The sequence below is a fragment of the Chelonia mydas genome, chromosome 8, assembly GCF_015237465.2.
Source record: "Chelonia mydas isolate rCheMyd1 chromosome 8, rCheMyd1.pri.v2, whole genome shotgun sequence".
In the NCBI taxonomy this organism is placed as follows: Eukaryota; Metazoa; Chordata; order Testudines; family Cheloniidae; genus Chelonia; species Chelonia mydas.
In genome coordinates, this window is record NC_057854.1 from 11,420,378 (window position 1) to 11,492,466 (window position 72,089).

The window sequence follows — 72,089 nt, forward strand, 5'->3', positions numbered from 1 at the left end:
TCAGTGACTGGTGTGAAACTGGAGTTACTCCATTACAGGCAATGAAGTTCTTCTGGATTTTTATCAATGAAGCCGAGATTAGAATTCGGCCCACAGTCCATTGTTCACAGAAAGCAGGAGGCTTTCTAGCCATTTAGCTCTTATTTATAGGTTTGTCAGGAGAAGACAGCTCTCTAGGAGCCAAGCCCTTCAGTTGTATTCTTCCCTTGCTTATTAAATACTTGATTATTAATTCCAAATTCCACAACTGTGAGGACATCTTTTAAAAAAGTACAGCTCAGAAACAGAAAATATGTGTCATTGTACAATGTAGCCGTCAACAGTGTGGGTTGCTTGATGTCCCTGAATGATTCCTTCCTTTCCTCCACTCTGCTGCACGGGACGTATGGAATCTCTGGTATGCACAAAATAATAATAGGTCTCGTCTGCCATTGCATTATTCTAGTTTAACACTGGTGCAACTTTGTTGATGTCAACAGAGCTCAGGTGTTGCAGTGATGACTCAAACTCTACATCCATAACTATAGAATCATAGAACCACAGAAGATTAGGGTTGGAGGAGACCTCACGAGGTCATCTAGTCCAACCCCCTGCTCAAACTAGGACCAACACCTATACCTGTGTAGTTTCCCATAAACCAAGAGCAAGCCATATGTTATAAATATAAAGGGAAAGGTAAACACCTTTAAATCCCTCCTGGTCAGAGGGAAAACCTTTTCACCTGTAAAGGGTTAAGAAGCTAGGATAACCTCGCTGGCACCTGACCAAAATGACCAATGAGGAGACAAGATACTTTCAAAACTGGAGGGGGGGGAGAAACAAAGGTTCTCTCCGTCTGTGTGTTGCTTTTGCCGGGATCAGAGCAGGAATGCAGGTCAGAACTCCTGTAAAGGGTTAATAAGCAATCGAGTTAGATATGCGTTAGATTCTGTTTTGTTTAAATGGCTGATAAAATAAGTTGTGCTGAATGGAATGGATATTCCTGTTTTTGTGTCTTTTTGTAACTTAAGGTTTTGCCTAGAGGGATTCTCTATGTTTTGAATCTGATTACCCTGTAAGGTATTTACCATCCTGATTTTACAGAGGTGATGCTTTTACTTTTTCTTCAATTAAAATTCTTCTTTTAAGAACCTGATTGCTTTTTCATTGTTCTTAAAATCCAAGGGTTTGGGTCTGTGTTCACCTATGCAAATTGGTGAGGATTTTTATCAAGCCTTCCCCAGGAAAGGGGGTGTAGGGCTTGGGGGGAAAGACGTTTCCAAGCGGGCTCTTTCCCTGTTATATATTTGTTAGACGCTTGGTGGTGGCAGCAATAAAGTCCAGGGACAAAAGGTAAAATAGTTTGTTCCTTGGGGAAGTTTTAACCTACGCTGGTAAAAATAAGCTTAGGGGGTTTTTCATGCAGGTCCCCCCCAACCCTAGAGTTCAGAGTGGGGAAGGAACCTTGACACCATATTTTTCAGACTGGATGGTTTCAAAAGGATGAACGTCACATCTTAATGAGAAACAAGGTAGAGTGTGTTTCTGACTCTGTAAGATCTTCCATCTTGAATCCCCTAATGTCCCTGCTCCCAGCGGCCTGAGTCTCCATTCACTTCTGCCAATGTAAATTTGGAGTCACTCCATGGACATCCATGGCCTTGATTTTCCACTATGTCCTAGCTGCATTCAGATGTCGTGGACTGTGGTAGTCACTAGGAGCTGGTTGTGGCACCCGGGTCAGCACAGTCTAGCCCCAGTATAAGCTGCAGCAAGAGGGCTCCTGTTCTAACTAGCACTGCTGGCCTAAGTCCCTGTCACAGGCTGGCTGGGGCCAGTAAATGAAGTAGGTCCAGCTCCCCTGTGCCGGAGCAGGTGCTCCCATTTGGGAAATTAAGAGGATGGGGCAGCATGCGTGGGTTATAAAGGATCAGAGGGAGACCCAGTCAGAGAGATAGACCCAGTGAATCAGAACCAGTTAGAAAAGGCCAGGTGAGAGCTTCCAGAGGCTGTACATTTGTGACCTGGGAGAAGGCTGAAGGCCCAGGAACAGCAATAGGGGTTTGCTGGCTGGGATCTCCAAGCCAGAGAGTCAGGGACAGAGGGCTGAAGGCAGGAGGAGCAGCAGTAGAGGGAGTTGCCTGCTTGTTCTAAGCCAGGCAACCAGAACCAACTGCTGGAGAGGGCCAAAGGTAGGGGGCACCAGAGGAGCCTAACCACCGACATCTCCAGCGCTGGAGAGTTGGACTTGGAGGAACCATGAGAGGACCAGGGAAGTAAGGGATGCTCATCTGGCAGGGAGGCTCCCCAGCAGAGAGGCAGTGACGATTCCCCCAGGAAGACCGGGGTTGCTTTCCAGTTGGAGAACACTCAGAAGAGAACTCAGAAGAGAACTGACAGAAACTGGGAGTGGTTGAAGGTGCCAGTGTGTGATACGTGAGGCACCCTCGGGGACAAGATGTTGGGTGATTTTAATGACTGTTTGCACTGGGGGTGAGAAACGGATTATGTGTCTGACGGATTGTTTTGAAATATGGTTTGTCACTGGGGACTCTGAAAGGGATGTCATGGTGCAGCCTGCCCCCAGAGGGTGCTCCAGGTGGGACTGCCCTATGCCAGTTCCTCACACCGGTAGAGGAACAGGCATAGGTTACCTCCTAACACTGCAGCCGGGGATGTAATTTGCATCTGCGTTGACATACCTGTGCTAACTGTAATCTCGCCAGCTTGCTAAAAATAGCAATGTGGGTGCAGTGACACAGACTTGGGCTGCCCGGGCTCCCCGAGTACCTACTCGTTCATGCAGCCCACGCTGAAACCCATGCCGCTGCACCCTCACTGCTAGTTTTGATGAGCTCAGCTCTGGCATGCCCTGTCCCACCCTTCCTCCCCCTTACGTCCAGGTGGGGGCAGCTGGGTGGCTACACTGCCTCTGCCAGCTCTGTGAAAACGGAGATTCCCACCCGTACAGGGTGAATTCTTCGCTGGAAATCTCTGGCTGGTTTCAAGCCACTTTGCACCATATGGCCTCAGCAAACCAGAGACTCCTGCCCTACATCTGTAATTCAGAAACAAACCCTTCTGCCTCTCATGTCTGTGGTGGATCACATATGCATGTACTTCAAGTACTTGCGCACTATCCTTTGTTATTCATATCCCTAAAGTGGAAAGGTTTAAACTGACGTTGTGATCATGCCTGAACTATTCCAAGTGCACCCTTCTTATGCGAAATCCAGATCTCAGAGTATACATGGAACAAATGGGAAACCATGGGAAACTCATCAGGTTGTGAACCAGTAACTGCTGGAGATGTTATGCTTAAACAAACTAATAATCTGCTTTAAACTGGTCCCCTTCAACCTCTTGAAAACTAATCCAAAGAAGCCCCGAAATAGCAAACATCTGCATGGTTTGGAGCCTGAAAAAAGATTAGGGACTATTTATTTAGCTCCCAGTATTTTCTGAGTGTACTCAAATCTCTCTTCATCTGAGTGCAGAAGGATAAGCATAGTGAATAAACAGTACAGCGGGCGGATGACAAATTCATTTACAACTGTGAGAGATCTCCCTTTGTCTCTGTAATTTAGTCCTTGACATCTCTGGACAGCCTCCCCATTAGACCTGCCTAGTCACATTATTTTGTGATACAGCCTGACATTCTATTGGAAAGCCATAGCTTTATAATGAATAGGGCAGTATGCAGCAGATTGTAGAAGGAAGGCAGGGAGAAGGGAGGTGAGACGCAGCATTGGTGCCCAAAGGGTGCCCCAATAAAGGAAATAGGACCGAATCCTGGCTCTTTAGAAGCTAATGAGAGTTTTGTCATTGATTCCAATAGCACTGGGATACCAGCCAATACCTCCAGGAGTGTTTGGGAAGTGTGCTAAGCAGCATGATCTTGGGATACCTGTAAAGAGCTGTAGTGTTGCTCTCCTGGTTAGAAAAGACTCTGGGTAACCTCAGTTCAGGGCACTGTACAGGAAGGCTGCCAAAATTTGGCCTTTGAAATCTAGCTTTTCCTTCATTAATCTCTCACTGCAGTATATATTTTCCAATGGCAAATCCAAAATATTAAAAACAAGAAATCAAGACTCTCAAAATTCAGGAAATGCAACAAAGTTAAGACTGAATGTTCTCAGCCCTAATTGTCTTCCTGGATATACATACCTTTTAGGTAAAACCTTTAGGTATTTGTTCTCTCTGTGGGCTGAATCTTCAAATTCTTTCTCAAGCAAAACTCCTGCTGAAGTCAATTGGACTTTTACCTATGTTAGGCCTTCAAGATTTGTCATGATATCATTATATGTTACCTATCAAATAGTACAATATTTAATACTGCACAAGCTGGAATGTCTTATGCAAAGAAAATTGGTCCATTGTTGTACAGGGAACTACTGAAAGAGAAAAGATGAAGTAGGAAGTTATAATAATGGAGACTGCAAGGGTTGGTATTTAGACAGTTTGCTTTCAGAAAAGTGTAGCAGTGAACAGCACCTAATTTGAATATGTTAAGATTTATTGGCTGATAAGACAGTAATCATTATATTTTAGCCTATAAAGAAGCACAATGCAGACCAGGAAAAGACTTCCATGATTAATGGGGGTTATACACTAAAACTATTTGCATAGTGTTTGGCAGGAAGACGAAATGCAAATACAGGTTGAGCTTGTGCTATAAACATGAGAACAGAGACACAGGGCCAGAGTAACTCACCCTGGTGTAAATTATTCCCATCTGTGCCAGGCAGGCCCCTGGATCAGAGTATCTCATGATTACCTTGGTCATACCCCCTTACTGGCTAGCACCACCCACTTTTCTAGCCACTTCTGTGGGATCTTGGTAGATGAGAAGTTGCAGCATCTTTGTCTGGCTGGATACTCCACCATAGCAGACTTTGCACCACTGGTACCCTCTACCACCATGGACTCTGGAACGAATTTAATTTTAGCACTATCTAAAGAATCTATACTGCCTTGCTTAGGAACATAGACTCATCTTTGCAGGAATAGTGGAGATGTGCATTACTGGTATGTCTACACTTGGAGTGGGGCGTGATTCCCAGTTGGAGGAGACATACCCAGGCTAGGTCTGATTGAGCTAGTATACTAAAAATAGAATGTAGCCAGGGCAGCAGGAGCAGCTAGGAGGGCCAGGCACATACTTGGGGCAGCTAGCCCTCATGCCATTTGTGCTGTCCTGGATACATTCTATTTCTAGTGCGCTAGCTCAATCAGAGCTCGCGCGAGTATGTCTCCTCGAGCTGGGGATCATGCCCCCAGCTCAAAGTGTTGACATACCCTATATCTTACTAGGGTCAGGGTGTTATCTATGCAGATTTCCCCATACTCAAATGAAATTTTACCCTTAATCATGTAAAGTGGGATTTTCAAAAGCAAAGTCCCATTGAGAGTCACTGCAACTTGTGCTACTAAATCACTAAATTAGATACTCTGAAAATCATGCCCGTAGTGACCAACTCTATGGAAGTTCTCTTATTCATGGAAGGAGACTGATGAGCTTGAAAAGGTCAGTTACAATCTCATTATCCATCCACAGCTGACTGAAAGGGTTCCCTCCCTCTCCTTACTCCTTAGAGACAAAACCTCAAGAAACATACTGAAACGTATTTTACTTTCAATGATACGTGCTGAAAATATGTGCTTCTACCAGTCAACTCTAGTCATTGAGCAAAACATTAGAACACAGTGTCAGACGTGCAAGAAAAATAGCTCCACAATGCAATATTAAACAAATGGGTAGGGGGACGCTACATTACTGGAGTTTCACAGGACCACTTGTGGTGATGTATAGTGAATGAGGTGCACAATAGTGAAAGCAACATTTTAACTCTGCATGCAAGAGACTAAAAGAATAGCTAATTTAAATAGGATGAAGTGCTTATTCCTTTAGAGCCTGATCCAAAGTCAATTTAAGTCCATGGAAAGGCTCCTATTAACTTTGGCTTTGGATCAGGTCTATGATTGCCACAAAAGTGTATTGCATACAAGCCAGATCCTCAGCGGGTGCAAACTAGCATAGTTCCACTGAAATCAGTGGAGCTACACTTTTGATGCTGCAGTGTTGAATTACATCAGCTGGTGGCCCTATATATTTAAAATTAGAGGCTGTTGTAATCATTTTCCTTCACAGAACAAGTGAGAAATTAGTATAAGAAATTTAACTTCAGACATATAATAGTAATACATAGCACTTATATAGCTTTACAACTTGGTATACTCATTAATTGATTAACCTTCACCCACTGCTTTTGGGACAGGTAAATATTCCTACTCGTTTTACAGATGGGGAACATGAGTCAAAAGGAGATTAAATGACTTCCCCTCTGAGTTACAGTAGGAGTCAGGATTAAGACTCAGGCCTGGTCTACACTGGTGGGGGGGATCGATCTGAGTTACGCAACTTCAGCTACATGAATAACGTAGCTGAAGTCGACGTACTCAGATCTACTCACCGCGGTGTCTTCACTGCAGTGAGTCAATAGCTGACACTCCCCCAATAGCCTGTGCCTCTCCCTCCGGTGGAGTACCGGAGTCGATGGGAGAGCACTCAGAGGTCGATTTATCGCGTCTAGACGTAAATACAACTAACGATGCTTGTTCCCTTTCCCACATTCTACTGAAGCTCCAGCCACAGTGTCTTCTTCCTGTTCCTCTAACTGATGGAACATTGTTTAGCAACTTCGAAGATGAACCTTCTATGCACAAAAATGTCAGAATCTTTTATAATCTATGATTGAATAGGAAGAAAAGTAAGGAGAAAATGATTATGGACTCCACATAGGTTATGACAGAGCACAAGAGCAATACAATACTGATTTCTGTGGAGAAACAGGAAATTGTTCATGAAAAGAGGAGAAAAGGGTCTGAAAACATACCCACAGTCCTTTCCACAGACAGTTGCTGCAGAGGGAATGTGAGAGAGCTGTCCAGAACGTTCTCCTAACAACTCAGCGAGGGAGAGTACTTGGTGTGGACATGAAAACACGGAATAAAAACTGCTCTGTGGTCAGAAACTGAACCACATAACTTGTAACCAGTTAAGCTGTACATACTCCCAACTAACTACAAGTCATACAATTCCAGCTGTAGCTACTGGTCACATTCTTGAATTCCAAACTACAGGTCAAGTAAATACCAATTTGTACAAGGTGCGCAAAGAATAGAGAACAAGCTGAGTGAGTTACCAAGGATGGATATTAAGGTATGCTTCCCGTTTTTCTATATTTACACCACCATGGTCTACTGTTTGGCTCTTCAACTCTCTTCAGAAGTCTGGTAGGTGTAACGTTTGCTGGAGTTCCAGCAGAAAAGAAAGGCTACAGCTACAAAATTACCCAGAAACTGGCCAATCAGTTGATTGCATCATGGTCAAGGATTCTCCTCCTCAACATCAAGGCAACTGATCTATTCTCCTAATGAACAGAACAACACAAGTGAGAAAGCTAAAGAGACAGCATAGGACTGGCAGATTTCCTATAGAGTAATCCAACGACTCTGAAAAGCACAGCATACAAACATAACTAAAACCATTCGTATTCTGAGATTACTGTAACATTTCCTTGACGCATGATGCCTTCAAAATACCACAAATAATTGAATGTTTGATCTGCTCGAGAGATACATAATTTATGGAAGATCTGTCTTACTATTTTATAACACATTTTTAATAAATCAAATAACTCCACCCTAAGACACAAGCCTTAACGTGAGTAACTAAACAGTTCAGAACAGGCATCCCTGAGAACTCAAACTGAACACATACGGTATTAAGCCCTAGAGGTCTGGGCAAGATGATAGCCGGAACTATTAGCAATTCATCCGTTGTCATAAGTAATGTTTTTATAAGGGTCAATAGCAAAAGAAACATAATTACTTTATCAAGTTAGTTTCCATTCTGCACTGCCTTACACTCTGTGCAGCCCTATTGAACTTAATGGAGTTGCATATGGTGGAAGTCAGCATGAAATTTGGCCTGCAGAACTCAATAAAGTCACACACTTAAAAGACCCAGACAAATATGGGTCAGATCCTCAGTTGATGAAGCTAAGCTGATTTATACCAGCTCTGGATCTGACACTCTATCTAAAGGGTATCTCAGGAATCTAGAATATATGCACGATTATCTCAATAATAAAGCACATGTTGCATGATCTCAAGTAAATCCCATAGTATAAAAGATCAAATGGTTGAATTAAAAATGGATTTTGCTACGGCTCTGTTCCCACCTCATTTCCACCAATATTATAGCAAACAGTTTCACTAACAGGAATGTTCATGGTATAGCAACAATAAATAAAGTTTGAATTAACAAACACTTGCATATACACTGTTAAACTGATTCTTATCCAGTCCAGGAAAAGAAACAATACCATGTGATCTAGATAGCCAATTACAACTATCCAGCCCAGCGGGAATTTTGGGTATTGAGTTCTGGATAGTGAAGCGGTCATGAACAAGCCACAGATCAAGAATTGATGATTCAAAATATTTGGCAAATAATTCTGAATAACAAATACAATTGAGAATATCTTAAACTTCTCGCAAAAGAGAAGTGGAGGTTAGAGTCCTCACATAAATGATACAGTATGAATTGTCCACCTACACCTACATGCAATTTAAAGAGAACTGTTACCCTTCTGTGAGTAGATATTTATTGTTACCATCTGGGTCCCAATTGTCATTCTGGTTCTCCTTCCATTGACGTGGGACCTCTCTCAACATATGTCTGTATTGAAGAATGGCTACAAATTATTTACCGCTGAGTAATGTTACAAATAATGTAGAATATTTAATGGATACAGATTTGCATTGTTGTAGTAAACACAAACATATTCCTAAAACATCTGCTGTTCCCCCTCTTATGAGACTGAAGGGACACTGCAGTAAGTACCACTAAGGACAGGTTAGCAGAAGACTGGTGCAAACCCTTACAAATCTTTTCTTCTGTTTTCTCATTAAAACAGCCAGCAGTGGTGAATCTCATAAACGCAGCCCTTAGAATTTGACCCCTGACACCTACACTGATTGCATTAGGGAAGGGAGCACTACGTGCAAATTATTGCTGCCTCACCCTGGAAATTGTCTCCTAGCAGTAGAAAATGGAACATAAAGAATGTGAAAGATCTACTTGTCTTATCTTGCACCAGTTCCTGATGGGTTTGTGCAGACAGGGGCATAAATTATACCTGAAAGTAATGACATTTGAGAAAACAGATTAAGGCATCTCTTTTCCCATCTGCTCAGTAGGGGCCAGATTCCTATCTCTGGGACACCTGTGTTAATGCTTAAGTGGCACATAAGCACCAACATAGGAGACTGCATTCACCTGTATCTAAGTTTTCACAGAGTCCTTTTTCATGAGCTGTGGAGGGAAGGCAGAAGGAAGATTCCTCAATTATGCCCCGTATTACTGCCTTGACTGATGGCAGCCTTCATTGTGGAATACTGGAGGCAGTTCCCATTGAAATCTGGGTCAGGAGAGGTGGTCCACTACTTACTGGGGCTGAAGGCACATTCTCTGTGGTAGTCCCAGCTCCCACCTGACTGTGGAATTCCGGTTGAAATCAGGACCTGAAGCTGGATCTTTCATGCGGTAACAGGTTTTGCCTCTAGAGGTCTCCGCCAGTCCATAGTATTTTTCCAGTCTGTATCGCGGTTATTCAAACTTCATCTAGTAAAGTGTAGAGCACACCAAGTATGCTCATACCATGAGCCCAATTCTCAGCAATTCGTCAGTCCCTATAGCCGTTGGAGTCAATGGCTCCTGACCCCAGTCAGATGATGGGCTATGAAACCCTGGCCCATGTCATGCTGTTAGGGGCAGGAATCAAAGACAATGACTTACCCACATTCCTGTGTGCCACTCCCAGAGTAATATCATTTGGTCTGCTGAAAAAATTCAAGACAGAATTCTGGAATGAAACTGATCCTTTTGAAGTCAATGACAAAACTTCCATTGTCTTCCGTGGGGCCAGTATTTCACCCTAGGTATCTAAATGTGTAGTAAAAACAGAAGTCAGTAGACATAATGAACAATCCTAAGTCTGTCATAAATAGCTGTTTATGGTTTGTTTGATCAGTGTTAGACGATATTAAGCATGCTAATCTGTATTCTTGAGAAGCTGTCAGGAGGCTTGTTGATACCAAGATGCCTGTGACTTAGTGAAATTGTTTACCCTTTATTTCTTCTTCTTTTGGGCATGATCCAAAGCCCATTTAAGTCAATGGAAAGGCTCCCCTTGACTTTAGTGGGCTTGGAATTAGGGCCTTCAGCCCAAATACACACAGGGACTCTTAGGCATTGCAATGCTGAGTGTTGCTGCACCTAATTTTTAAATGCCTTCAAAATCACTAGAATCCACAAACCCTTGTTAGGCACCCAGGCTGCCTGTACAATGCATAGGGAGAAATAGGAGCCTAAAAATGCAACAGACAGAAGCCAGCATGCTAGGCAGGGAGCCATCTGGGCTAACCAATAGCAAATGCTGAAGACAGTAGGCCTGGACATAAGGAACTTGCCTTATTTTTTAGTAGGCATGATTGGGAAGATAAATGGATCAGCTAGAGACAGGATGCCTGCACTAGCTAAGATAAGGGAGAAGACCTCAGTACCATTTACAATGGACAGGATAAGCCTGGAATGGAAGGGGAGGTAAAGAGTAAGTCATGCATGTACAGTGTGTGGACAGAATATGCTGTACAGGGACTGGTTCCTACAAATTAACCATGCCAGTCTGGAGGTGTATAATGCAATGTGTAGTTCAGAATGCATGAGTTATTAGTGTTGGTCAAAATGTATATAAGGAAAAGTTTTGCTGTGTAACTCTGGATGTGAGGTATATCCTAGGCTGACCCGACACTTGAGTCTGACCAACTCAGCGTAGCTTTGCTATATGCCAGATAAAGGAACCTGAGTGACGAAACTGGAATCAAACTGAGTTCTAAGAGAACTGAGTGGAAGAGGTCTTGTGCTGGGACCTGGTGGAGTACGGAGGACCTCAGTTCCCCTACCCTGCTGCTGCCAACCCCACCCCGGGGGTAACCCACCTTAGGCCCAACAGCCTGTGTTTGCTGTCTGCCCCAGCAAGACAGCTGGGCCATAGTCTGCTATTGCTCTGCCCTGCCCAGAGGGCTGAGCCTGACCTTGCTTGCTGCCTGCCCCAGCCAGAGGGCTGGCTACACACTGTTATTGCTCTGCTCAGCCCAGAGTACTTGAGCCTGACTGTGTAGGTTGTAGGCCCCAGTCACGGGGCTGAGCTAAAGGCTGCCTAGGCCCTAGACTCTTTATTGATTTACCAGGTTAATCCCATGTTGATCAGCTGTCAGCCACTAGGTGGCACAGCGAAGCGGAGTGACCTCCCTCTGACGCTGACATGGAAGACCCACTCCAAGCCACTAAGCATCAGTAATGTATGTAATTCTTTAACATACTCGGCCCTCGTACACAAACAATGGAAAAAAGTTGGATGGTTCTTCATGATCTGCCAAAAATGATTTTTGGAAAATGCTAATTAAGCAAATAAAGAAGCAAATGGGTCAGAATGAGGTTGCTCCTTTGTGCCAGCTGGACCGTAGTCTCGGTGGTATATGAAGTAATTAATAAAAGAGGTCTTAGGAGCAATGCTAATGCATCAGATCAATAGCAATCTGCTTCCATAGTGTCAAGAGTTCCGAAGAGAAACAAGGAGAAAAGAAACAACGTGGCTGAGAAATTAAACACAATTGACAGTATAATTAAGAATAGTCATAGAAAAACTGTTGCTTGGATTAAGTCTGCCTATTTTAGGAGCTTCCTCAGAAAATTGTCTGATTGGGCATCTGTATTGGTGCACAAGGATCATTTTCTCTTACCCATAAGATGAGCCAAATCAGTAACTGTGACCTTGTCTCATAAGGCTCTTTAGACTAGACAGTAGAGAATGTGAAGGTCCTGACAAAGGGAGATGTAGTATCTTATTTTTCCTACAGCACCCAGTGTTCCAGACAGTTTACATTTCCCACCACTTACGTAAAAGGGAAATTGTTTTGTGGGCAAGTGTATGTCTCAGGGCTCTGTGGACTGTGTTATTTTTCTCCGTTTGGAATTGTATCTTGAAATTAAATATTTCAGAAGTCAATTTCGACATCTGTTCTATACTTCTTTAGTGATTTTCTTTTTGTTGACCTGCTACAGTGACTGCACATCAGGAATTGCTACAGACCTTTGAAGAACTAGCCAATGATTGCAGTGTCTCTTTGGCAAAATCAGATGACCCTAGTGGATTATAACATGAAGCTGTTTAGGACTGGCTTTGCCAATTTACCTGCAAGGTTGTCCTTGCCTGGGTACAGGCTAAGGCAGATCAGCATTCTAAATTGTTCAAAGCTTGCCAAATCTCTCACAGGAAAATACAATTATGTGAGAACAGTCATTTTTTAAGCAGAAAGAAAGAACAAATATAGAAACAAAGAGTTACTTGGAGTTGGAGCATCCTGTCTGTAATAGTGTCCAACTACTAATGCTTGAAAACGAGTAAGCAAAACTAATAATGTAATGCACTTACCTACAGTGTATTTGTGGGGAACTGGAGAAGGGCGCATTCCTTTTGAATACTTTCAGGTGTCAGTGTTGGCCCTTCCAGCATGAGTTTTATCTTAGCTTGTTTTGATACAAATATTCCTAGTTATCATGAAATTATCCAGTCCTTTTAACAATGCAGGAACCGATTTCAGACTAACTATATCTGTACACTGCAGAAAGAAGTATTTCCCTTTTATTCGTCACTAACTTTTTAATGTTAATTCCAAGTGTTCATCTGATCTCATGCTGTGGGACAAAGTAAAAAAAGGAACTAATCTGTTTTCCCTCTGCCCTTTTAAATTCTGAACACCTCCCTCTTAGAAATCCTCACTTGCTCCCCAGGAACACCAATCTTAGTGAGTGTACATGAAACTTTTGTAAAACTAAACTTTATTGAAATTGGCATTCTCCCAACCCCAATAAACCTAGAGGCTACTGAGAACAGAAGTGTTCCTGGATATGGTGACAGATGCTCAGCAAAGGATACTATAGCCTATTTGCAATATATTTATTTGTGCAGCCTTTTTCTGTAGCTATTTTCTGTTTCCCTACCCCCTGGTTAGTGGGATCTGCCCATCTCCTACACATTTACAGTCCGATTTTGTGCATTTATTAGATGATTTTTAAAAAACCACTCCGTTTCTCCTCCGCAACCTAATTGCATTCAGATTATGCCGTCAGTAACACTTGTGCAAACCCACTGAAAGCAAATGTACTGCTCAGGTTTAACCAAGGGCATATAAAGGTCTGCAGAATTATTATTACTGGTGATGATATTGTGAGCCAAGAATGTCTTAAGGCTAAGAGGCAACGGGGGTGCAGGGGAGTTACAGGAATCTCCGGATTCTGGTTTGTACATTATGGTTCCCCAAACAAAATCATGGGAGGTCTCAAATGAAAGCTGGTGTCACTCTGGTCCACTGTTCCCTCTAAGCTGTGCGCGTGTGCGCGCGTGCGCACAGATCCTAAACCCCGCGCACACGGCGAAACACCGCACGCACAACAATTTGAAGAGAAGCACAAAAATTTGCACAGAAGAAATTTTTTGAGCACATGGCCTGTCAAAAATTAGAGGGAACATTGCTCTGGTCCTCAATATTACCGTGAAACGTATGTACAGATATTATGTAAGGAGTTAGGTATATACTGAAAACATGTTCTTAAAGTCTGAGTATGGTAGCTGGTCACCAGCAAAGACAAACAGGTTTTCTGTCGGACGAGTTATGTGTCTTCATCGATCTATGTGGAGATATACATCAAAGGTTTGTTCCACTATATTTGGGATACAAGGGGGATTCTCCAGCACCCTTCGCTGAGGGAATAAAAGGCCCGCACTTTTGCTTCATGAAAAAGGGATCTCAACCAGGCTGGGCTGAAAGTGCTGAAGAGAACTTTGGGTAAGATAAACTTCTTTAGACAAGAGAGAAACTTCTTAATGAAGTTAGTCTCTAGAAAGTGTGTTCTGATTTTGTTTTATATGTAACCATTTATTTCCAATCATCTTACTCACTATCACCTGAGTCTCTAATCTTCAGTAATAAACTTACTCTAGTTTTTACTATAGATCTGTCTAAGTGCTGTGGTGTTAAGCAAAGTGCTGGATCTGAGTTGAATCTTACAGGCTGGTGGGCACTGTTCCTTTGGGAAAAGCAGACCTGGTAATTCGGTGAGAGTTCCGTGGAGAAGGGGCTGGACACTGCGGGGAATGGTCTGAAAACTTGGGGATTGGTGCGTGCCTATTGTTACCTGTATGGAGACAGCAAGGTCTGTGGAGGCTTAGAAGAGACTGCTTGTGCTGCCAGATGCTGTTGGTTTCAGGGAGCTGATCCATAGCAGGCAGAAACAAGACTGCTTCACGCTTAAGATGGTGGTGATGTGTACCCCTGTGGAGGTGTCAGAGATATGAAAGATGGAAATAGCCCGTTCAGACTGTCAAAGTCCAGAGTGCATTTGCAGGGCTGGCTGTTGTGTTTTACTTGCATACTGAGCCAATTTGATATGGAAATGAGGGAGGCACAATGAATATGGAACCTCCATAATGCCATTTTTTTACCAAAGTCATTATTCAGGGTATGACCACATTTTAAGTTGCTGGCTTCAAATTACAGCCTACTTCTCTTTCATCCATATTCACTGTCTGTGTCATTGGTTAGAATGCTTTATTTTTTTAAAAAGGCTTAAATATGCTTTTTTTTCTAAGGGAAAAAAATGAGTGCATGAAACTCAGCATTCATTAATAACTAATCTGCAACAACAGAACAGCAGGTATGTGGAGCACCAATGAAGGCAAGGGGAAAGAGAATTTAGTTAACAAACTTCCAAAGGTTTGTTACAAATAACCAAAGGGGGGCAGGGAAATAATGTTTTATAAACAATGGAAAATCCCATCTGTATCCTTTTAAAGCTCTACCAATGTTGTTCACAAACTGTGGAATTCACGCCTGTACAGAGGGCTAGCACACAAGCTTGGCTTAAATGGCCCTTGCACTGGCTGTCTGCATAGCAATGAATTGCATCCGGTGTGTGTACACACTCATATGTTGAGCACACTTGATCTAAAAATTTATCATGAATGCTTTTGCTCCTTTCAGCTGCCTAACATCACATGAGATGAAGTGAAGTGATTTATCTCTGTACTTAACCACTCTAAATTATAGTAATTGTACCTAATTGCTTTAATACTTTCTTCTGTGGGTGTTTCATTGCCATGGTTACTAGTCATGTGTAAACAGTTATCAATTATCTCTCAAACAGAGTATGCTTAAAAAAAACTCTCAAAGGCTATAAAGGAGGGACTGCATTTGCACACAAAAAAATCGTATTTTTGTAATGTGAGACCGTAGATCTAAAAGAGCCAGCAGAACCAACTGGTGAGAGTGTGTATATAAAACATATGCACTGGGACCAATTCTGCCACTCTTCCTCATATTGAATAGTGCCTTTCTCTTCTTGGAATCAATGGGATTACTTCCAAAGTAAGGTACTACACCATGCGGGTCAGGGTGGTAGAACTGGACCTAGGAATAATATAGAAGGTTCAAGTAAGGAGTCAGATTTTCAGGTAGATTCACTTGAAAGTACTGTGAGTGCATGCATAGTTGTGAAAACTGCGTGTGCAAACAACCAGCTAACTCTCCAGCTGAGAACATTCATCAACAAATGTTTTCTAGGCCCTAATTCAGCCAGCAAATATGTGCTCCTGGCTTGAATAATTTTAACTGCTTCCTGGAGCTGATCAATAGCAGGAAATGGCAAATATGGATTATAAGGAAGCCTACAAGATCCTCTTCAGAGTTGTGTTTCAAGTTTTGATTCTGCTATTTGGGAATAAATGTATGGCGTAAATAATGGGAATGTATTTTATAGGGAACTTGAAATATAGAGAGAAGGTTTAGCATCCTAGATTAACTTTTCAATACAATCCAACTTGTTTCAGTATGGAATACGAAATAAAACTTTATGGCAATTTCCAAAACAAAATATTTATTTCTAGGTACATCTTGTGAGCTACAGACTATACAACTGGGTGCAAATGCAAGACAAAATTAGAGAATGCAAAGAAGTTAGTCAGCAGGAAGTTAGGCACAACTGAAAACATATATTTTTTCCAGTTCATCAGCTGTTGGCAGAATTTACTTGTAACCCTGATATGTATATCCTGAGATGGTTCTCAGATCAATTGTAGAGTGTCAACACACTGCTCTGCCATGTTATTACCAGTCTTATTTAATCATTCATGTGGAACAGTTTCAAAGAGAAGAAATAGATACCTTGCCATGCTCTGATTTGGGAGCTACTCATTCGGAGTGTAACAGAAAATCCTGGCTGCTGAATAATTTAGGGCTGTAAGGAGAGTTGTCTTAAACTGACCCAAGGGAAGAGAACAATGTCTAGAATGTAAACTCATAATGGAAAAAAATAAAAATCAGGAGAAAGCAGTGGCTGCAAAAACAATAAAACTATGTATTGCAAAATTCATCCATTGTTTAACATTTACTGAGGGGACGCAGACGTTTTCACTCAAATGTTTCTTGTTTCCAGAGTCAGAGAGTTGAGATCCAAAGCTCAGACCTCCAACCAACTATAGTCAAATACCAAAAACAACCATTCAGAACTGTAAAAACGAAGCCGTTCCAAGTTAAAGCTGAAAGGTGGACTTGACACTGTCTTGACACACCCGACCATCACACACGACACACACATCACACTGTTTGCATCTTCCTCTACTGATCTAATGCAATTCCCTAAACACGCAGCGTACAGGATGGAGTTGCATACGGTTCAGTTTCTCAGACACACACAGCCTGTACTTTCAGTCCGATGGCTTTTATACAGGAAAACAACAAAACACGAAAGAATAAAAGTAAAGTCTCTGTGAGAGAGCACATTACATGTCTCCTTTGCCACGGGTTGCATCTGCAGCCGAATACAAAATGGCCACTGCCCCCAGCAGACAGCAAACTTGGAGGCATTTAAAGTGCAATATTCAGAAAAAAAAAATTTACAGTGCTTCTGCATTTCCTAGTGTTTCTTTAAGCCTGACTCCTCTCTGAAATTTCTGACACAATACGCAGGAATTGAATCATGTGACTTCCAGTGACTAATTTACTCCTTAGTACAGTGATCTGGACATACTTAAGCATTAAACAAGGATTAGCTGTTCCCAATATTTTGCTCCCATGGCAGCAAATAAGCTCCTGTTTTGGACCATTTTTATAAACATTACTCCCATATTGACTAGCACCTGATATGCATTCCATGCATGGTACCTTTCTTCCAGCTAACTGCATATTAAATCTAAAAGGGTGGTTAGCCTTAACCCAAATAGCATCTTAGTCTATCAGCAAAACAAACCAAATGTATGAAGCCTGTGTGACTTCAATAATATATTTTCTGACCATTGGGATACAAGAAAATGGTGAAGCACTACTAGCTCTGTGTCCATACCATGCCAAAGGCCCACATATTCATGCTTTTTGTTTAGTTTCTGGTGAACAGTGTTCCGGATTCAGAATCAGGAGACTTGGGTTCTATTCCCAGCCCTGACCTGCTTTGTGACCTTAGTTATGTCATTTCCTCTCCGTTTTCCCTTCCGCCCCTTTGCCTGTTTTACCTGTAAGTTCTCAGAGCCAGGACTCTCAGTGTGTGTGTGTGTGTGTGTGTGTGTGTGTGTGTGTGGAGTGCCTAGCACAAGGAGCCCGGATTTCAATTGGGGCCTCTAGGCACTACTGTAAAATAAATATTTAATAATAATAATAAATGCTGTAATTTACATGATGTCACCAATGTCCTTTAGAAGTTCAGCACCGAAGAGAACCACATTTCTCCTCCAGTTCTGCAGCAGCTTCTAAAGGGCCATGCCAAAAGCAAAAGAAACTCTGGACTGATCTTCTTGAAGATTTGTTTTAATTTATGTCAAGTCCCAGTCTCTTACAAAGTCCTAATGCCTCCAGGTGTGACCCCCTTCCCCTCCTTTCCAGCACGGATCCCCCTCTGCAGAGAAAGAACTGAGCCCTAAGCACTTAGGGAATGATCCTGAAACAACTCAGGGGAGTAGACTATGTTCAGTACTCCCACTGCAGTCTATGGGACTCATCATGTAAGTAAGGGCCACTCACATGAATAAGCTTTGCAGAACAGGCCTCTCAATTAAAAATAGGCTAAATTTTCACAGGGCACTTGAGGCCAAATCCTGCGCAGAGTTACATCTAACCCGAGACACTCAGCAAAGCGATAAGAACCCCACCAAGCCCTGAAGTGGTCTATTCACATGCAGTTCTGCTAGTGCTACCCAGCCCGTTCCAGAGCACATATCCAGACCTCATGCTATCCCCTCACCAAGTTTCTACAAAGTGGGTACTTAGGGAAAGGGGCACGTTGCAGGTGGAGATGGGGAACGGGGTGGGCTTTGTCCAGTTAGATCCGTCCATTTCCCTCTTGTATCCTTAAATACATATGCATGTGTGTGTGACTGTGAAGCCAGACTAGCAGGTGCAAAGTGTCGCATGCAGTATTAGGGTTAGTATCTTTAAACCAATGTCACTAAACAGAGTAATTTGCAGATTTATGGAGAAGGGAAATACTCTCAGCCACTGGGATAGATTCTGCTCTCAGTTATACTGATATAAGCCCTAGATCAACTAGAGGGTTGCACACTTCATTGCTTATGTAGGACAAACTGTACACGCAGCTGGGCCCCTCCCCCTCCAGTCTGCCCATCTGAGGGGACCTGGGCAGGCAAGGAACCCGGCTAGGAGGGAGAGAGAAGCCTGGTCAAAGTGGGGTGAGGGCTCCACTAACCCTCTTCCTAACCCTAAACCCAAACCCTACCCCAAGGTCACTGCCACACCTCTGCATCCAGAGTGACTCAGCTCCCCTGCTCCAAGTCACTGCCTCACTCTGTATCCTGAGGGGATGTCTACACTGCAGTTAGACACCAGCAGCTGACCTGTGCCAGGTAACTGGGCTCCCGAGCCTTGGGCTGCGGGGATGTTTAATTGCAGTGTAGGCTTCCGGGCTCAGGCAGGAGCCCGAGCTCTGAGACCTTCCCACCCCGCAGGATCCTACAGCCTGGGCACCAGCCCCAGCCTGGAAGTCTACCCACCAATGAAGTAGCCCGGCAGCCCAAGCCCTGCAAACCCAAGTCAGCTGGCCTGGCATGGGCCAGCCATGGGTTTTCGATTGCAGTGTAAACATACCCTCAGTGACCCAATATTTAATTGTTGGGTGCTCTCTTCTCTGAAAACCCCATTAGCCTGCTAGCCGCTTCCAAAGCAGCTTCTGTGCATTCCTCGTCAGGGCCTGCTTCGGGAGTGTGGGCAAAGCAGCCCTCCCGCCAGTCTGAGGATCCAGCCGACTGGGCAATTGCTGCTGTGAGCCCCCTGATGCAATTCACCAAGCCTCTGCTGGCAAGCTGCGGTTGGCCTGTTCAGTGGCTCTATTTTCACCAGCAGGCACTAAGTCAGGCCCTCTCTGCAGTTTGCTAGGGAGCTTTATGCTGGGCTAGGGCACTGGAAAGAATAACTGAAAAGAATATTTAATTAGATTAAATGTCGGACCTGTCATCAGTGACAATGTCCCTCTAATTAGCAAGTCGGAGACTGTAATATGCTACCAGTAAAGATATTGCTATGCTCTCTTGGGGACATGAACTGCTGTCTAAACATGTTGCACAGATGTTAATGGAAGCCACATGCGTGGAATTGAGGGCACTGGATAGCCCTTGTTAATTATGATGTGATATTCTCCGCTTAGGGTGCCAAAACAACATTTATACTTGATCAGCTGTTTTGCGATGGTCTGGGGTGTTGAAAGGAATGCTTCAGGGTAGCAGAAATCAGGGAAGAAGGTACTCAAGATGGCAGGAGAATTCTCTGCGGTTTTTAGTGATGGGAAGCACACTAGCTGTTTGTGCTCTGAACTCCGACTTCACTCGGGTGGACAGCCACTTTCCCTGCTTCTCCATATGGGGGCTACCAAAAAATTCTAGGAAGCATATCTTGTTAAATGGTCGAGGAACCACTGTATCAACAAGTGACTGATTCTGGCTCCCACAGGATAGAACCCTTTCCGTATGGAGTGGTGGTAGTCTTCTTCCCTGGTTCTCTAAAAGGCACCATAAAAGCCTATATAACAAAGTGTTTGTCACCATCTGTGCATTAAAATGTGTATATTCACTGAGTCTCACCAGCTCTTTCAGAGACGCACACTGCAGATATATTAAAACTCGATCAACACGTTTTCATAATCAGTTTGGTATTTGCTTGCACAAAGCAACCAAATCTAAAGGAATATTTCTGGAGCTCTCTACCCCACTTTATTAGGATGCAGAGAATGGCCGGTTACCATCCACACAACACCACACACATTGAGTCTTTTCAAAAATAAACCCTAAGGGGTGACTTATTCCTTTTTTCCCCCCCTTTGGCAACGCTCAATAAAGAATGAGTTGCCCTTCCCACAGTACTTGTCCTCAGGCTCTCTGAGGTCACAGACTTCCCCCAGATGATCACTGTCGAAGTCCAATAGAAGAGGAATAAAAAGGTTCTCCCATTCTCAGGGTGCTAATTCCCAAGGGTCTCTGCGATCATTCATTCTCCCCAGAGATCTGTGACAAGTCTCTGAGGAATCCCAGTTCTCCGTTTCCCCTGGAGAAACTCTTTTCCTCCCAATGTCTTCCTGTTATAAGAAGAGGAAGCTGTGGTGGCCTACACTTCCCAGATGACAAGCATTTCCTCTTCAGCATTGAGAAGAAAGGGGATCTTTAGTCCACCTTGTACTTTGAAGTTCTGATTTTAGGCTCTGAAGAAAGGCAACAGTTCAGGGTTTGCTTCCCAAACTTCCTTGTCAAGACATCTTCCTCCTCAGTGGCTGCCTTTATCATGAACTTCCAGAACAGAGCGGTTCTGGTCTCATGCCTTCCCTCACCAGCTGAAAAAGGCCAGCACACTCTGTTACACAAGGCAAAAGGCTCCTTAGAACTACCTCAGATAGACAGATATTAGCAAAGCCGGCCTTACGCACATTGATAAGGCACTGCTTGGCTTGTGGCAATCCCCTCAACAATAAGAAGCCCAATTTCTCCCCAGGAAGCAGGACCAGAGCAGGAAGGTGCTTAACTTGATGGGAACTGACAGCTGTCTTGACAACAACCCCACCGGAAGTCATACAAGATCAGGAGATCCCCGAATTTGGGGGAGCTCAAGAATTTCCCTGAAATTTTATCATTGTCCTGCAGAAGCTTCCTTGTTTGGGGCTTTTCAAAGCCCTGTTTATTAAAGCTGCAGCAAAGCATTTACTAGTTGTTTGAGCTGTAGCAAACAAGCCCACCAAAGCTTTGTGCTTCATCTGGCAAGTTCATTGCCACGCTCCTCAGCCTGTGCTCTCTCTCTCTCTCTAACACACACATACACACACCCCCGTTGTCCATTGTACACGAGCAGCACGTCTCTCAGAAAGGAAATATTAACACATATTTGCATTAGCGAGCCTGCAGGAGACTCAGAATGTTCCAGGCATGTCAGCACATCTCACATGAAAGGCAACATGCAGAACAAAACAACTGCATCATGAGCTTGTGCTCAGCGTGCTGTGTATGTGTGTTATGCACGTACTCCTCAACCTGCCAATGCCCGAGCATGAAATGTAGGGCAGGATGGAGGCTCAGAAAGAGGGACACAAGAAAAACAATGCTGTAGAAAACTTAGCATGGAATGGGAACACATCAGATTTAGGAATATGTGAGTTTGAAATCGGGGTTGTTATTCACAAGTGACTTGGTGGATAGGGATTTCAGCTGGTTTGGGTTGGTGTTAGTAATAATGGTTATGGTTAAAGGCTATAATTAATATTAATGTTTTGGCTTTTGTTGTACGGCACTCAGTAACCTGATGATAGGTGTCCTATAAACAAGTAAATAGACATATATAAAACAAGGAGGGAAAGGTGTGTGTGTGGTTTGTGTGTAGTCAAAGGAAGTCTGGTGTGAAAGACCAAGATTAACAGAGGAATAGGAGAAGCATTCATTACAACTCCTAGTACTAGTTATTTAAAATATAGTACTAACAAAGAAACTGTGGGCCTGACTCTGATCTTACTGCATCTCATTTACATGGGCATAAATCTGGAGTTATCCTGTTCATTTTAAAAGAGTTATCCCATATATAGAGAGGTGGAACTGAGATCAGAAACTGATCCTGGAACAGAAATATGGAGAAAGAGAGAGAGAGCAAATTGCTCAAATACACCTTAAAAGCAATAAATTGCTCCTCAAATAAACCTTGCTCCCAGAAACACTCTCTGTGCTAACCCCCACAGGGACAATTTTGTCCATTTAATTCACAGAAGCTCTCTTAAATTTGGAAGCCTGGTAAAGTTGAAGAACGTTAAATAAAAAAAACCCAGCAAGAGTTCTCACCAGGTGAAATTTCCCATTCTGCACTTTATTTTCATTGCCAATGGGAGTTTCCCAGGAAAGCTGCCATTTCTCTAGCTCCTTCATTGCTTATAAACAATCTCAAAATGTAGCTCAGACCAATGCAATTCCCGTCGGACAAATGCACCCACCACAGACACAATTCACTGAATTCACTTTCCACTGCATGCATCCGATGCAGTGAGCTGTCGCTCAGGAAAGCTTATGCTCAAATAAATTGGTTAGTCTCTAAGGTGCCACAAGTCCTCCTTTTCTTTTCACAGACAGAATGGAGCCAACATCACAACTCTTTGCGAACCCCGCACAAGTTGGCTCACGCCACCTGCACAAGGAGTCAAAAATACCTGGCAATTGTATAAAGAACCTGATTTCCACATCTTCCTCCCCCTGCCCGTTGAGGTAATGAATGTTTTGTCCCCCTTTCCTTTTCTCTTCCCGAGAATAAACCCATCCGATCTCCTGGCTAGGATCATTTCCATCCCCACCCTCCCTTGTATGGAGAAATTGCAGGGAGTTAAGTCACTCTGCATATTAATGAGTTCGCAGGAAGGGCAGCAGGAGCTGTTTTAAAGGAGGACAAGAGGAGGAAAGAGGCAGAGGCAGCTCAGACAAGGCAGCAGCAGCAGCAGCAAGAGAAAGGAATCCAGACGTTCTCAAAGTTCCTGCCCTGGCAACATCAAGCCGGTGAATCAGGGCATCTGCTCAAAGCCCAGAAGCGAAATCCGATTATATAAGTGAGCTATTTCGGTACCTGAGGTCTTACCATGAAGCCCCTGACAGCAGCTTTACTTCTGCTGTTCATTGTAATGTGCTTAGCCACTGCAGAAGGTAAGTTAGTTTCTTGTACCTATCCCCCACTTAAACTTCTTTCCAGTGATTTTTTTTCCCCTCAGTATTCTGTGTTTGCTCCTTGAAATACTATAATGAGATTTATTGTTGTCCTCAGTCTGCATGGGGAAGAATTGATATGATGAATCTGATAGTAGCGGAAGGAAGTTCCAAGGCTGTTGTTTTTTAAGGTGTAAGTAGTGGTAAAACACAGGGGACAACGTTGTGCCCCCAGTTATACTTCTACAGCCCATTTATTCTGGTATACGGTATATCTGGGGTAAATGCTCTGAAATCAATGGCGTTACCCCAGATTTGTGCGGTTGAAAGTGTGCAGAATTTAGCTTGATGCAGCATAATGGATTGAACTGAGGGTGAAATTCTGACAGAGATGTTTTCTTGTTTTCCATGAAAATGACGCTTACAAAACTCGGATTTGGTCAGGCTTGGGATAGACCTTTAGAATTTGTGCAAGTAAGAAATTCAGAAGCACAATTTAGAGTCCCCCCAAGTTCTAGTTGCGAAAGTAGGGTGAAGACAAAAACCGAGAGCTGTATAAGCTTATTCAACTTTACGACACACTTTAGCTCTTTCCTTTTGCATTTGTTAAAGCTTAGTTTAATCACAGCAGGTGCACTTTAAAAAATCAACACTAACCACATTGCTGTACTGTGTATATTTACCACAACATTTCCAGTACTTTAACATATATTTCTCAGGGAGTTACTAAACCTTTCTGTGGTAAATCAGGAGGAAAATATTGCCCTTTTCAGCTCAACAACCCCCCAAAGTGTAAATTTTTATAGGTTTTTAAAACATGACTAATCTGTATATTTACATAAGCTAATGAGGAGGGGGGAAATTAAACTGCAATTGGTACACTGTCACTCTGTACACAAATGATAAATACTTTCTCTTGTAGGATCAAAGTGCAAATGCTCAAGAAAGGGTCCTAAGATAAGATTCTCTGCTGTTCAGAAGCTGGAAATCAAACCAAAGTATCCACATTGTAAGGAAAAAATGATCATGTAAGTGTTCATGTATGCTTTCTACTATGTACCAAGTGAATTGCATCTCCCTGTATTGCAACCTCCTTCTTTGTTTTTTAGAATTTCCTGATATACAAATTTCCAACATGTTAGCCATAAGAAAATATGTAGCTACATGAACAAATCCTATCTGTAGTATGTCAGTAAAGGAGAATCTGCTTAATACTATAAATATCTAAAGAATATTGCTTATGATAGTAATTATTAGTTTAACAAACGATGATGGTCAAATTCTACTTTCAGCTGCCCAGATGTAAATCCAGAAAGCTAAACTCAGGCTACTCTGGATTTACATGGGGAGTAACAAATGAGAACAGAATTTGGTCCACAAAAGTTTTGAGTAACGAAGAATCATCCAAATTGATTGGGGCAAATTTTTGCCTCAGTTACACTCATACACTTCCCTTGATTTCAGTGGGGTTGCGTGGGTTATAACTGAAAGTGACATTTTTCTTGCAAAATTCTACTCTCTGTATAAGCACATAGCCATGCATTGATTGATGCTGCAATGAAACCTCAACAGAAACAATTGATAAGCTAAAGTCAAAGGGAGCTCTGAAGATTAGATCAGTGGGGTGTATTACAGTTTAAAACAATGGGTTTCAGAGTAACAGCCGTGTTAGTCTGTATTCGCAAAAAGAAAAGGAGTACTTGTGGCACCTTAGAGACTAACCAATTTATTTGAGCATAAGCTTTCGTGAGCTACAGCTCACTTCATCGGATGCAACAACTAAAACACTGGCATTGGGGGGAAGGGTGTTAATATATCTTGTCTTGTATATTGTAAAAGTGTTTGAAAGGCTTTGCACAAAACACAAACCAGGCTATGCGCCTGCAAAAGAACCATAGGGTCAGAATAGCTGAAAAGACTTATTTTGCTACTGACTTCATTGCTCTGCAAGGACAGAAGATGTACAGACACTCGTTTCTCAACCTATGTATTATATCATTTTTTTAACATTAGCTTTAATAATATTTTTAAATCTGTTCTTATTAGCTGCTTGTCAGATCGTCACCAAAAAGGCTAGGCATTGAATATCTTGTAGCATTTGTTCCTTACCAGTTAATGTTACCAAATTTACTTACACTTAGAAAGATGACGTAATATATCACAGTGCAATAGATGTATATCGCTTTAAAACACAGGCTGCTCTCAGTTACACCAATGGAAACTCTGGGTCAAATCCTTTTTTTAGTTACTCTGATTGGGCCCCATATTGCCTGCTTTGAAGTGAATGGCCAAACTCCCCATTCAATAAGGGCAGAATTGAACCCACTGACTTCAAAGCAGCTACCCCAGATTTACAAGCAGTGTAACCGAAAGCAGGATTTGGAAGTTGCAGGATTTCGCTAACGCAGCCCAGAACATATTTATATTTAGATGATCAATGCTTGAGTAATTTTTTAAAAATATTTAAATTGTAAAAGAGAGGCATGCTGCCCAAGGCAAAGTCAATTCTCAGGTTCCAAACTAGTCATTTGAAATAAACGTGACGAGCAAACGTTTTGAATCAACGACCCTTTGAACTCTCACAGGGGCTTAAATAAACAACACTTTGAATTGTCAGAGAGAAAGGCATCTTTGGCAAAGGGGTAATAATATTTAGAATCCAGATGTCCTCCAGTCAGGAGCGGGGCCCTCTTTCCCAGCCAGCGGGTACAAACAGTCATTTCTATTTTATGTCAATCACCTGGGGCTAACAAAAGGAGCTGAAACATGCAGCAGCATAGAAGCAGTTGGAGAATTTGCTACACCACTCTGTGCAGTGAGAGACTTCAGTCTGTGCCTTGGGGTATGATTGGCTGCTGGAAAGGCAAGCAGCAATCTGCTCTCCCCAAGCAAGATGCCAGCAGAAGCTGGATGGTGAAGTGCTGTCAAGAAAACAATAACAAGCTTTGCCGGGATAAGTCTGTGAGAGACAACTGCTCCCGAGCACTGGAAGTAGGGCCAGACTTGGCAGCCAAGGGGAGAAGGGGAAATTCTGAGCATGAAAAGAACCTCATTAGTGCAACTTCTCATTTTCAATAAGAATGTCAGGAAAACATATAAAATACTTTAGCTTTTGCTAAAATGCCTTGGCAAAAGAATTAGCTTTCAACCTAAGCTCTGATCTTGAGTATAGCTGTGCAAATTTGGAGAACCTCTATTACCTTAAACCAATAGGAGAACACTTCAGTCTCTCTGGTCTCAATATCAGACCTAAAAGTGGCAATTCTTCAACAAAAAAACTTCAAAAACAGACTCCAACATGAAGCTGCAGAACTGGAATTAATTTGCAAACTGGATACCATCAGATTAGGCCTGAATAGAGACTGGGAGTGGTTGGGTCATTACAAAACCTAAACTTAATTTCCCCAATACTAATTTCTCCCTACTGTTACTCACACCTTCTTGTCAACTGTCTGTAATGGGCCACTCTCTTACCACTTCAAAAGTTATTTCTCCTCCCTTGGTATCCTGCTGTTAATTGATTTATCTCGTTATACTGACCTAACACTTGGTAAAGCAACCCCCATCCTTTCATGTATTTATACCTGCTCCAATATTTTCACTCCATGCATCTGATGAAGTGGGTTCTAACCCACGAAAGCTTATGCCTAAATAAATTTCTAAGTCTATAAGGTGCCACGAGGACTCCTTATTTTTTCTATTACCTTGCCTTACTCTGGTTTTGCACCCACGTACTGTAACAAGCTGGCCATTCCTATTCTGTGGAGAGAGAATTTAAGACTTCAGTGGAATGACTCCTGATTTACACCAGCATAAGAGGAGGAGAAGGCAGAGATGCTGTCATTAGTGCTTTTGTAGGAGTGACTCTTATCTACTTCAGTGTAACTTGAAATCAGTACTAGAGAGAAGTGGGGGACATTGGAACAATTGGAGGGAGCTGTGACCAGAAGCGATTGATACTGTAGTTTCAGTACAAGACACAGAAAAGTCTGATTCCTGTAATGGATTTTTGTGGCTGTTGTTGAGGAAATAAAATCAGTTAATGATTCTCCTCCAACCCTCCCTATAAACCTGACCGTTCTCCGGTCTATTTACATGGAAGAAGTGTGTAAACTGTAGGGTGACAGGCAGACGGGAGAATACTGGAATATACTGTTTGGAAGAGATTCACCTAATGACATAAAATATGTAAGTAGAACTGGAAAAGTTTGTGAAAGACAGCAAATCCCTGACCCCTTTGTGTTATCTAGACCTGCTCTGAACAGGGTTAGCCAGCATGGTGGCCAGTACCCAAGCAGCTGGTCTACACTGCCGCTTTTACCATTGCTACCACCAGCTGAGTTGCAGTAGTGGAAGTGTAGACAGCCTGAAAGTGAATTCAGCTAAATATTTGTGAGAAGAATGTTTAATTCATTGACAGAATGGCAAAACTCTCCTTTAATTTCATGGCAGCCAGATCACCCTATTATTAAAAACATAATGAACAAAATTCTATGCTGATTTATATTCCATCCAGTTCCTATCACTCACAAACATTTGGATACACATATACACACACAAACACACACGCACACACATACACACACACTATATGCTATATATTGCTCAAAGACTTAAGAACTCTTATTGGTGATAATGGAAACTGCCAACAGAGATAAGAGTTTCTTTATTCTATTTAAAAAGCAGATGGAAACAGTGCAGCTTCATAGAATACATCTTATCTTTGTGTACAAGAAGCTTTATGGCTGTATATAGGAGAAGAGATATACCAAAGCTGCTTGGTACAATATGCAGATGATTTTATGCAAAAGCTGGACATGCTAGCCCTGATTCTAAAATGTGTTACCCAGCTCAGCCACATGGCTATGTGGTGGCTTGGACCTTCTTCTCTTGTCCCCAATTTGTAGCTGGGCAAAGCAGCCAGGAACCTGATAGATCCAGCCAGCTGAGATTTCCCCTTGACTAAGGAGTTGAGCCATCATAACAGCACTATGCCATTTGGTTACTTTCCCCAACATAGAGAGAATGGCCAGGGCAAAGGAATGTAGCTTTAACTATTTTTAGCTGTCAAATGGCCCCTTGAAGCCATAATCAGATGAGCATAAATTAGGGAAGTGGACCAATCCCCATCCAACCTCATAATCCTAGGGGCCGGCAAAGATACTATACAGCTACCTTTGGTCCCTTGGGGTACACCCCTAATCCCAGAGTGACACAAATATGCAGGAAGCCACTCAGCATCAGACTTGTTGGAAAACTGTCTTTGAAGCGGATGCTGTAAAATATGCAGAATGACCGCCCGCTGAGATTAACCAAGCTCTCTGCGTACAGGTTTGCCCATGTGGTAACTTTCATTTGGCTCATCTGGGGGAGCTGCAGCCTTCCCAACACCAATGTTAACTCGGCTGGGGCAATGTGCAGGAATCATATGCACACAGAGAACAAGTGTAGCCACAGGATGAGGAATTCGGTTAAATGGCAAAGTCTCTTTTAGTGGCTGGCCTCCAGCTGGCAGTCATAGGAGGTGCTAACTGGGTTACCCATGACCCATATACTATACAAAACCCCAACGGCAAAAGAGTGCATCAGTCATTAAAGTATGATTTAACTGTATGGATTTATCCAAAAACCTATTAGGAATTTGGAATATCCCTTCAAAAGAAAGCCTAACCTTCAGGATTGTTTTTGCCCCAGCACAGAGTTAACATGGTATCAGTGCAAATAAAGTTGCCCTTGATCACTTTTCTGAAGCAGAATTATGCACCGTCGTTCTCCAGAGGCCCTGCACCTCTTCTACTGTGGTTTAGTTTGTCATTTTCTGAAAATATTCTGTACACTCCTTCAGCCAAACAGCACGGACTGAGTTCTGATTTCATATCTCCCCCCCCGTCCCCCCGCCGACACACACACACACACAAATCCCACTGGCAGGACAATAGCCATTGGACGCAAATACTATTCCTCAATCTTGATTCCATTAAAACTCACTGCCCACCTGTCTCAGTTCTCCCATTCAGTTCAATGAGAAAGTGTTCTCTATGGATTGAACCACGCAGGAATGATCTTAGTGAGGCCCACGGTACAGGAACTCCTCACTTAAAGTCGTCCCGGTTAACGTTGTTTCGTTGTTACGTTGCTGATCCATTAGGGAACATGCTCGTTTAAAGTTGCGCAATGCTCCCTTATAACGTCGTTTGGCAGCTGCCTGCTTTGTCCACTGCTTGCAGGAAGAGCAGCCCGTTGGCGCTAGCTGGTGGGGGCTTGGAACCAGGGTGGACCGACAGCACCCACATCAGCTCCCCGCTCCCCTAAGTTCCCTGTGTGGCAGCCTCCCAGCAGGCTACCAATTGCCGGCAGTTCAGCTGTCCTTCCCCCCACTGCTGTGTGCTGCTCCTGCCCCTCTGCCTTGGAGCTGCTCCCCTGAGCCTCCTGCTTGCTGGGGGGGGAAGAAGGGGGCTAATGTCAGGGTGTCCCCCTCCCCCCTGCTCCTGCCCCTCACTTACCCCATCTCCAGAGAGCGTTAACCGGGGGGCGGGGGGAGCCTGCTGGCAGCAGCTGCTGTCTCAACTTCCTGGTCTACTTAAAAAGGCAATCTACTCAGAGTGGTTCAGCGTACTTAAAGAGGCAATGCACATCTCTCTCTCTCACACACACACACAGGGGATGTGTCTCTGTCTCTGTCTGCCATGCTGTCTCCCCTCCCTCCATTCCTGCTGCCTTGTAAAGTGTGAGGCTACATTAACAACGTGTTAACCCTTGAGGGCTCAGCCGAGTTCTAGTTCATCATTTAGCAGTAAGGCATTCCCTGGGAAATATCCCACCCTCTGACTCCACCACTTCAACCAAGCTTCACAATCATCATTGCTTTTTCCAGTATTAAATTGTTTGTTTCAAACGTGTACTCTGTATACATATATATAATATAGTCTTTTGTCTGGTGAAAAAAATTTCCCTGGAACCTAACCCCCACTATTTACATTAATTCTTATGGGGAAATTGGATTTACTTAACATCGTTTTGCTTAAAGTTGCATTTTTCAGGAACATAACTACAACGTTAAGCGAGGAGTTACTGTATGAGGAGAGTGTCTGTATGTTGTAGCATTGATTCCCCTCCTCCACCATGCACACAGGCCCTTAACACCTTTTCCCGCCCCTATTGTTCATGCTTCTGATACAAGTGATTTGATGTCTTGTGCTTTTGCAGCATTAGTTTGCCTTTTACTGAGAGCAAAACTAAGCAAAGCCAGAATTCAGCCCCCATTCTTTGACTAGTCAGTGAAAGACATACTCAGACCCTGGGCCAGCCCTGTGGAGCTCCAACCAAGAATTCAGTCCATTAGCCAGAGCTGAAGAAAAGGCCACGTTTCAACCCGCTCTCTCTGTCCTTTGTCTGAATTTTGCATTGTGGTATCCCTTGCTGATTTGTAGACTGGGTAAAAAAAAAGGTACAAAAGGTATTTTCATCCAAAAATGGGCCCCTTTTTCAAAAATGAAATTTTTGTGAAAAATTCTCAACAATCTCAGAATTTTCCATTTTCCTGGAATTTTTTTAACAGAAATTTTTACCAACTTAATATTCTAAATTGTTTTTTGAAATGTTTTAGTTTAACCAAAACTGTGGTTCCATACTAAAAACCAGGTTTCTAGAAAATGAACATTTTGGATAAAAAATGTGGTAAAAACATAACAGAAAAAGTTGCCAGAAGTAGAAAATGGAACCATTTTGAATCCTTAGAACTAAAAGCAACTTTGAAATTTAAAATGTTTTTATGAAGTTATTTTCCCATTTCTAGACCAGTTCCGCTGGTTTGTCAGTGAAAGCATGACATCACCTGGATCATGATAGACCATTAATTAACCAGCATTAAATGGTTGACACTCAAACAAAGGACAGAGTAGGAGGAAACCAGAAGGGCAAGGAAGTAAATCGGCCATGTGTTGCCTCCTTGCCCAGTATTATTTCCAAGATGAGGTGCCTTTCAGTGTCTTTTTTCGAGTCCTTGTGTGGTTCCTCTCCAGTGCAGCTATGGGCAAGTTTGAGTGGATCGGACAGCATGCTGATAAAGCTAGAGATGGTCCCAGGTGACTTCTGTCTTCCTTGCGCCCCAGGCTAGACCCTTTTGGGTCTCCAGAAGCTTGCAAAGCACACAAGTACTGCTAATGAAAGCATTACTGCATACAAAGTCAGTGATCCAGGTCTAATCCTTATTCTTCCAAGTAGCATTTGCACGTGCTAGAATTACTTGTCTGAGTAAAGGTTTGCAGGACTGGGCCTTAATTGACCATGTTATTTAAATCAGTTATTAAACCCCAATATAAATGTTTGATAGAGGGTGGAGTACAACTGTTGATTAAAAATTATGGGCAGCTCAGCTGGTGTAAATTGGCCTAACTCCATTGGGGACCATGGAGCTACACCAGCAGTTTTATTATTGCAAATTCAAATTTTACCATGGAACATAGTGGCTTGTTATCCTCTCAGTGCACATGTGCAACTCTCATTAACGTGAATGAAATACCTAGCGCAAGAGAGAGCCAGTTGGGTTTTTATGAAATGTTCACAGTGACCATTGTGAGTTATTCAAGGTCTTTCTGTAGTGATCATTCCTCTTCCATTTCAGTGTAACTATGCAGTCACGGTTCAGAGGGGGACAGCAGCACTGCTTACATCCCAAACTCCAAAGCACAAAGAGATTAGTTAAGTGGTACACAATATGGAAGGAGAAACGCAGGTGAGTATTAATTTCACTCAGCGAAAGATGCTCCTGTTTTCTCTGGGATAAAAAGTGATGTCCCTTATAGGTAACCAAATTTGTTCCTTTTGGGAAATAACGTACCTTTCTTGCTTGAATGCTTGAGACATGGCAGCACAGAACAATTAGGTGCAATAGTCCAAATGGCTCTCTCCCTCTCTGGAATATGGCACAAATACTAATTAGACTGAAATGGCTACGACTCTCCTCAATAAAATGCTACAGATAGCCCATTAGTTTAGCTGTTTCTGGATCTATTTTTTTTTTTTTTACGCATCACAGCTTGAAGGTGAAAAATGCGGTGCAAGGTTAGATACTATTAAGATCTTGAGATTACTGTCTAAATGCCTACAGTAGAATTCTCATACCCTAAACAATCAATTCAGTGCAATCGATTTATTTGATAAAACCTACAAATTACATCTGTAAATAGAAAAATAATATAACCAGCTCGGACTGCAGTTTATTCCTAGTTTATTCCTGTGAATGCAGTGTATTCCTAGGGATAGGCTGCTCTGAGAATAAACAGTAATACTTTGCACTTGAACCATACTTTTTATCTGATGTTTTCAAAGTTTGTTAGACCTTATCGCCTCCAAATCACAGATGAGGAAGCCAAAGCAAATAAAGGCTAAGTTACTTGCCTAGGGTCAAACACAAAGTCGGTGGCAGAGAAGGGAACAGAAACCAGGTCTCCTGAGTTCAGGTCCCATGCTCTAAGCACTAGGAAACACTACCACCCTATATTTGATTACCCAGATTTTAGCACATTTTCACCAAGCTGTAATTTCATGATATAACTCTCTATGGCTTGATTGCAGGATGCAATGCTACCTTTCCCCTGCCAACCTGGCCTTTGCACAAGCTGAGCCTTCAGTGATAAACAGAAAAGAAACACAGACATAAATGAACACCAGATTTAAAATGGATTATGTTGTCTGTGTAAATAATTAAGAGAAAGCTGCCCACCGCCCCATTGGCGCTGAAATGGAGTTGGGTGCCCTGTAATAATCTTCCCCTTAGTAGGGATATGCAGTGATTTCTTAGAGCTCATTATTAATTGAAGAGCTAAGGCAGGGCGTGTAAGAAAGCTCCATTTCCTCTCACCCCCCGTAGCTAGTCTCCCCATTTCTTTTGGCAGGAAAAGAGTAGCAAAGGAAAGACTTACTGTATACAAACTTAAAGGATATCCTTGGGAGGAGTGAAAGGTCTTACCACCAACTCCAGTAACCTTGAGCACAAATATTACTCACACTGGTTTAAATTCACTCATTGATAGAATATCGCTTAACCTGTGCAGCACCCCAGCATGGGGGATGTGCTGATGTGCGCAGCTCTCTGCACCCGCTGTATGCTGGGGAAAGTTGGCTCTGTCTGAGTTCTGAGTATGCTGGCATGGAGTAGAGCACTGTAGAAGAACCACCAGATGCAGGCTTACGTTGGATCCAGTGCCTGTCCTGGGCTATGGAGCAACAGTGGCCACTCTTACCTCCCCTAGGAATGGGACTGGCTGTGGGCATGCATTAGGTCCCATCTCTCCAATCACCACTTAATTCCTTGCACAAATCCCATTTATGCAGGTGGTGTAGATGGGGGACTCAAACTGCGTCCATTTAAGCACTCACCTTTGAGATCTACACCTGCTGTTGTGATGGTGCAATAGAATATCAAGCACTCCTCCTTCACAAACATATACTGCAATATCTCACTTCCTGGAGCCACTGCAAGTTTTCAGCTCTGAGGATATCCTCGTGGTATTTAGTTTACAATGGGTAGGGTTGAAAGACGTTGCAAAGGAATAGAAAAGTGACTTGCCCCTGATTTTTCCAATAAATCTAGATGAGACTTTTCTCTCATTTCTACCTTTAAGCTTCAGGTTCCAAAATACAAATCATAAGCTCCATGAGCCACCTGGAGGGGACACAGTTACCAGTGCAACATTCTCCTTCACATTTTGGAAATGCTCAACAGTGGTTTTAGAAAAGAGGGTAGGAAAGGAGAAAGGGTATCATCAAAGGTCTAATGAAATCAGCATGGGAGAAATCTGAATCAAAATGTAAAACTAAACAGCATGTAAAGATTTAAGGAGCTGTGGAATGTTTACATAAATGCTAACCGCATAAAGCACATAGCATAATCTCTAGAGAAAGACCAACTCTAGAGCCTGAATGAAAGAATCGGACTGGGGACATCAGATGGAATGTACAGTAGCTCAAGCACACTGAATGAATTAGTCATGTAGTAAAGGGTATGGAATGGAAAACTCTCATTGATTGCAATGTGCTTTGGGTCAGGCATGTATGTTTAGAAATCCTCCATCTCTTAAGTAGCAATAATATAGAGCCAAATCTTTTTCCATTTAAATCAGTGAGAACTTTCTCATTAACTTCAGCATTGGTCTTAGAATGTGATCACCGTAACCCTACCCTAAAAATTCAGTCAGCTGAGCCAAGGGCAAATGCAAATTCTTTTGTGGAAACGTCTTGTTCCTGGATGACAAGTTTGCCACTGTGCGGGGTGGATAGCCAGGCTGATGAAAGCTCATGGCATTACGGTATGTAAGGGACACCACTCCTTGTTGATATTTTTGCCTATCTGCCAGCTCTGTATAAGCTGTTTGTGGGCTGGTAAGTAAATAGAATGCATTGTGAAATGTCAACTATTATGTAACGCCATATTTCCTTACTGTTTGTAAAGGCTACCATTAAAACAACAAAGGAAATGAAGCCACAGAATCTTACTGTGACACTACGCCCCATATTCTTCATAGAGATATTGTTGTGATATGAATATGGCATAACTAAGATGTGTTTTGGGCAAGATAAGTCACGTGAGATATCATTGGAAAGGTTATGATTTGCTAAATATCAGGTAACGTTACCGATCTGCCTTAAGCTGACAAAAACAAGACGCATTAGATTTAAGCTTGCCAAGGCAAAGGTCCTGGTATCACATGGCCTCACTCGTGCTGTGATGTCTGGGCATAAAGGCACTGCCTGGGCTCTTAGCCTTATCTGTGAATTTCCTTGTGTCAGTGGGTTTGTCAGACTTTTAATGACAACTTTGACATATTCTTGTGCCTTATTAACATGCTTTATATAGTCATCCCCTTGTTAACAAACAGGACAGTATTTTAGTAAAGCATCAATACCTGTCTAACTCTGTTGTCTTTCAAGCTTCACAATATAGGGTAGATTGTTCCATATACAGGGAGTTACCCGTGAATGGGCCAGGAATCTCCAGACCGTGTGCTTGCTACTGTGCATTTAACCTGTTCTCCCTTCCTCGCATCATCTTCCCCAAAATACAGCTCAGGGGCAGGAATAGGTTATAATTGCACCTCATTTGATATAATTACACATATTCATCTGTTTAAAAGAACTAGGAATTTGCTCAGCATGTTCTGAGTACAGTGACAGCATACTGACACCTTCTGTAAACCTGGGGAAATATTCCGTTTAGAGAGTCCTCCCCAGCCTATATTGTACTATCTGCATGTCTGTTTTCCAGTTTATTCCCCTCCATGGAAGTAGGTGTCATGCGCCTTGGTATCTCAAGACTGGGTTCCACTTCAGGGCAGACTGTTCTATTGACAGGGAAGTTACCCCGGTGCCAGCTGTGACTCTTAACTCCTTAGACACACCAGCTTCCCGCACAGCTTATTAACTCCCTAGCCTTTTGCCAGCCTCAGTATAGAACTGCAACAATCCCCTTGGAAACCCCAGTCCCTCTTGACACTAAGTAAGTGGACCCCTGTGAAATTAGGTCCCTTTCACTGTAATGTCACAGAACATCCAAGTTCTATGGTTCTCAAAGGACCAGACACACCACAGGTCAGTCAGTTCCTCCTTAGATCTCCCTCGATTACCCAATGATGCAAAACTCAGTCCGATCCTGTAATAAACTTATTTAGGCTGTATAGATTAAATGTAAATGAAGCAAGAGATATTTGCACAACGCTAAGAATACTAAAGACACAGACAGACAAAGACAAACGTAGGTTATTATCTTATAAAACTTCTGTTTGAAGTAACACAGTCTTACAAGTTCAGCTTCTGAGGCTTATCCCAGCTGTGGCAGCTAAAGGTTCTTTACTTGGGAGACAAAGCCCTTGCTTCTTGGGATCCAATCAAGTATAAAGCCCTGTGTCCTTCCAGTAGGCAGCTTTTATCCAAAAACCCTAACAACCGATTGTTTTGACCCCAGAGGTAACAGATGCAAACGGTGATGGGGGAGTCCAGGAGGTAATTCTTCGGTGATGTCATCCTGTGTTACTCATCCCTGGGTAGAAGTTTCCCCTTCTTTATTGTCCTGTAAACTGTACCTACCTCCTGCACTGAGAATCAAGGAATTTCCTCAGGACATGTTGCTTTTCAATGGGTGTCAGTTGACCACTCTGCCCCCTAAGGGATGCAGCCATTTCTGTGGGTGAAACTCAGCAATGATTAATGGCTCTTGTTATCATGAGGTCTGTCCCAGCCATGGGAGAGTTATGTAATGCACATGTTCAGTTATGACTCTTAACATGAGCAACACAGAGATAAGTGTCTGAGCATTACAGTCATCCATTCCCCAGCATTTAGGAAAGTCCAAGCACTACATGTTTTACTGCAGTTTTAACAACTTAATTATAATAATGTTCCACCAGCAGTAAGCCTTCCAGACTCTCAGTTGATACATAGCCTACAGTTGGCCTAAGCCTCCAGCCTCACAGCACGATCCTGTTATCTTTCTCCTCCTGCTTATTCCCCACCTGAAGTCTCAATTCCCCTTTTGCAACAGCACATCCAGTTGTTTTTGAAATCATGATGATGTCAGAAGCAGGGAAGAAGGGGCTCGATTTAGCCCTGGAATACACTGTCAGGGCACATGTGCCCCGTGGCTGCAGATCCATCAGGAAGGATGCTGGGATGGCTAAAGGTTCCTGCCACTCCTCTGCCCTCCAAGTGGATGGTTGTTGGTTGCACAGCCCTGGAAGTGGGCAGCACTGGCCTATGGAGGGGAGCATTGCTAGGTTGGAGACAGAGTGCACTGAATGAAACTCAACACAACTTCGAGAATCAACTCAAGGAGAATCTCCAGAGAGTAGCAGTGTTTAGAGCGGCTCTGGGTTCTTCCTCCTGCCCTCCCTCCACCAAGGAAATTTTTGAAGAAAATGAAAAAACTTTTCTTTTTGCCAACATTTTCCACATTTTCAGCCAAAGAAGTCAAAACCCAAAAGATTTTGGCCAAAAACCAAAAGATTTGGCTGAAAACATGGATTTTAGCTGAAATATTATGACAAAAAATGAAATTTTCCACAGCAAGCAGATACCTTTTACAAAAAAAAAATTTCATTGCGATGAAAACATACGTTTCCATCCAAAAACAGCTTTGATGGTAAAATTTTCCACCAGCCCTAGTGGTCTACAAAGCTTACCTGGGGATAATCTGAGGATGAGGTAGATGTAAGTTGCCACTACCAGCAGCAGCAGGATTCATAGATTCATAGATATTAAGGTCAGAAGGGACCATTATGATCATCTAGTCCGACCTCCTGCACAACGCAGGCCACAAAATCTCACCCACCCACTCCTACAAAAAACCTCTCACCTATGTCTGAGCTATTGAAGTCCTCAAATCATGGTTTAAAGACTTCAAGGAGCAGAGAATCCTCCAGCAAGTGACCCGTGTCCCATGCTACAGAGGAAGGCGAAAAACCTCCAGGGCCTCTTCCAATCTGCCCTGGAGGAAAATTCCTTCCCAACCACAAATATGGCGATCAGCTAAACCCTGAGCATATGGGCAAGATTCACCAGCCAGATACCCAGGAAAGAATTTTCTGTAGTAACTCAGATCCCACCCCAACTAACATCCCATCTCAGGCTATTGGGCCTATTTACCATGAATATTTAAAGATCAATTAATTAAGTGAGCCCAACTGCAGGAGTATAGAGAGAAGCAACAGGAGCAGACAAACTTCTCAGAAACCAAAAGCCTGATTTAATCCGAGCCTCCCTTGTAATAAAAGTTTAGGGAAGAGACAAAATATGTGATGTTTGGAACCCAGTGCCATTGCCATCAAAGTCAAAGAGGGTTTTGCTAATGACTTCAGTGGGAGCTGGATTAAGCCCATCCAATGTTTTTTCATGAGGTGTCAGCGGTTTTTAAAGTCAAATGTAGTGTAAAAATGAATTCCTGCGTTCCCAAAATATCTCTGGGGCGAATTATAACCATGCCACTGTAGATTGTTTTAATCTGTGGAGACTGCATGCCTGGAATGTTTCAGCAATATTACAGAGGGAAAGTTAATTAATTCTTCTTTTAAATATTTAGACTAGCAACATATTTTTCATATATTAGCTTGTATTTTTCCCAGGGCAAAAAACCATGTTGTTGGATGTGGATTCCCTCATTTAAAATGTCCTACTAATCCTTTCAGTGGTAGATTTGACCACTCTCAGTGCATTCAAGAAAGGAAGAAGGGTGGAAAATTAGGACCAAATTCTGCTTTCAGTTGTGCCAATACAACGGATTCTGCTGAAGTTAGTGACATTCCTTCTGATTTCCACCAGTGTAAATGAGTGCAGAATTTGGCTCCTAGTGTTTACTCACCCGGATGGTGGGGAAGGTTTTAACTGTAATCAAAATGACTTAAATACCTAGCTCTCTGTTTTTATTTCCCAGGGTTTATGAAGAATAAGAGGAAAACTCTTGGTAAAAGGAACTGAATTTGTTTGGCTGACTTAAGGAATGGACTCTGCAAAGAATATTTCTCTCTCACAGACATAAGACACAAATTCTATATTATTATAAAGCACTTTTTACCAAGGGTCAGTTTTTACATTTTATAGCTGTGTGCGGAAGGCTCCCAGATTTGTCTCTTGCACACTTCAAATTTCATACCTGTCTGCTTTATACTGAGATTGTGAAAACTCGTGCTTTTCATTTTAAATAAATGCTTTTTTTGTATTCATTCATACATCACTATGATTACAATCGAGCTTTATAAGCTCATTAGACAAACAATATTTGTAGCGGTATTATATAATGGTGTCCCTTATCCTTTTGTACTGGGAAAGCTTTAGTGGTGTGCTTAGGGTTTCTAGTAATGTTGTCCAACTATGGTGGAAGCTGCACAATGTAGGGACTGAGGAACAGCTTGCTGTGTAACATGCCACTGAAGTATCATGGCATATATAGCTGCAGAGATGAGGTTCCTTAGTGGCTTGTCAAATGGCTACGAACATCACTTTGTATCTGTTCTTTAATGAAACAGGGTCTTGCTGAAAGGTGAAATGTATTACATACCCCCACTTAATGTTTTACATATACTAGAAAACATTTCTAGAGCAGTTTTATTACTAAGAATGTGTTTGATCTTTTTTCACCTGAGGTTCTTGTGAAAAGTTTGCAGCTTCATCAGTTTTCAGATATTTTAATTTTCAAGAATATTGTATATGATTTTGTAGATTTGTAGCAAAAATCTTTGAAAGGTATCTTTTTATGAAAGATTGGAGAGGGCAAACATATAAAATAAATATATATGTTTTGGTCACAAAGCAACATATTCATAATTTTGAATGTAATACTTAAATATTAAGCAGTGCTTTCCTCTTTTGAAAAATAAAATAACAAAACTACCTTTTCATGTGTAAATATACTACAGGGAGTCTCCCTATATTATCTTTCTGTATAATGTATTGTACTGCTAAATTATCGTCTGCTATTTAAATGTTTGAAATATTTAGAAAGTTGCATGCAGATTTCATATTTCTTTCTAAAAACAAATGGAAAAATAAGTAATAAAATGTATTTAAACATGCCAAAGGCTGTTTTTCAATTTCATTAAGACACTGTGAAACTCAGTCCACTTCTTATGTTTTTCAACGTTAGTGAAAGAAACTTCAGATACAAAGCAGCAATGGATATCCTGAGAATGTCATTTATGGCCAATTCAGTTCTCACTGACCTCAGTAGAAATTGGACTGGACCTTAAATCTAGAGTACCTGCCTATGTGAAAATTCCCAGTGCAGTGGATGTGAAGGCCTTTGTGGGTGTTATGTTTAATACTACTAGGGGTTGCAGGGTAAAGCACCCAAGTTCAGGAAATAGTGTACAATAAAGTAAAAATAGTGTACAATAAAGTAAAATGGGTTTCTTCTAATAGTAAAATACGATCATCGTGAAATCCACATGCCACTGAAGTGTGATGTCAGTGATATTTGTGATACTTACAAAATATCAACCATCCACAGTACAGCCTAATGTTTTATTACACACAGGGCCAAATACTGCTTGATTTTCTCATTTATTTATTTAAATCAGTCGGACTCACATGTGCAAGGTGAGTAGGATTTAACTCACTAGGCAATCTATAACCTTTGTATTTCCTGACTTTAGGAGTGAAAGCCTGCCCATTGAAATCAAGAAACAGGATTTCACCTCAGGTGTTTAAAGTTGATAACATGAACATAAATGTTTGGCATGTAATATATTTGTCTTCACTCAATACACGCTGTAGACACAAGCATGTACATAACAAATGAACATACTAGTATAACAGACGACCTGAGTACATTCGTATGACTAACAATGTCTATGTAATTTGAGGACTTGAATCCTTATTATTTTAAAGTCAATTATAGAGCTTATGAGAAATGTCTAATTAGCAGCATTGCGAGCTGGTATCCTCCACTGAAAGTACTATTATTGCATGAGCAAATGCAAGGGACATTTACCTTGCCATCTTTCTATTTTCACCAATGCACCCTACCACTAAACCATCTGACTTTTTGTAAATCTGGTGCAAACCGATTTTTCCTCCACTAGTTTCAATGACACTGGGAATTTTTTCATGTTGTAGTGGAAAAGCAACTGCCCCACATCTGGCTCGGGCCATGTCCCAGATGTTGGCAGCCAAGGGGACACCAGATCTACTAACGGTCAAGCTGCACTGTGGTGCCAGAGTGGCACATGGCAGCTGGAGTGCAGGGTGGGATCTGGTCCACTGCCTGGAATGTTTTGTGCAGTTGATGAAAAATAGTTGGCTTTTATGTAAAATAAAATGGGCTGGCTTAGGCAACTTGTCACTAACACACCATCCATCTTTAGCCACCACAGTGTGTTCAGTAGAGCAGCCACAGCTAATGATGACAATGAGATAGGCATCTGCTTCTCCAGCACATGCCCCAAACATGTAACTTTATTTGTAGACTAAGAGAATGTGTGTTCTAAATGGTCTCCATTACATTAAACTGGGTAACTTGATGGAAATCTGACAACAAAAATCTAAGGCTATGTCTACATTACAGCTTATGTTGGCATAATTTATGTCGCTCAGGGGTGTGAATAAACCACCCCCTTGAGCGACATATGTTATGATGACATAGACGCTCGTGAGCGCAGCGCTCTGTTGGCTGGAGAGCTTCTATCACCGACATCCCTTCTGCCGTTCGCGGAGGTGGTTTTATTATGCCCATGGGAGAGCTCTCTCCCATCGGCATAGAACGTCTTCACCAGATTCGCTCTTGGTACAGCTATGCCGCTGCACATGTAGACATATGCCTAGACCCTTATCCTCTTCTTTGCCTTTATCCTCAGCAGCAGCCAAAGGGCAAAGAGTTTCAGGGTATCTCTGCACCTCAGCAGAACAATTTCCACACAGAGCATCAAGGTTGTCAATGAAGCTGGGCTATGGTTGATTTGATTCTCTTGTTCATACTGCAGCTGTTAAAAATATGAGTTTTCTACAACCTGGGTTGAAGGAAGAGCAGACTTAACAATGCACTGTTCCGCAAAAAGAAAACGTGTAAGCCAGACTGTAACCTTATAATAACTGTAAAGTCAGCACTAGTTCAAATACATCCAAATCACATGGTGTCTTTAAATAGTCTCTCTTTCCATTCCTTCTTTTCTGTATCTAACAGCTTTCAACAAAGATTGTACATAACTCTCTTCCAAAAATGCCTCTCTATGAAATAACCAAGCAAATGCCCGTTTTAGCCAAAGGACCTGGTCAGTTTCAGATAGAAGAAAATAAGTTGGGTGCTTCCTGATGCCAACTTCAGCAGAGAAGGGTGTCTGCTCTCATTGCAATGTAGGATGAATGAGAGTATGGTACTCAGCATGTTTTGCAAATACTAGAGGAAGATGCTTTCCTTTCTCAAATCTACTTTTGGCATGTAGCTATCCCTATGACTGCTTAGCCCACATGCTCTCAGTTGGAGACCTTCCACTCAGTGCCAATGGTAGTAGCTTTCTAAAAAAACCGGATGATTTACCCAGTTCAGTTCATAATCTAAATGCAAAACAGTTATCTTTAAACACAAGCCCTCGGAAATGCTATATTTTTAATTTTCCAAGGACATTAATGGTCATGAAAAGTCCCCAAGTGACAGTCCTGGGGCTTAAAGTCCTCTCTCCGTGCACGGAGCAGTTGAGTACAAGGAATACTGTTATAAGCAGTATTGTTGTAGCTGTCTCAGTCCCAGGATATTAGAGAGAAAAGGTGGGCGAGGTCATATCTTTTATGGGACCAACTTCTGTTGATGAAAGAGACAAGCTTTTGAGACACACAGAGGGCATGTTTGACATTTTTACTGAGAATTATATACCTTATAGAGACCATCCACTTGTGCCAGACCAGCCCATGGAAAATTCCTCCATCTTCTAATATCCAGCACAGGATTGCCTTTTGCTAGAAAAAGGTGGTGTTCTTTTGTTTTTTACGAGCAGCACCCTTGGCAGTACGTATTTAAATTATAGGGGGAAATGTTTGTGAACTTGAACAATTTTGCAAACCCTGCAAATCACATCTGTAGTTTGCAAAGTTAATAAAGCCTCCAAGGCTATGAGGTGTGACCATCTCAACCAGTGAGCCTTCACTGATAATAAGAAATAATGTCTGTCAAGCACTGGAGATGTCAGCTGTTTCCCAACAGCTGAAACACTCCTGTTTAAAAATTTAAAAAGAATAAAAACACATGTAATTTAAAGACCATTTAAAGTAGTTAGACCCCCCCCCTGTTCTACTGGTCTGGTCTCCACTGCAGTGTTGTCCTCTCCTGTGTATACAAATACACAAACACAATCTTAATGTCCTTTGAAATGCATAGATTTGTAACCAATTTACTATCCATTGCTCCTAGTGGGTGAAATCCTGGCCCCAATTGAGTCAATGGTAAAAACTGCCATTAACCACAATGGGTGCAAGGTTTCCCCACTGACTTTAACAAGCTTTCATGGGGTAACTAAACGCAGGATATGAACCCACAGTACTTATAGGAAACAGAACACCAACTTCATGTCGCGTGCATCCGAGAGCCACATTACTCCGTTTTCGGAAGCCAAGAGGGGCCTGCAGCACAAGTGACAGAAGAAAAAAATCTCTAAGACTGTAAAAGTGTGGATGGTCAGGAAGGTTGAATGTGAAAACATTTAATTCCCCTTTCTCAGACTATGGTGCTGCAGTTTCCTTTGATCCAGTTGTTCTGATGCCAACCATGGTTGTTATGCTTGTATTGACAATAAAGAAGAGTGAGCTACTGCTAAAGCAGAAAGAGGATTTGTTTGAGACACAAATCCTTTGTCTCCCCATTGGCCCGTTCCAGTGGGAGGTGTAACCAATGCATGTACAGAACGTGATAAATACCGTATGTATAGTATAACGTATGTCATATATACCTTATATACCGGTGTGCGTTAAGCTACACACATTTCACAGATTTCAGTGTGATACCCGGACCCACCTGGATATATGGTCCTAAAATATAAACTGTGAGCCAGCCTCTATCCCCGGCTACCCCGGTGCAACCCAAGTGTCCTGCTGCTGTAAGGAAAGCAGGTAGTTGAAATGTCATTGTTAAAGGGACCCATTGGAAGCACATTATGGAGACTGTAAATCCAAACATATAAAATATATATTAAATAGTAGAAAGCTGAACTGGCTTGGTCAAAAGGTGATTTTTCTTTTCAAAGATACATAGACTTTAAGGCCAGAAAGGGCCATCTGATTATTTGCCCTGTGTTGTACAAGTGGCCGGGCTTTAGATTTGCACCCAGTCACCCCTTTATTGAGCCCAATAACACGTTTAACTAAAGCATATCTTCCAGAAAGGCATCCAGTCTTTATTTGAAGACTTCAAGAGTTGGAGAATCTCTTCCTTTGGTAGTTTGTCCCAGTGGATCATCACCCTTTTCTAAAATGTGTGCCTTATTTCTAATTTGAATTTGTCTGGTTTTAACTCTTTAGTCACAACCAAACCAATTCAGCATAAATTCTACATGCTTCACAATGTGCCTCCAATGAGCCCATCTGGCAATTATTTTTAGCATGTTCTCCAACCTGTAGACATGATCTTACTTTGGCAAAATAGAAGCCAGGAGTGTGCAATGACAAAAAACACCCAAACCACGCCCTGAGTACAGTGCTTTAAATGTTCATCATCCGCTCTCCACCCTTCTATTTGGCATCGCATATCAGCTGGACTGCATTCATTTAGCAATTATCCTATCAGGTTCTGTTTTAATAAGAGCACCAGTGTAAATCAAGCAGCTGCACTGAAAGTACACGATAATACAGGAAAACCTTGCCTTGCCTTTCTTTCAGTATGAGCATTACATGGGATTAGTAACATTATACAGAGCCTTTCAGCACTTGCGTGTCACTTGTTCATATATGGTCTAGGTCAGTGATGGCCAAAAGTTTATTAACAAGCGATAGTCGTTCAGTGACCTCTGTTAAATGAGTTGATGCTCTAAGTCCAAGTCTTAGTCTCCAGATGTCCGCTATGCCCCAAGTTACTAGGGAGCTCTTTAAATCAAACCACTGAGACTCACTAGTGAGCAGGGCTTAAATTCAGCCAAAGCCAAATATTTTCAAACCTGTGGGAGCCCTGGGGCCTCCCGCGAGGCAGAAGCCCCAAAGCTCAATACGCACTCCAGGGTTAAAGCCCTGAGCCCCATGCCCCGGCGCACCCTGTAGGGCTGAAGCCCCTGCATCCTCCCAGCACTTGGTTAAAGCCCCAAGCCTCCACACCCTCTCCCATCGGGCTAAAGCCCTGAGGACCCCCCCACCCCCAGCTAAAGTCAGGAGCCCCAATAGATGAGGGGAGGAGCTCTGGGAAATAATCTCTAGAATTTAAGCCCTGCTAGTGAGGGCTTATATAAACTAAGAGCTTCACTGACCACGTTTGTACGGTGTGACTATTCCCACAGCACTAACTACATTTCTATAGTCCTGTCAGAGCATACAGTGGGCTCAGTGTGAAACAAGGGTCGGTATCTCTAGGGGCATTCTTAATTGGTTGTTCCAAAGTCCAGGTCAGGAATCTGGAGCTGGTATCCCCAGGATATAACAGTGCCCATTTCACAAAACAAACACCACCAGAATTATTGGCACTAGTTGGACACACCTTCTTGGTAATCCCAGCAAACGAGTTAAGCAGAGAACGTGAATGGAAAGCAAATTACCCTCACAGACCTAGAGCTAGTCTGGCTTGGTCATAAATTGGCTAACTGGTGGGAGAATGGTAAGGAAGCTTTTATGGCCACTCAATAGGCTGTACCCGTTGTGTGGAGAAACAGAGGACCTTTCCAGCAAAGGCGTCAGTCGGGAACCTTCCAGAAGCATTAATATTTATTCACTGCTCTTTCAAAGCATCAATTCTACATGTTTAGGGTTTCCAGGCTCCAAAATGTGCTTCCCATTGGTTCTAAATAAATCTAGGCCACCTTTTTCAAAGCTGGCTGCCTGAAGTTAGGCTTCTCAACCCAGAAGTACTGAGCACCCACAAATTCCACTGAACTCAATGGGAGCGGTAGGTGCCCAGCACCTTTGCAAATCAGGCCATTTTCAGTTAGTCACCTACATAAGGACTAAGGAGCCCAATTCCCAGCTCTGAAAAATGCTGGCCAGAGTGACTCTGGTAAATTGCTGGGTTTAGATTTTGGCATTCCATACTTTTCACATGGCCTGCTTATCATGTTCCCTTAAGTAGAGTGTTGTGTGTGGCCAGACCAGGTATTTTTGTAAACAGCCTGTGCCTCATTCTAGTAGACCAGTCCAAAATGGACTTCCTAGAATTTTTTTCCCAGACATAACACAGACCAGAATAGGAACCGTGGTTACCATTACCTGAGAAAGGAACAGTCTGCAGCTGCCAAAGCAAGCTCCAAACAGCTTATCGCTACGATGTCTGACCATACTGTGCAGTATGTATAATAATCACCCCAAGTTTTTATATCCTATTCATGGCTGGCTGGCAATAACATATTGTGTCATTTTGCATTAGAGGCTGCAGGCGCTGGTGATGTGAGGCTGCCTTTCTCAGCATGGTGAAAGGCATATCAGAGTTCATCCCAGAGGTTCTGGCAGATATGTTTGTGAACCTGAGAGGGGGTTTTTCCTTCAAGTAACCGGCATGCCATTAAAATAGTGGCTTTATGTTTTACTAGTTAAAAAATTCAATTTATAAAATCACTTAGTGTGGACAGGGAGAATGGTCTCAAGACACCAATTGGGACTCCATTCCCGACTCCGGCCCAAGATTCCTGTATGACCTTAGGCATGTCAGGGCCAGATTTTTAAAAGTATTTAGGCATCTGGGATGCAGATAAACAATCTCCTCAGCACCTAACTCGCTATGGACAATTTTAGACATCCCAGTAGCCACCTATCCACCACCTTTGGGGGTCTTACGCCTTTAAAACATTTACTCTCAGTCTCTCTGGGTATGTCTACATGCAGAGAAAAACCCACATCTGGCCCATGCCAGCTGACTCGGGCTCCCGGGGCTCAGGCTGTGGGGCTGTTTCTTTGCTGTGTAGACCTCTGGGCTCTGGCTGGAGCCCATGCTCTGGGACCCTCTCACCTCGCAGGTCAGTGTCGATACACTTTTTTAAAATGGTAGTTAGCGCTTATGTGAGCTAGTGCTACATGATTCAGAGTGGTGTGAGATGGCCAGGAATATGTAAAAGGGAACTTTGAAACGACCCAGTCAGCTGATAGCAAGCCCGTATTTTATGGAATCCGAGTTCATTAAATCCCAAACCATCTTTTTATCATAAAACACAAGTTGCATAGCTGAAGCCCCATCTTTTGTTTTTCATGCTATTAAGTATGCTGACTAGTGGCCAGCATATTTTTCAATAAATATGGTTGCATGGGAGGGTTAGTGATGATATTAAGAGAATTTTCTTGAGAAAGAAGAGCTGAAGGGACATCTAGTGGTGACAGTGAAAGTCTGCATCCATTTTGGACAAGATTTTGGAGACACCTTAGCATCATCCTTTGGACTATTTTCTCTATAAACCAGACTGCCATTGCCTGTTTCTGATGAGATCTGGGCTGCCTGTCATGCACCAAATCTTTCATCTCTGTTTGATACGTAAGGGGCATCCTTTGCAGCTCCCTCTCCAGGTCCCAAACACAATGCAAACATGGCATTTTCACTTCATCATGAGGCACAGTTGAAAGCCATTCAGGGTACCACACACACACACCTGGTTGCAATATGGACAAGGAAATGGGTTCATGGAGGAGCACGACCAGCCAGTAGATCCCCTGGACACAAGCTTTCACAGCATGAGCTGTAAGGCCATCTTACACCCTCTGCAGTGGTCATGATTTTGATGCCCTGGGCATTACTGCAAGTTGTGGGGTGGATTCCTTCCCCAGGCACCATCTACTTTCTCCAACCAAAGTCCTTTTACTGTGGCTTTGCTCACATACCAGGATCTTGGCCGATATCCAGCAACATAGGAATACTTTTGGCCAATGCTGACCCTGAAATTCCTGCACAATGTCCTCTTCCACCTCCCTTCTCTGTTCCACTGTGACGACAGTCAGACTTCCCCACCACCACCCCTTTTATAATTCTGTAATCGTCACCCTGTAATAGTGCCCTGCGGCCCTCTGAGGCTACACCTATCCTACAAGCTAGGGCTGTCACTCCAGCTCGTGTGGACATAACTTGCGCCAATTCTCATCTTTCCTGACACGCTAAAAATAGTGGTGTGGATGTGGTGGTGTGGGCAGCGGTAGCACAGGCTAGAAGCCCTAAATACGTACCCCGGGGGGGTTCAGTGGGTTTGTACTTAGGGCAGCTAGCCCGTGCCACCAATGATCTGGCTACCATGGCTACGCTACTTTAGTGTGCTTGCTCAACAAAAGTCTGTCTACCCAAGCTAGGAATCACCCCTCTAGCTCCAAGTGCAGACATAGCCTGAATTTCTGAGGAGAGAAAATGCCTTCCTCTCTTCCCCCTCCCTCCTTCTCTTTAAATGGAAGAACCTAGTTTCACTGAGTAGGTATTAGTATGGCTTGAGTAAAGCACCGGGAAGGAACAAGGACCAGGATAGGGAACGTTTTAAAAACATGAGAGGCTGCATGATGTAGGAGCTAGAGCACTGACCTGTCAGGAGACGTGTGGGTCTGTTCTTGGCTCTGCCACTGACCTGATGTATGACCTGATGTATGACCTTCATCACTCTATTTCCCCTCCCATTGCCTGTTTTGATTGTAAGCTCATTGGGGCAGGGATTATCACTTAGTATGTGTCTGTACAGTGCCTAGCACAATGAGGCTCTGATTTCTAGGTGCCACCATGAAACAAAAAATAATGTAGCTCCTCAAGGAGTTTGAGATTTTTCCTAAAATTATAAACTTTTTTTAAAAAATGAAAGAGGCTTCTACAAAAAGGTAAGATGTGAGGAAATCATTAGGACTGTGCTGTTGTTTTTCTCCCCACCTCCGTCAAAAGGGAAGAGAGGAGTGGATTAGTTTTGGATACACACCAAACCCTCAGAGAAACCTGCGGATGTTTTCCTCAGACTGATAATTTATAGCCACAATTATGATGTATTCCAGTTGTAAACCTCAGAGTGAGAAATGGTTATTCAGGCTTGCAAAATTGTTGGTGATGACAGAAGTAAAACACAGCTCTGATTGCCCTTCTTTGTTTTTAATTAAGGAGTCTGAAGCAACCAAGCTTTGTGTCTTTTCACGGTTAGAAACCTACATGGGAAAGAAATCTTTCCATGGAGCCACCAAGCCATGCTTTGTTAGGTTACTAGGCACTAAATATGCTACGTCTGAATACTTAGCACTCCAAGAAAAAGCAGCTTATTAAAAGGGAAGGAAACTCAACAACAGGCTTTTTCACGAGGCTTTGGCCAATTTTGAGCTCACTTTTAATCCCGGAAGAAATGTGTGATTCCTTTATCCTGTAGCATTTTTGCTTTGTCATTGCCCATTACATGGTGGTTAGTGGGCATACCTCTACATTTCTATTACCTTAATAGTTGCACCATTTACAGTTTCCCTTTGGATTTATTTCAGCTTCGTTTTTAAGTCCGTACAATGTATCACTTTTACAAATATATTTTAGAAAAACAAACCCATAACTAACTGGAATAAAGAGTCTGCTGGGGAAAAAAACAAGGGTCTTTCCCAAAGCCTACAAGGACCTTAAAGTATGGTTTTGCTCCATAAAAATGACATTGTGACTCCTATTGGTTCGGTGATTTCCAGATCAATTGCTCTGTTTGCAAATAAAATAGATGCTTTCTAACTGCCACCTCTGCAAATTCAACCTGGAATTTGATTATCAAGCTGGTTTCTCTCCTTTCTGTGCATCGTCACCAGACACATAGGTTCTGCAAGGCAAAGTAGGTCCTCAATTACTCCTGTGCAAGCCCACTGTCTTCAAGTCATGCCCTCGGTAACAGTTGTGCAACACCTTTGCCTGAACTGGGTTTACACAGATGCAACTGATGGGAAGGACAAGAAAGACTGAAACCCAGCTCACTCTCCTAGCGCTTCATTGGCTGCACAAGGCTAACAGGAATAAAAAGCAGCAAAAACATCTGAGCATATGTGATGCTGAATAGACATAGGGAGCAGCTATGTCAAATAGGAAGACATAATTTATTACAGAGTTTCTTTCCAAGCAGGAGTGCACTTTAGACTAAAGGGGCTAGAATCAAAGATTCAAAAAGCTACATACGTATAGGTAGGCTAAGCAATGACCATATGAGTGGACATGACACTGCCTACTGCTATCTGAAGGGCATAAACACCAAGGAAGGAAAAGGTGGCACGTTCATGGAGGTACAACAAGGAATTATGGGACAAATTTAAAAAAGAGAAGAGTATATCACGTAAAAGCCCTGACAGTGAGAATTATGAAGCTGTGGAATATTTTTTCAAGTGGTGGGAGCTCCATCACTTAGGATGTTAAACTACACTGAGTGAAGCACTAACGAAAATATGGAGGTGGAGATAATGACCAAGAGAAGGAGAAGATCTACAGAATTCTTTGAGATTTCTTGGACTTGTCCAGCATGGGGGATTTTCCTTAAAGATTAGGAAAACAAAAAGTTAAGAAGGGAAGAAAGGTGCAATACTCAAAGGGAAAGAAAAGAAAATGGCAATGCTACTGTTCATTGCAGTATTATCAGTCCTAGGCTCTCGGTGTAGAAATGCAGGTCGGGTTTCCAACGCTCCCAGATTGGCCAGGAGTCTATCAGGATCGGCTTCAATCTCCTGGTGGCTATTGAAAGCAATCTGGGAGATTTTAATAGGCCACTAAACATCTGATCGATGGCGCAGCGGGACTAAGGCAGGCTCTCTGCCCTGGCTCCGCACGGCTCCAGGAAGCGGCCAACATGTCCGGCTCCTAGGCACAGGGGCAGCCAGGGGGTCTTTGCGTGCTGCCCTTGCCCCGAGTGCTGACTCCACAGCTCCCATTGGCCAGGAACACTGCCCGAAGTAAGCGCTGCCCAGCTGGAGCCTGCAAGCCTACCACACCCCAACACCTTGCCCTGAGCCCCCTCCTGCACTCAAACTCCCTCCCAGAGCCTGCACCCCAACCCCCTGCTCCAGCCCTGAGCCCCCTCCTGCACTCCAAACCCCTCAGTCCCAGCCTGGAGCCCCCTCCTACACCCCCAAGCCCCTCATCCCAGAGCCCGCACCCTCAGCTGGAGCCCTCACCCCCTCCCAGACCCCAACCCCCTGCCCCAGCCCTAAGCCCCCTCCTGCACTATGAACCCCTCGGCCTCACCCCCCAGCCCAGAGCCCGCACCCCGTCCTGCACTCCTAACCCTTCAGTCCCAGCCCCACCCCAGAGGCCACACCCGCAGCTGGAGCCCTCACCCCCTGCACTGGGATTCAGGAGCTCTGTATTTGATTCCCAGTTTTGCCACAGGCCTCCCGTGTAATCTTCGGCAGGTCTCTTAGGCTCCAATCCTGCAAAAATGTATGCACAATTCTTAACTTCAGGCCTTATAGTGCAATTCACTTCCCTCTGTGCCTCGCTTCGCCATCTATATAATAGGAATGATACTCACAGAGTCATACATTCTTAAGGCCAGAAGGGACCGTTGTGATCATCTACCTTGACCTCCTGTATAGCACAGGGCATGGTACTTCCTTTTTCCCAGCCTTTGTCCATCTTGTCTTCTTAACTAATAAGGGACTCTGTCTTACTATATGTATGTATGGGTATGTACAGCACCTAACACAATGGGGCTTAATCCCAGTTGGGGCTGCTAGGTGATACTGTACCACAAATAATAAACAACATTAGCCCTAGCAAAGGGAAAACAACAGAAAAACAACCAATTGTCAATTCTTCAACAAGAATGAAGGGATTTTCATCACTTTGCTTCTTGGAACTTGGAACTAGTGCTCTACAAATGGTTGACCGAATTAGCTATCTTTCTGCCTCACTAATGGAGGAGATTTAGGTTCCTGGCTCTGAACAGAGGTAACGTTGCAGAGTGGTGACAAAGGTTGCCATCTCGTGGCTGTTTTTGCTACTTTTTGCCAATGGTTTTTTTATTTGTTGTTTTATTTTTTTTAATTTAAGCACTAAAAACCAAACTTCTGATCACACAGGGGAAGAAGAAAAAAAAAACCCACCGGTAGCCACAACACACACAGGCACGAGCAGAATGGCTTAGCTTTCTGATTGGCTTTAGTCTACAAACAGTGGCACTGATGATGTTTTTTAAGTGTTTCTTCTGCCTCTTTCAGTTCAGATTTCTATTCAGAACTACACAAAGCTTTTCATTAATGTAGAGTTAAGATTGCTTAACCACCTTTCCTATCAATGTGGCCACTAAAAGTCAGGACAGTCACTCAGGAAGACAGCACTACCTTCCACATAAGCCTCAATTAACATGCCTTACGCCCAAATATAATCATCTCCAAACCCACACATCGAAACCTGCAGAGCTCCCTAACAAACATCCTTTTGGGTCCAACTTATAGCCAGCCCCCGTGCACACATCCAGTTTCTCACAATCACACTCAAACACATAACTTGAACACTGACCTCAGCTACATTAAGACAAATTCCCTACAGACATTTGTGTAGTGATTAAGCATTATTTGTGCAGGAAAAATTCTGAGATCAGAGCATCTGATATAATTTTGGACAATTTTATAAAGAAACCATTGCTCTGAGGATTTATGGGGTTGTGAAGACATTCTCAGGGGGGCAGAATGGGCCAGGGAAAGTGGTCCATGACTGAGGCGCCAAAGCACAACCAAAATACATATAATAAATAAGAAGAAAAGGAAGACTGTATGCATTGCAATATTTATTTCTAACTCTACAATCTGACTCTGATCTCACACCAGTTTTATGCAGTTGGGTAATATGTTCCAAAGTGCCTAAATTCCATTGCCATAGGCCTCTAAGTCACTTAGGTGCTTTTGAAAATGTTAGACTGTGTAACTCCACTGACTCCAGAGAAGCTATACCTAATTTACACTGGCATAAATGGGATCAGAATCATGCCCACTGGAGTTGCAGCACTTTAAACTGTTGTTAAAGAAGAATCAGGTCCTGTGGCTTTTATCTAAGAGGACAATGGCTATAAGTAAGGACATTATAAAACTATCTCGGGGAGGGATCAATTTACTTACCGCTCACGAATTATCTTATTTTTCTGTTTATCCATGAGCACAGCACTTAATGGATGCATGATTTTTTTATAAATTGAAAAAGAAAGAAATATTTTTGCAGCACTACCTGGAGATACATCAACCAAGCCTTCCTTCCATTATTAAACAAGTTCATGATTGTAAAGTATATAAAGTACTTTACAGCCCTGAAGAAAACAAGCCCCTTTAGAACAGCATTTGCTTTACTTGGAAAATGCTTCTCTTAAAAGTATTCAGCTCTCCTGACTGCTAAAACCAGTGCTTACCACTTTGACATCTTCAAACCAGCCCCAGCTGGCAAACAGTTTGGTCCTAAGCCCATTGAAGTCAACAGAAAGTCTCTCATTTACTTCAATAGAGCCTACGTCTGCACTACCGCTGTAAGTCAACCTAAGTTATGCAACTCCAGCTATGTGAATAACTCTCCCGTCTACTTACCTTACTCCTCTCGTTCCCGGTGGAGTACCGTTGACCGGAGAACACTCTGCTGTCGATTTAGCGGGTCTTCACTAGACTCACTAAATTGACCCCCAGTGCATCAATCACCAATCCTGTAGTAGTGTAGACATAGCCATGGGATAAGGTCTCAGTTGTGTTCACCATTCATGTTTGACTGCCTTGCCACTAATCTACCTCCACTGGGCCTACTTCTAACATGCCAAACTTCTGAGCAGCTGCAGAGAGCCACAATGTTTTAAAAGAAAACTACCTGCCAGAGAAAGGTTCCTTTTCTCTTCTAAAACCTTAATTTCCCCCCTCTAACATATATTGACCTGAAGCTCAATATGAGCAATTATTAAATTATGGAACAAAGCCAGGTTTAATGTCCAATACATTTTCAATGCTAGGAATGGTTTCCAATGGGACATGCAGCATTTGTCTTTAGCTCTGGGAGGCCCCAATTTTTGGATCTTAAGAGCATAAGGTCATTATGCATAAAATGCTATTTTAGAAATTGTAGAAGATGTATTCACTATCATTTTTCTCTTCCTCTGAGGCCTGTACAGTTGGTCTTATGATAAATAGTCCTGGTCTACATTTTAAAAAATTTTAGCAGCATTGCTATTTGGTATGGGGTGTGATATTTTTACTGACATAGTTATCCCAGTGAAAGCCCTGGTGTGGACACAGTTATACTGGGATAAAGTGTTTTATAACAGCTTTCACTTAACAAGCTATACTTGTATAAGCACTTCTATACTGGTATAACTGCATCCACACAAGGGGGAGTTGCTGCTTTAGTTATAGCAGCAAAACTTCTAAGTGTAAAAAAGGCCTTTCGGTGTCATGCCTTAGGATGAAACCCCCACTCCTCTTATCTGCAGGACAATCAGGGAAATGCATCAGAAATATTCACATATTATTTGGTTGCAATGCAGAATAGAAGTTTCACCAGACACTTTTATAACCCATCTGTTAAAACTGTGTCAAGATTATAGACAGTGGGCTGTTTATTTTAACTGCTCAGTTACATCCTTGTGTCTTTAAATTCTCCCTGCTGTTCACGGGTTCATGGAGTCTGTGCAGGTGTCTGTAGCTCTGTGTCCAGTTTTTATGTCTCTTTCTGACTGAATGCACCTGTTTTTAGGATACAGTGACACTATCCCATTCTCCCTCTTGGCAGCTGCCCAGGTTGGGAGCTGATCCTCCAGCTATCCCTCTCAGCTGCACAGGGTAACAGACACCTGCACATGCTCAGTGGGTGTCTGTGAACAGCAGGGAGGATTTGAAGAGACAGGCACATAACAATGAGATGTTAACCAGCCCACTGTCACTTCTCTTAACACTGTTTTAACAGATGGATTACACCTCCATCCTCCAAGAAGGGATTTCCACAGCCTGTGTAACCCATCAGTGCTGAATGCAATGCATCTGCAGAAGAAGATCTGGTCTTTTAGGCCAAAAGGTGTGTGGTTTAGTCTTTTGCACCACTAATATGGGTTTTACAGTCTGAACCTTTTTTATAAGGGAGCTCATGTCAAATTCTCCATCACTGCTGTGAAAAAGCTTCTTCTGGTGTGGAGACACTAGGCATCTGGATGGACACATGTTTATGGCCATTGATATAGCTGCCGAAGTAAAAGTCACTAGCAAACATGACCTACATAGAACATTAAGTAGGTGGTAGAATTTTACAGGTGAATAGATATGTATAATAGTCCCAGCTTTAAAAAAAATCGAAAACTTTTCCCAAGTAGCTTTGCTGTAAAATATGTGGGACTCAGGATCTGAGATGAGGTGATGTGCTATGAATGTTTTGATGTTTTAACATTCCTTCAGTATGACCTGCATAATTCAATTGACTTCCACTCGCTCTGTATGCGTGTGTGTGTGTACACACACCAGATATAGAGATATACATGCACCTGCATATTATTAATTATTATTATTTGATTATTTGTATGACTGTAGTGTGTAAGACCCTAGTCATGGCCCAGAACCCCATTGTGCCAGCTGCTGCAACACCCCACAAGGAAAACATGCACACCTGTATAATACTGAAAAGGATCATTAGGATTATGTTCCAAAATATTTACACTGTTTATATAATACATATTAAAACATAAGTTTCTTCATTATCTCGGGACAACAGTTCATAAATTAAATATTGTGTGTCATATTTGATCAATTTGTTTCTTTTCTACTTTTATGACACAGTATCAGCTGTCTCAAAATCAGACCCCAAGTGAAATGGCCTTCTTGGTGAAGCGTATTGAATAAGAATGATTTTTTGATTAAGAGAGTCTTAATTGTTTAAAGTGCTCATGGCCAAAAATGTCCCTGAAGACAAACTGGAAAAATCTATAGTTAGGCACCTAATTAAAATTGGTCTGATTTTCAGAAGTGCCAGTGACTTCCAACTCCCACTGACTTCAAAGCTAGTTGGGGGTGCTCGGCATTTAAAAAAAAATCAAGCCTCTTTATTTAGATGTCTCAATATGGATTTAGTAGCCAATCTTTTGGCAGCCAGGTTTGAACATGTCTGCTTATGTTCCTAAAACATACTACAAGGGGTTTGGATAAGTGGCTATTAAATGCAGGATGATTTATCTATCCATTGCTTAAACTGAGTGGGTGGAAACAAGACCAGATGCATATAATCAGTCATTTACATACAGGGAGACAAGAATGTCAATGCTAGATATTACTAGAGCTATTTCTTGACTATTTGAGATTTCTCACCTTTCGTGTAAAAACAACGAGGAGTCCTTTTGTTAGTCTCTAAGGTGCCACAAGGACGCCTCGTTGTTTTTGCTGATACAGACTAACACGGCCACCCCTCTGAAACCTGTCGCCTATAGTGTGTTTGTGTAGCAGAAGTATTGTACTACGCAACATTTCTTAATTCATTTACAATTGATGTCAAACCAACAGATGGCGCTATTTTCTACAGTTGGTTCTCCAGACAGAGTACCCCAAACTCCAGTAAATTTACTGAAGTCCGTGGAACAACTTTGCTAGAAAATAGCAACAACACTAAGTCCAATAACTGTTTTCACTTAGTAGTGTAGCTATCTAGCATGATTCATGAAATATCCTGGTTATAAAAGGAGACCTATTAAAAACCTACGATTAATTTAGCAGTGCATTCGATTGCTTGTGAACTTTTAACTTGATTCAGAGAAAAACAAAATCACGGATCCTTCTCTCACTCCAATCTCACGCTGAAGTCAAGGCAGGAGTTTTGCATGAAAGGAGTGAAGGATCTGACTAAAGTTTACAAATGCACTTTTGACTTCATAGTTTTCATGCCCGTGAGTTTACACTCAATTTCCTAATCCCAGAAAATCAGGATAGAGGAGAGTTATGTTGAATCTGGTGTGTAAAGTAGTATTTGGTACGTAGAGAAAGAAACTTTTGGAGGCGTCCAAAATGCTATGTGCATTATTTTACAAACTCCTACACTCAGCGCCGAGTTTTCTTGTGCTGCTGCATGAAATCCAATTTTAATGTCAAACAAATTATGTGTGCCATTTCCATTGTGCTTCCTCTAGACACGCTAGTTAAGAGGAACCTGATCGGGTGAGGAAAACAGTGGCATGATAAAGCACAAAGTGTAGCAGGTAGCTATCGTTGGTGCAAAGTATGAGTGAAAGTTACAATACGTGGGACATCAACAGGGAGATACGTGTGTTATAGGAAAAGTGCTGTATAAGAAACTTTACCTCCTGTGTAGGTGGGTGTTTCACACAGAGACAGACACACATACAGGGACACAGCAACAGTTTCCCGACCCAGTTCAGAACCAGCCCAGAAAGCTCAGACGAACCATCTTAAAATGACCCCTCTTCCCACTGCGGAATGACCTGTGGGCAGGACGGGTTCTTTCAATTGGCGCCCGCGTTGGCACCTGTCAAACGGTATTAGCGGATGTCAGGGCTGCGGGATCTAATCCGCAGTAAGCAGGGGCAGCACAATACCTAGCTCCCTTACCTCCGCCGTGTAAAGGGGGACGGGGCGCTTTCTGGGGGAAGGAGGGGAGCGGCTTGTTTTCCCCCATCGAAAGGGAACCCTTTGCTGGGTGAGGAGCCCAAGGCAAGTCCTGCTGCTGGGACAGCTCTCACACGCCCAGAGCTAATGGGGGAAGCAGAGGGGCAAGGATGGATATTGGTGTGAGCTAACAGGTCCGCATCCGGATTTGGCATCATCCTGATCAGTGCTCCCACCAGGTTAAAGATGATCCCTAGAGGGGGGCGGAGATTACACTCCTGCTATAGATCTCTGGTCAATTTCCTTCTTTCCACTACAGGACCGCCTTCGCTAGCCTGTTCTCCCCATTCTTTCTGTGTTTCTCTCCTCTTGCCTCACTGAGGAGGATGCAAACCCTAGATAACGATGCTCGATTTAGATATCACTGAAGTGCGCTCAGAGCCATCGCCTGGCTTTTGTGCTGCGTAGTGACCGGCGCTGTATCCCCCATCCGGGCTGCAATCCCTCGCAAGGCCCTATCAACACAGACAACACAGGTTGTTTCCTTCGCACTCATACGCCGAGCCTGCCTTAAAGGCAAATGCAAAATGGGGACAGCTTGCCAAGGCAACGGGTAGCGGCTTTCGCTGTTTGGGTTTTGGGGGGCGGGGAGGCGGCGATCCTGCTCCCATTGTAGGCGAAAACCCCTCCCTGGCTTCAATAGTCCAGGAGCGGGGCCCTCAATTTGCTCTCCTAGATAAAGGTTGCCTTTTTTTACACACTCAACCGAAGGGTGGGGTTAATCAAGGGGGACGCTTACGATGTGAGCAGCTATTCAGAGAAGATCGATCCTTTTCCCGGCGAGCTTTCCTTGTGCAGCGGGAGCCTTGGAAAGAAAGCATTCCTGATCCTCCCCTCTTCCCCCCCCCCACCCCACCCCCTCCCTTCAGATGCAAAGCAAGTGCACATATGGGCGCATCTCCATCTCCGAGGGGCGGTTCCTCCCGTCTCAGCCCTGGCGGATTCGGATTGTCTGACAAACCGCGCTCTAGACCCCCGCGTCCCCGCAAAGGGGGCTCCGAGGCGCGTGCATCATTACCCCCAGACAACAGCTTCATTAGCCTGAAAGGGCGGCTTGCCGCATAGCTGGCTCGGCCACTGACCTCCCCCTTCTCCAGTCCCCCCATTGTGTGCGCGCGACGAGTCCTTGCTCTCCAAACCATATGCTCCCGCCGCACTTCTCCCCAAACCCCAAAGCGCCCCGGTGGGCCAGCGCCAAAGATCGGCGCCTTTTAAAACCCAGCGCTCCGGTGCCCACGAGCCTGGGCAGCACCTGACGCTGAGGAAGTCGGGCTGGATGGTGGGTTTGATGAGTGAATCGTGATGATGATGATTTCTGCGGTTCATGGCGCAGTCAGGGCAGGGGTTAGCAACTGGGTAGATACTCGAACAAACCAGTAACAAAATAGCCTCCATAGGCGTGCACTGATTTGGATGAACAAACGCATTCACTTGCAGTAGGAATATTTTCATGCACTTATCCCCTTCCTAGCAAAACCATCGCCGGGGTTGCGATTAGGAGCAATGCAGGGTGGCTGGCCTGTGCAACATTTCTGCGAACTCGAGATCCTATTGCTTTATGTCTATACCGTGGTGTGTATTCACCAAAACGATTCTGGCAGTCGAGGCCACAGCACTCTGAACGCACCTGCAGAGCTGGATGAGGCTTTCCTACATTTCTAAAGGGCATGGACGCCTGTTGGCGTGGGGGCATGTAGCGTCTCCTGTTTCTAAAGGATCAAGTCCCTAGGCAAGTTTTCCAGGTTGTCTACACGGTGTCCTTTCGGCGCCGACTTTAGTAGAAAGAGGTAGACACGTTTCGCTCGGCAATCAAGTCCAAGAGTTACAGGATACCTTAGCCTAAACGAGTAGTATAAATGTAAAAGGGGGCGAGGTAAGGATTTCTCTCTCTTTAGGAGCCCAGTGTTGCTCCGAGCTTTCCAAATAGGAGGAATGAAGCATTAGATCCCAAAGAGCTAATGCCTAAACAGCTACAAAGGAATTGGTTTCCATCCCTGTTGTAAGCATGAGCTTTCTGGTTTGCTTAAAAACAAAAACAAAAACAAAAAAACCCTCCAACCAAAATAAAGGGCAGCCCTCACAGCACCGAGAGCTGCGCTGGGACATAACTGAAGCATTGAAGTAAGAAATTCATCATCGTTCACAAATAATGGCCCATTTTGACCCCCCCCCCCCTTTAAAACCAGTAGGGGAAAATCAGAAAATCTCTTGTGGCTGCAGTACTTGTACAATACCAAGGGGAGGGATTATACCAAGGATTAGCATTTTAAACTCCTTTACCAGACTTTCTGACTCAAAAATAAAAATCTTTGGGGCCAGTCACCGTATTAGTGTCTTCAGATTATGGTTTTACCAGACCCAAACGGGAATGTAAAATCAAAGCGATGAAAGTTCCTTCCCTCCCTCGCCTCCAAAAGCAGCTGACGTTTTTTGTTTTTTTTTTGTTGTGTTGTGTTTTGTTTCACACTCTGAGCTTTCTCCCCTCCGAGCTAGGCGACTACATAGTCCCGTCTCGTGTCCCCTGCCTGCCTCCTCCTAATTCCTGGTCATTTATCCCGTATTAAAACTTCTTTAAGTACGAATGGACAAGAATCAAGCACCTGCTATGCAAATGGGAGCAAATCCATCCTCCCTTCTGATAGGAGACTGGGGGGGGGGGGGGGAGCTGCAGAGACGCCACGGTGTGCATTCACCCTGCTCTAAGCGTAGGGTGAGCTGGCTGTTCATATGTAAACGTGGTTGGAGTCCTGACAGACTGCTGCCTTTACTCAAGAAAACGCTGATATGAGAGGACATTCTCCTGGACTGGAATAAAATTATTCAGTCAAAGCAGAAAATATTTTCCTCCTTGAACAGTAGTGTCTCCTTCAGTATTTATGCCTGAGGTGATATTTTCCCTTCTTGGACATTCTTATTTTAAATTTTAACCGAAAGTATTTATATCCAACAAAAATAAACAGCTTGAAAGCTAGGTAAACTTTCTACCTGGGATATTTACAGAGTGGCCATCCCCCTGGGCCATTTTGCAACTAAAACTTACAATAAATCCCAGTTTCTTTCCCTTTGGAAAAATCTTGTAGGTTGGTTCTTTGGTTTGTTTGGTTTTTTTAAGTCAAAATAGAGATTCTTGAGAGGAGAGGGTGAAAGAAAAAACACTTCCTACCAAAAAGAAAAGGGGGAAGAGGGAGCCTGAATACAAAATTTAATTAAATTTTCTCCTAGAGCTTCAGTGACGTTATAACTGCAGGGCTGGGGGAAAGGATGCGGCAGGGTATTATCAACAAGGGATTTTTTTTCTTCTGTTGGATAACACGGATTAGTTTTGTTGAAACCTTAGAAATAGTTTCTTTTTCTCACGTGGCTCTACACTGAACTGCAATCCTATCTCGTGCAGGTCTAATCCTATCAGGTTATCTCCTTGGAGAATCCTCTCAGTTGGTCACTTTCATCCCCAGGCAGGAATGCCAGCCAAGAGTTCTTCAATCCAAGCAGCCTCATGTCCCTCTCTCTAGAAGACTGAACTCTAGCCATCTTGTAAAAATGTTATTTTATCACTTTATGGGGGTAATAAGGTTAAATTGCCCCTATTGTCAACCTCACTGGCACTCCCCATCAGCATTCTTTGCAAACATTCTCCTCAAATTAGATGTCCCTTAACATGATCATATATTTCCCAGAGCTGAGAGCTTGACTGACATTTAAGCTATTATTCTAAGAGATAGATTGTTTGGGCTGAAAATGCATTGTTTAGGCTGCTCATAAAAGAAACAAGTTAAATGCCAAAGCAACCACACACACACAAATAAGCGTTCATAGCCATAAAACCAGTTGGACGGAGAAGTGGAGTCAAACATAGGAGTCAAACATAATCGATGCCCAAAAAGTTGTTTGGCGTTATAAATAATTTGTGCAGAGTCCTCTCTTATGTGCCTTAAAACCACAGAAAAAGTGAGACTTTTTTTTTTTATCTCCCCTTGAATTCAGGAGCATAATACACCGTGAGCACTAATAATTGATGTATGTTATAATTCTTCATTGCCCCATCAGTAGTCTGGGAACATTGGAAGAAAAGAAAATGCCAGAAAGTTATGGCAAATCTTAAGATGCGACAGAAGTAGCTTTCTTTACTCACGCTGTGAGTGTTTGAATAAGAAGAATGCCCCTGCACTGTAACAAGCTAAAAGAATGAGGAAGACAAAGGATTTCAAGAAAAAGGTTTAGATGGAAGACAAGGCAAGTGAAACTGAAAGGAAGGGGGGAAAACCCATTTACAATGGAACAATGCATGTACTAATCGCTTTGATATATTATACAAACCCAAAGACCCAAAACATTGTGTAATTATTTATAAATGACTTCTTCTCTCCTGTGTATAATACCAAAGAAAGAATAAAACTGCAGGCTACTCTCTAAACTATTTCTAAATAGACCTGGCTCAAAAGGAAGCAGAAGTGTTCTAAAAAAAATAATTAATGGTTGATTTTATGGTTGTCTCATTAAAACATTTTAATTACGACAAACAAAATACACTGGTGCTCACAGGGAACAATAATTTACTTAGGTCCCAACACCCCCAACAAAAATGTTAAATCACATTTTTAAAAACTGAAAAAACATTATTCCTATTTCCACATAATACATAAAAAGGGATTAAGTCTTAATCCCAGTGTATGCTCAAATACAGATGTTTAACAGGTATTTCTGAATGGACTTCGGTCCCTAGTAGGAAAATAGTACACACACAACCCCTCAGATTCTCTGACCATGTTGTCAGTGGACATTTTGTAGCACTCTTGCCTTACACATATCAACCCAACTATGAAATGTCAATGCTTTATTGAAGAAGGGATCACTCCTGTATTCCAGGCACACTCTAAACTCTCAGTGAAGTTTTGGCCACAAAAAAAGTAGAATAAGACCTGAAATTGACCAAAGCATTCTTGACACTTAGGTAGGAGTGAGATTAGGACCATTCCTTTTACAAATGAACCCCAGAGCTTTATCTGAGATAATTCCTAAATCAGCAAATCTGAAAATGCTCTAAAACTAAGATGAGTTTTTGTCAGGTTATTTCTCTTTAAAATATTTAACTTCCAGAGCTGTCTATTAGTCAATAACTCTCCAGCAAATGCATGAACCTCTGAACCTTTTTGTGACTTTTAACTGCTGAACTGTCAAAGAGTTGTGTGTCCACTGGGGAAAGCACCTTATGTCCATCATTAAGTTTTACAATTCAGTGCTGTAACACATGCTCTAAGTCTACACAACTGCATACAAGGCATTCACCTCCTCTACAACATTTAAACAAATAACTGTATATAAGCCTTTTCACTCCAATGTATCAGTGTAAAAACAGAAAGGGCAATGTTCTGTGCTGTGGAATTGTGCTATCAGTAATTTACAACAAATTCATTCACAAAACCCTATGTCATTTGGCACCAGATAACGTTTCTCTTATCTTCCCCTTCCCCCAATACTACTACTAAATTTTCAGCTGTAAACATTTTCTCTTTGCCATTTAATTATCTATCGGACCATCCATCTATACTAGGCATTTTTACTGCACTCATTCCCATGTTACTTTGGGAGGAAAACAGAACAATGTGTCAGACAGCTGGATTATGTGGACCTGATCCAAAACCCATTGAAGTCAGTAAAAAGATTCCCGCTGATTTCAATGAGCTAGTGTAAGATTGCATCTTTCTGTATTTGGTTTGATAGTTCAAGAAAATGGCTATGTATCAACCCAAAATATAAGGCACGAAAAACATCAGTCTACCTTCCAACTTTTGGACATGTTTTCAATCTCTCTATTGTATACATTAGGGCTGCTGATTAATTGCAGTTAACTCACACAATTAACTCAAAAAAATTAATCATGATTAAAAAAATTAATCACATTTAATCACACTGTTAAACAATAGAATACCAACTCAAATGTATTAAATATTTTTGGATGTTTTTCTACATTTTCAAATATATCAATTTCAATTACAACACAGAATACAAAGTGTACAGTGCTCGCTTTATATTATTTTTCATCACAAATATTTGCCCTGTAAAAATGATAAACAAAGGGAATAGTATTTTTCAATTAACCTGATACAAGTACTGTAGTGCAATCTCTTTATCATGAAAGCGCAACTTACAAATGTAGGGTTTTTTTGTTACTTAACTGCACTCCGAAATAAAACAATGTAAAACTTTAGAGCCTACAAGTCCACTCAGTCCTACTTCTTGTTCAGCCAATCGCTAAGAGAAACAAGTTTGTTTACATTTACGGCAGATAATGCTGCCCACTTCTTAATTACACTGTCACCTGAAAGTGAGAACAAGCATTCGCATGGTATTGTTGTAGCTGGCATCGCAAGATATTTACATGCCAGATGTGCTAAAGATTCATATGCCTCTTCATGCTTCAGCCATCGTTCCAGAGGACATGCTTCCATGCTGATGATGCTCATTAAAAAACCAATGCATTAATTAAATTTGTGACTGAACTCCTTGGGGGAGAATTGTTTGTCTCCTGCTCTGTTTTACCCGCATTCTGCATATATTTCATGTTATAGCAGTCTCGGATGATGACCCAGCACATGGTGTTTGTTTTAAGAACACTTTCACTGCAAATCTGACAAAATGCAAAGAAGATTCCAATGTGAAATTTCTAAAGATAGCTACAGCACTGGACCCCAGATATTAGAATCTGAAGTGCCTTCCAAAATCTGAGGGGGATGAGGTGTGGAGCATGCTTTGAGAAGTCTTAAAAGAGCAACACTCTGATGTGGAAAACTACAGAACTCAAACCACCAAAAAAAACTATCAACCTTCTGCTGGTGGCATCTGACTCAGATGATGAAAATGAACATGCATCCGTCCACACTGCTTTGGATCGTTATTGAGCAGAACCCATCATCGGCATGGACACATGTCCTCTGGAACAATGGTTGAAGCATCAAGGGACATATGAATCTTTACTGCATCTGGCGTGTAGATATCTTGTGACACCAGCTACAACAGTGCCATGCAAACACCTGTTCTCACTTTCAGGTGACACTGTAAACAAGAAGCAGGCAGCATTATCTTCTGCAAATGTAAACAAACTTGTTTGTCTGAGCGATTGGCTGAACAAGAAGTAGGATTGAGCAGACTCGTAGGCTCTAAAGTTTTACTTTGTTTTATTTTTGAATGCAGGGGTTTTTTGTACATATTCTACATTTGTAAGTTGCACTTTCATGATAAAGAGATTGCACTACAGTACTTGTGTTAGGTGAACTGAAAAATACTATTTGCTTTTTACAGTACAAATATTTGTAATTAAAAATAAATATAAAGTGAGCACTGTACACTTTGTATTCTGTGTTGTAACTGAAATCAATATATTTGAAAATGTAGAAAACATCCACAAATATTTAAATAAATGATATTCTATTATTGTTTAAGAGCACGATTAATCGCGTGATTAATTTTTTTAATTGCGTAATTAATTGTGATAATTTTTTTTAATCACTTGAAAGTCCTAGTATAAATAAAAAGGTAACATTTCTCAAACACCTGCCAGGAATGATCTAGTTATTACATAGTCCTACCTTGAGTGCAGGGGACTGGATTAGATGACCTCTCGAGGTACCTTCCAGTCCTACACTTCTATGATTTCTCCTGGCTTTTATTTTGTTTTTACACTCTATACACTTGCCTAAGTCTCCATATATCTTAATTGATTTTGTGCAAATATTCAGTTCTTTTTTAATTAATATAATACATACCATATATCTAAGTTTACAAATAATCTCTCTGAAACAAAATCCCACATTACCTGGGTAATGTTATTGTTAATCAATCATTTTTATACAATAGTGGGAAACACTGAATCAGGTCTTCCTCTGCTCCTGAGATTTAACTTATTCTTGTCATTTTAAATATAAATTAAAACTGATTTTTAGAACAGATTTGTTTTGTTTCTAGGATGTCATTCTCTAGGTTACTAATCTTTTTTATGCTGTAAAAGAAGTATTCAAAGAGCAGCAATTATTATGTGCTTTAGGTACACAAGCTATAAAATGGGGGGGAAACATACAAATAGAATCGTCCTTTAAAAGGACACAGTCAAAGCTAAAAGTTAGCAAGAAGCCAGATTGTGGGGACTGTCATTAAGAGACAGAACTTTTCACTTCTAGGTTCCTGGCACTTGCAGCATACATCACCAAGGTATAAAGTTGATTTCCCTGAGTCTGACATTTATAGCTGCATTCTTTGACTCACATGATCTCAAACACTGTCAATCTGCCAGCTATATCATTCCTAAATTACAACTATGATTCCCTGTTCTATGCACTACTGAGACCTATGATCCATGCTCTTTCAATTCCTAAAAGTTTTGTCACTTGACCAAAACGTTCTCATCTTCCCAAGGTATTTATTTATTTATATATTTCAGAAATGTATCCATCAAACAGTGTCTGGGCTCATTTCAAGAATTTTAAAACTAAACACACGCTATTCAGTACAATGTTAGCATTAGAACATCTGTTCAAGTGGGGCCTAATCCAAAGTCCACTGAATGAAAACATTCCCATCAATTTAATTAGGTTTTGAATGATCAAGCCCTTGAAACTTGTGGCACAATATAATGCCAGTTGTGTTTGTTGCAAATTCAAACCAATAATTTTGCTGATAGAACCAAAATATAGCACTGAAAGATCGTGTGGCACAATCACACTGGAGCCAGAATTCAGGAACTAAAATCATTATGGAATGGAATGCTGGAAAAGCACGCTGGATACTGGTACTCAAGCTCTAACTCTGCTTCCAAAATCCTTATATTCCAGGAACTACCACAAGTATGTTTTTTTTAACAGAGTAAGGTTTGCCAAGGCAAGGTGTTCCAAAAAATACATGCATGTGCTAGGCCTTCTTAAGGCTCATAATATGTAACTATAGAAAAACAAATATTCAGAGATTAGTTGCATTTAAATCTGAAGAGTGAGGGTTACTACCAAAGATTATGCACTGGAATAAAATAGCCAGAAAGATGCTAGGAATATAGTTGGTGTTCCATCAAGTCAAAGGCCTATCCTTGATCTCAGAAAAGTCAATGAGACATTTGCAATTAACTTCCATGGGTGCAGGCTCAAAAGGTGTAAGTGCTATGATCTTTGCTGGCTGAATAATTTATCTGCAAAATTAGTAGACTGCCTTCAACAGAATGGGCTGAATTATTCATTGGGAATAAATTATCTGAGAAATTTAGGACTTCTTTCTGTTTGCAAATGGTTCATGAACCAATTCTGATTCTGTGAATGCATTCGTTATTCAAAGTACTCAGTGAATAGATTATGCAAACAAATTTCAGCCTATGGGTTGTTTGTGAAACAGTCACTTCAACTATTTGTTATTCGTAGTATGTGACTGATGCATAAGGCACATGGTATTTTCGCTACTTTCTGATTGGATGACAAACTTTTTAAACACGATAATAACGAATGACAAACTGTAAATGATGGATAAGGACTGATGAATAATGAACTTCCACCATATTTTTTCAGACAAATGATCAGTTGTGCTAAAATCTATGAAACTCACAGGGATCATAAACATTGTAACAAATCAATCAGCGCTCAATTGAATACACACAAACAAATAATATGCTTCAATGAATAGCAGCGGAGTAAATGTAGTATAGTATGTTTATTAGCAAAAATAATCACAAATCTCTTTTTATTATTCAGTCACCTTTAATCTGCATGCTTTCCTAACTTTCTTCTGCCTAAACTGGAAACATTGTTGAAAATACCTGACTGCTAGCTTAAGCCTCAGTCCCGCAAACATTTAAGAACATGAGTAACTTGATGCAGTGGGGCTAATCATGGGCATAAAGTTACTCATTTGTGTAAGGGTTTGCAGAGCAGGGGCTTAAAATTGTCCTTTTGATTGCACGTCCAATTATTCTTCAGCCAAAAATTAGACCTATTCTTCACAAGGGCAAGTCAAATGGCCTTATTTTATATTACATTATATATCTAAGGTCTGTCCCAAGAAAAATAAATACTAATTTAGTTATGCTGCTATACTGTATGAAGAGCAGTCTATAAATTCAGGCTAGCTAACTTTTATCACCTAAGGCCTTCCTTTGTGAATGATTTTTTTCAGTTTAAAGAATACCCTTTGTGACATTTTGCTGGTTGTCCATTGATAATCTCAAAAGAAAGAGCAAACAGAAACTGCAGAAGGAATAGCCCAGTAAATAACAGAAATGCCTTTCATTTTGAACCTGAAAATATTTGCTATGCACACATATTTGATAAAGTACAAATGGAAAAATAACTTTGGTTTGTCAGTTTTTCCTGCTTCCCAGACGCATGGGAGCAAATCACAAAATGGAGCTGTGTATGAAATTATTCTGAATTTAAAATTAGGGGAAAATTATTATGTCAATGACCTGTAACATGAATTTAAGCATAATGAAGGCCTAAAAGTGACTAATGATTTGGGGTGCAAAAACATAAAAGTGTCTGATTTTCAGCCAGTGCTGACTACCTGCCCACTGAAAACCTGGTCTCTTTCAGGCAATTAAATTGGGCAAGAAAAAAAAGCATCCAATTTTACAATTCATTTGTGAAAATTTACGGCCCAAAGTATAAGTCTGAGTAGAAATAAAAGTACAGAGTGTATAAGGGTCTGAAGGGTAGCTAAGCAAATAGAAGTAATTCTTTGTTAAAGGAACCATCATTAATTCTCTTTAGTCAGAAAGAACAGGTTGATATGTTATACATACATATATGTCTATGTATATATAGGTTAATAAAATAAACGGAATCTGGAATTTCTAGCATTCTGAGCTCCTAAAAAACTTTAGCTAAACACCAAATATGACAAAAATAAAGGGCACACTAAACTCCAATCCAAAGTAAAGAAGAAGAAACTACTCAAATTTACTGAAAGTTGTATCACCTCAGAATATTTTCACTTGATTGGGTTTGTGGAAGAGAATGCAAAGCTCTGCCTCAGTACAGGAACAACCAAAAAAAACAAAACAAAACAAAAAAAAACCTCAATAAAAGCTTGTCAGATTTAAACCTGGCTCTCACTGAAAACCACACAAGTTTAATCCCTTCACAACTGAGACAAATCCAGGCTGCCCATTTCCTTTCAAATCACTGAATGATTTCAGTTTACTCCAAATCTCTGAATGTGAAAACCCAGGCCAAGTGCTCTAAGTCAGTCATTCAGGAGATATGAGAAACTGACTTTACCTGACAAATGTGCCTTGGGTTTATACACCTTTCCTTCAATGTCTTTTATAGGGAGAGCTTTGTCTTGCCTTATCTCGGGATGGCTTTGTCTTGTTTCACTGTCTTATTCACTCTCCCCTAACACATGGGAATAGGCTTCAAGAAAGACAAGCAGAAACCCATCCAGCCTATAGTAGCTGCTGGGGATGTCCTGGAACATTATGTTTGAACCAGACGGTATCAGCTCCCCCCACTGTCAAAGGATCCTTTCGGGACTGTGCCTCTGCCCCTAAGGCTAATCACTTTGTTCCTCCTTTTTCCTTTTAATAGACTAATGAAGCTCAAACAAGTAGGCTTAGCCCAGTGATAGCTCACGTGTCTAAGATGCAGCTCTCTCTTGCCATTGGCCAGCAGTAATTATAGGCACACTCCGGGGAGAGAGCAGACACTTGGAGCATAAATTATGCAAATGAAGGAGAGTGCAGCACGGGGCAGACCTGATGCCTTGGTTCATTCATCCCGCAAGGCATGGGGGGCTAGGGGGGCTCTATTGTTTTACAGGGTATATAAGGAGTCTGAGGCCAGTCGTGTGCCAAACTCACGGCTCGCACGAGCTGATCGCAGGCGAGATCACTTCAAAGACAAGAGCAGTCGCGTGTCCCCACCCCACCCCCCTTTTCTTGGGAGCCGCCAAGAGCTGAAGCTGGTCCTGACTTCGCCAACCCTTGGAAACTTTCTCCCCCGCCCCTGGATTGCATCCCTGAGCCTTTGCACGTGAGTATGTGGGCCATGCAGACAGACACGCCTCTCTCTAAATCCAGCTGTAGCATGCAACACCGAGACACCCCAGAGAGCTGCTGTGTCTAGGCAGAGCCAGATTGAGCCTTTAATTTCTCCCTCTAGTCCGCTGATTGATTCCCCCCCCCCCCATACAGTTGGGTTTTTTGTTTTTAACCTTCTCGGTTTGGGGTCCATTGCTCGCCCCGATGGGGGCTGATCCCGCTTTGAACTGTCCCTCCTGCCCTCCCCCCGAGTGCCAGGCACTGACGGCGGCCCGTGTTCTCTCCCCGCAGGATGCCCTCTGCCCCGCAGACCCGCTACTCCGCCGCGGAGAACAGCGGCGACGTATCCTCCTGCCTGGCCAGCAGCCTGCGAGCCCCGCCCGAGCCCTCGCCGGGGCCGAGCCCGGAGGAGGAGCCGGGGCGGCGCCGGCGGCGGCGGGGCCGCTGCCGGGCGCGGAGCGAGGCGGCCCTGCACACGCTGCGGAGGAGCCGGCGGGTGAAGGCGAACGACCGGGAGCGGAACCGCATGCACAACCTCAACGCGGCGCTGGACGAGCTGCGCGGCGTCCTGCCCACCTTCCCCGAGGACACCAAGCTGACCAAGATCGAGACGCTGCGCTTCGCCTACAACTACATCTGGGCCCTCTCCGAAACCCTGCGCCTGGCCGACCAGCGCCTCCACAAAGCCCCGCCGCCCCGGGACCGGCTGCTGCGGCCCGGCTACCTGAGCCCCGCCGGCCCGCCCAGCCCCGGCAGCGATGCGGGCTCCTGGCTCTCCACCGCCTCCCCCTCCCTGTCCGCCTGCACGTCCAACCCCAGCAGCCCGGCCACCTCCGAGGACTACGGCTACGGCCCCCCCGAGCCCCTCTTCGCCTGCCACGGCCTCCCCGGGGAGCTGCTGCGGAGCGGCCCCTGCTGCGCCCGCTACCCCCCGGCGGGCGCCGCCCTGTAACGCGGCCCCACGTGCGGGGCCTCTCTGCACCGCCCCCTGGAGTTTCACTTTCGGTTTAGCTGGGGTCGGGGCAGGCGGCGCCCCCAGCGGGACAGGGCCGGGGGCGAGCCGCTCTCGGGGTCGTGGTGTGATGGGCGATGCAGGCAGAGAGCCAGGTCCCTCTGCAGCCAGCGGGCTATTGTCCGTGGGACGGGCAGGGCAGGGCGAGAGCTGCTCTCCTTCCCAAGCCGCCCCCTGGCTCCAAAGGCAGCAGGAGACGGCTTCCGTTGGGGTGGGGTTGGGGGGTGGGTTTTCTCTCCCCCCCCCCCCCCCCCCTCCGTTTGCACTTTTCTGAACTCCACAGACCCTCCTTTGTTGCTTCCCTTCCCACTGACCGGCGCCCCCCGCTTCAATATGATTTAGAAAGGAGAAGAAAAGGGACAGATTTGCTGCTGCAGACGAGGTGAAAAGTCAATTTTACAATTTGTAGAACTCTAATGAAGAAAAATGAGCATGAAAATTTGGTTTGAACGCCCTGACAATACAATGAAAAGGCTTACGGGGCTGATCCTGCCGGGTGCACAGCACCCCCTGCCGGGCGCTCAGCACACACAACCCCCTTTGGCTCCAATAACATCGGAGAGAGCTCAGCCTCTCCCCCAAGGCGTGCTTAGCTTAGCATCTGGCAGGATCAGCCTCTAAAGAGGCAAGACAAGGCCCTAGATTCATGCATTATGGATCTTGACCTCCAGCACTGCCGTCTCGCTTTAACAGTAGGACTAAACACGGAGTATTCAGCAACTGGGCCTGGTATTCGTTTAATTTATTCAAGATGTTTCATTCATATGAAAATTGTATTTTTGTACATAAAGAGCTTTATTCTATTATGTCTGTGCTATGGGTTTTCACAAAGACATTTGTACCTGGTGTAAATAAAAATTTTAACGTTTATACTTAATTTCTTCAGTGCATTGATTTGATTTCAGGTCTTTTACTTCCACAAAAGAAGCTCCGGATGGGTCGGGGGTGGAAGGAAATACTTGTAAAATGCCCAAGAAATTCTCGACCACAACAGTAACACCACAACTAAATGACAGGTTTCAGAGTAGCAGCTGTGTTAGTCTGTATCCGCAAGAAGAAAAGGAGGACTTGTGGCACCTTAGAGACTAACCAATTTATTTGAGCATAAGCTTTCGTGAGCTACAGCTCACTTCAATGGATGCATTTGATAAAATAATACATTCGTTAGTCTCTAAGGTGCCACAAGTACTCCTTTTCTTCTTACCACAACTAAATGTTCAGCTATGCTCCATCCAGCAATTGTAGATCAGAGAGTTTGGATACACCTCCCTGTATCAAACACAAACATTGTCCCTGAAGGCTCACGCTAAGCCAAATTAAAATTTGATTGCATTGGTTTAGCTTCTAGTAAGCCACTACCTGCAGAGGTGCAGGCACTGGAAGGAGAATTTCCTTTGGGGTAACAAAACATCAGCTGGCAACAGAGTTTCAAAGAAAAAGGATTAAAGGGATCAATAATATGTGACAGTTGGGCAGAAAGCAGAAAATGACAGGTGGATGCCTGAAGCAGTGGGTTTGAAGGCTCTGTTTTCAGCAGTATATCAGGAGAGCTTTAAGCTCTTAGGGG

At 42.7% G+C, this 72,089-nt stretch overlaps 2 protein-coding genes across 2 annotated transcripts; both read left to right on the forward strand.

Moving 5' to 3' along the window:
• The first annotated feature begins 22,935 nt into the window (after nucleotides 1-22,935).
• On the forward strand, nucleotides 22,936-39,876 carry CXCL14 (C-X-C motif chemokine ligand 14). Its single transcript, XM_027825559.3, has 4 exons — nucleotides 22,936-23,321; nucleotides 24,244-24,349; nucleotides 31,945-32,055; nucleotides 38,743-39,876. The coding sequence occupies exons 1-4, from the start codon at nucleotides 23,258-23,260 to the stop codon at nucleotides 38,756-38,758; spliced, it is 297 nt and encodes a 98-aa protein (XP_027681360.1). The 5' UTR covers nucleotides 22,936-23,257; the 3' UTR covers nucleotides 38,759-39,876.
• A 29,221-nt stretch (nucleotides 39,877-69,097) lies between these two features.
• NEUROG1 (neurogenin 1) lies at nucleotides 69,098-71,388 on the forward strand. The gene is made up of 2 exons (XM_037906980.2): nucleotides 69,098-69,502; nucleotides 69,802-71,388. The coding sequence occupies exons 1-2, from the start codon at nucleotides 69,192-69,194 to the stop codon at nucleotides 70,460-70,462; spliced, it is 972 nt and encodes a 323-aa protein (XP_037762908.2). The 5' UTR covers nucleotides 69,098-69,191; the 3' UTR covers nucleotides 70,463-71,388.
• Nucleotides 71,389-72,089: the final 701 nt, after the last annotated feature.

Bases quoted from the DNA above. Each gene is read 5' to 3' on its own strand.
- CXCL14 (XM_027825559.3), top strand. From the start codon at position 23,258: ATGAAGCCCCTGACAGCAGCTTTACTTCTGCTGTTCATTGTAATGTGC. The intron at 23,322-24,243 runs GTAAGTTAGTTT...TTTCTCTTGTAG, and splicing joins GTGCTTAGCCACTGCAGAAG to GATCAAAGTGCAAATGCTCA. The intron at 24,350-31,944 runs GTAAGTGTTCAT...CTTCCATTTCAG, and splicing joins TGTAAGGAAAAAATGATCAT to TGTAACTATGCAGTCACGGT.
- NEUROG1 (XM_037906980.2), top strand. From the start codon at position 69,192: ATGCAAATGAAGGAGAGTGCAGCACGGGGCAGACCTGATGCCTTGGTT. The intron at 69,503-69,801 runs GTGAGTATGTGG...CTCTCCCCGCAG, and splicing joins GCATCCCTGAGCCTTTGCAC to GATGCCCTCTGCCCCGCAGA.